This window comes from Centroberyx affinis, unplaced genomic scaffold (genome assembly GCF_046629955.1).
Source record: "Centroberyx affinis isolate AG114_WGS23_722 - 3 ecotype Tasmania unplaced genomic scaffold, CSIRO-AGI_Caff_v1 ptg001998l_1, whole genome shotgun sequence".
Classification (NCBI taxonomy): Eukaryota; Metazoa; Chordata; class Actinopteri; order Beryciformes; family Berycidae; genus Centroberyx; species Centroberyx affinis.
The window spans coordinates 1-55000 of NW_027280342.1; the positions used below are offsets into that span (position 1 = coordinate 1).

The following is a 55000-nucleotide window of genomic DNA, read 5'->3' on the forward strand; positions in this document are numbered from 1 at the left end:
GTCACTAGTGATCGGTTCAGATACGTCGTGACTAGTGATCGGTTCATCAGATACGTCAGTCACTAGTGATCGGTTCAGACACGTCGGTCACTAGTGATCGGTTCAGATACGTCAGTCACTAGTGATCGGTTGAGATACGTCGTCACTAGTGATCGGTTCAGATGCGTCGTCACTAGTGATCGGTTCTGATACGTCGTCACTAGTGATCGGTTCTGATACGTCGTCACTAGTGATCGGTTCAGATACGTCGTCACTAGTGATCGGTTCAGATACGTCAGTCACTAGTGATCGGTTCAGATACGTCGTCACTAGTGATCGGTTCAGATGCGTCGTCACTAGTGATCGGTTCAGATACGTCGTCACTAGTGATCGGTTCATCAGATACGTCAGTCACTAGTGATCGTTCAGATACGTCGGTCACTAGTGATCGGTTCAGATGCGTCGTCACTAGTGATCGGTTCAGATACGTCGTCACTAGTAATCGGTTCAGATACGTCGGTCACCAGTGATCGGTTCAGATGCGACTTCACTAGTGATCGGTTCATCAGATATGTCAGTCACTAGTGATCGTTCAGACACGTCGTCAGTAGTGATCGGTTCATCAGATATTTCAGTCACTAGTGATCGTTCAGATACGTCCGTCACTAGTGATCGGTTCAGATTCGTCGTCACTAGTGATCGTTCAGATACGTCAGTCACTAGTGATCGGTTCAGATACGTCAGTCACTAGTGATCGGTTCTGATACGTCGTCACTAGTGATCGGTTCAGATGCGACTTCACTAGTGATCGGTTCATCAGATATGTCAGTCACTAGTGATCGTTCAGATACGTCGTCACTAGTGATCGGTTCATCAGATATCTCAGTCACTAGTGATCGTTCAGATACGTCGGTCACTAGTGATCGGTTCAGATTCGTCGTCACGAGTGATCGGTTCAGATGCGTCGTCACTAGTGATCGGTTCTGATACGTCGTCACTAGTGATCGGTTCAGATGCGTCGTCACTTGTGATCGGTTCATCAGATATGTCCGTCACTAGTGATCGCTCAGATACGTCGTCACTAGTGATCGGTTCATCAGATATGTCAGTCACTAGTGATCGGTTCAGATACATCGTCACTAGTGATCGGTTCATCAGATATGTCAGTCACTAGTGATCGTTCAGATACGTCGGTCACTAGTGATCGGTTCATCAGATATGTCAGTCACTAGTGATCGTTCAGATACGTCGGTCACTAGTGATCGGTTCAGGGAAAATCAACACTACCCCCCCCCCCCACGCACAAAACGGCTGACGAGGAGGAAATCTCAGCTGGATGAGGAGGAACCATGGAGTGGAACCATCTACATGTGTATATATATATATATATATATATATATATATATATATATATATATACATATACATATACATATATATGTGTGTATGTTACTGCCCCCTTGAACTTATTTATTGATTATTTGCAGATCTTTATTAGAAATGTGTTTCTGATGCATTGCCAACGCACACGGAGACTGTGGCTCAAACAAGGCAGAAGTATAGTTCTGTTCAGGATCAGTTGAGATTTGTGATGAAATGTTGATCTGCCTCTGAGTCATGAGAGGGAGCAGCTGCTGAGTCCCTCAGAGCTCTGTGTGTGTGTTCAGCAGTGTGTGTGTGTGTGTGTGTGTGTGTTCAGCAGTGTGTGTGTGTGTGTGTGTTCAGCAGTGTGTGTGTGTGTGTTCAGCAGTGTGTGTGTGTGTTCAGCAGTGTGTGTGTGTGTGTTCAGCAGTGTGTGTGTGTGTGTTCAGCAGTGTGTGTGTGTTCAGCAGTGTGTGTGTGTGTGTTCAGCAGTGTGTGTGTGTGTGTGTTGCAGGTGGCGGCCCAGCGGCAGCGGGCGCTGGCCATCATGTGTCGGGTCTATGTGGGATCCATCTACTACGAGCTGGGAGAGGACACCATCAGACAGGCCTTCGCTCCCTTCGGACCCATCAAGAGCATCGACATGTCCTGGGACTCTGTCACCATGAAACACAAGGTCAGAGGTCAGAGGTCAGAGAAAGGCGGGCCGCCGTTTGGAAGGTCGCCGGTTCAAATCCCCAGACCGGCTCTTCCCGCTTCCCGTCTCTCCGGTTACAGCTGGTGCTTCCGGTGTTTTCATATTTATCCTTTTTATCATTTTAATCTTTACTGTTACTGATCGGCTCTGATTCACACAGCAGCCTCTTAGTGGAGACTGACGTAGTTTTAACTTGCTGCTTCCAGCCGTGCTGTCATGATGCAGAGCTTCACTCACTCCGTGTTCTCCCTGTTTTCAAGATGGCGGACAGGAGCGCAGTGTGCAGGGAGTCTGTCTCCCCGTCCTGAACTGTGTCCTGTGGCTCTGCAGGGTTTCGCCTTCGTAGAGTACGAGATGCCGGAGGCGGCTCAGCTGGCTCTGGAGCAGATGAACTCCGTGATGCTGGGAGGTCGAAACATCAAGGTGAGTCTGGACCGGCCCCGTCCCAGACCAAACTGTCCGGACCGGCCCCGTCCCAGACCAAACTGTCCGGACCGGCCCCTTCCCAGACCAAACTGTCCGGACCGGCCCCTTCCCAGACCAAACTGTCCGGACCGTCCCAAACCAAACCAAACTGTCCGGACCGGCCCTGTCCCAAACCCGTCCCAATCTATCTATCCTCTGTACCCCTCCATCTGCCCTCTGTACCCCTCTATCTGCCCTCTGTACCCCTCTGTCTGTGGGCCTGTGAGTGGGAAGGTGCTGCGGCTGACGCTCAGGCGGGTTTTTGTCCCTGCGGCTCGTCTTGCAGGTGGGCAGGCCCAGTAACATCGGCCAGGCTCAGCCCATCATCGACCAGCTGGCGGAGGAGGCGCGGGCCTTCAACCGGATCTACGTGGCCTCGGTCCACCCCGACCTCTCCGACGACGACATCAAGAGCGTGTTCGAGGCTTTCGGCAGAATCAAGTCCTGCATGCTGGCCAGAGAGCCGACCACCGGAAAACACAAAGGCTACGGCTTCATCGGTGACTTTAACAACTTCATTATCGCTTTATTAACTTTATTATCGCTTTATCAACTTCATTATCGCTTTATTAACTTTATTATCGCTTTATCAACTTCATTATCGCTTTATTAACTTTATTATCGCTTTATCAACTTCATTATCGCTTTATCAACTTCATTATCACTTTATCAACTTTATTATCGCTTTATTAACTTTTCATCGCTTTATCAACTTCATTATCACTTTAACTTTATAATCGCGTTATCAACTTCATTATCGCTTTATTAACTTTATTATCGCTTTAACTTTATAATCGCTTTATCAACTTCATTATCGCTTTATTAACTTTATTATCGCGTTATCAACTTCATTATCGCTTTATTAACTTTATTATCGCTTTAACTTTATAATCGCTTTATCAACTTCATTATCGCTTTATTAACTTTATTATCGCGTTATCAACTTCATTATCGCTTTATTAACTTTATTATCGCTTTATCAACTTCATTATCGCTTTATTAACTTTATTATCGCTTTATCAACTTCATTATCGCTTTATTAACTTTATTATCGCTTTATCAACTTCATTATCGCTTTATCAACTTCATTATCACTTTATCAACTTTATTATCGCTTTATTAACTTTTCATCGCGTTATCAACTTCATTATCGCTTTATTAACTTTATTATCGCGTTATCAACTTCATTATCGCTTTATTAACTTTATTATCGCTTTATCAACTTCATTATCGCTTTAACTTTATTATCGCTTTATCAACTTCATTATCGCTTTAACTTTATTATCGCTTTATCAACTTCATTATCGCTTTAACTTTATTATCGCTTTATCAACTTCATTATCACTTTATCAACTTTATTATCGCTTTATTAACTTTTCATCGCTTTATCAACTTCATTATCACTTTATCAACTTTATTATCGCTTTATTAACTTTTCATTGCTTTATCAACTTCATTATCACTTTATTAACTTTATTATCGCTTTATCAACTTCATTATCACTTTATCAACTTTATTATCGCTTTATTAACTTTTCATCGCTTTATCAACTTCATTATCACTTTAACTTTATTATCGCGTTATCAACTTTATTATCATTGTATTAACTTAATTATCGCTTTGTTAACTTTTTATCACTTTATCAACTTCATTATCGCTTATTAACTTTTTATCACTTTGACTTTATTATCGCTTTATCAACTTCATTATCGCTTATTAACTTTATTATCGCTTTATCAACTTCGTTATCGCTTATTAACTTTATTATCGCTTTATCAACTTCGTTATCGCTTATTAACTTTATTATCGCTTTATCAATTTCGTTATCGCTTATTAACTTTATTATCGCTTTATTAACTTTATCGCTTTATCAACTTCATTATCGCTTATTAACTTTATTATCGCTTTATCAACTTCATTATCACTTTATCAACTTTATTATCACTTTATTAACTTTATTATCATTGTATTAACTTAATTATCGCTTTGTTAACTTTTTATCACTTTATCAACTTCATTATCGCTTATTAACTTTTTATCACTTTGACTTTATCGCTTTATCAACTTCATTATCGCTTATTAACTTTATTATCGCTTTATCAACTTCGTTATCGCTTATTAACTTTATTATCGCTTTATCAACTTCGTTATCGCTTATTAACTTTATTATCGCTTTATCAATTTCGTTATCGCTTATTAACTTTATTATCGCTTTATTAACTTTATCGCTTTATCAACTTCATTATCGCTTATTAACTTTATTATCGCTTTATTAACTTTATCGCTTTATCAACTTCATTATCGCTTTATCAACTTAGTTATCGCTTTATTAACTTTATTATCGCTTTATTAACTTTATTATCGCTTTATCAACTTTATTATCACTTTATTAACTTCATTATCACTTTATCAACTTTATTATCGCTTTATTAACTTTTTATTTCTTTATTAACTTTATTAACTTTGTTATTGCTTTATTAACTTCATTATCGCTTTATTAACTTTATTATCGCTTTATCAACTTCATTATCGCTTTATTAACTTTATCGCTTTATCAACTTCATTATCGCTTTATTAACTTTATTATCGCTTTATCAACTTCATTATCGCTTTATTAACTTTATTATCGCTTTATCAACTTCGTTATCGCTTTATTAACACTATTAATGCTCGCTCTCTCTCTCTCTCTGTCTTTGAAGTATTTCTGTTTTTTCAGTTTGTCTCATCCTGCAGTTGAAACCATCCGACTTTTCATTTCCTGCAATATTATCACAATATATTGCACATCTTATCGTTTTGTTTTGGGGTTTTTTTGTTTTGAAGCTTTCTTGCTTTTACCCGTTTTAATTCATTGTATGAGTATGATGTTTGATTTATTGATAATCCATCAGCAGTATGGAACGATGACACTGTTGTTTCCCTGGTTTCAGAGTATGATAAGCCCCAGTCCTCTCTGGACGCCGTGTCGTCCATGAACCTGTTTGACCTGGGGGGTCAGTACCTGCGGGTGGGGAAGGCCGTCACCCCCCCCGTGCCCCTCCTCACCCCCGCCGCCCCCGGAGGCCTCCCCCCCGCCGCCGCCGTGGCCGCCGCCGCCGCCACCGCCAAGATCACCGCCCAGGTAAACACGCTTTACATGACCTCTGACCTCCAGCCAGACGACCTCCGATATAACTTTATTTGTATAGCACGTTTCTAGTGACGTAAACGTACCACAGTTAAATAAAATTGAAGTTGAATAAAAAGAATAAATAAATAGAATAAATAGAAGAGAGAAATACACACATACAACTAGAAAACAGAGAAACACCTGAAAACAGCGTTTTACATAAAAGTGTGTCAAACCACATGGAGGTCCAGACAGAACAGGGACAGTCATAAATAACTAAATAAATAAGTAAAAAACAAGTAATAAAACAAGTGGAGATACAACTATAAGGAGCAAGTCACAGAAAGCCTAACTGTTCCTGACACTCCGCCATGCGACAGAGTGAAAGACTGAAAAAAGAAATAGAGAACAGAACTGTCTGTTGACTCCTCACTGGTTGACAACCAGCATCCATCTGTCTCCATTTCAACGACTTAGATAATCACATCAGTAATGCTCAGTACAGATGCAGTTTGTTGCAGTACAGATGCAGTACTGGATGCTGTGCTGTGTTGCAGGAGGCGGTGGGAGCAGTGGGAGCAGTGGGAGCAGTGGGAGCTGTGGGAGCTGTGGGAGCAGTGGGAGCTGTGGGAGCTGTGGGAGCTGTGGGAGCGTCGGTGCTGGGCGCTCTGGCCGGACCAGCGCTCCTCTCCCAGCAGCTGGGCGCTCTTCCTCTTCCTCTTCCTCAGGCCGTCATGGCAGCCCAGGCGCCGGGCGTCATCACAGGTAGGAACGCCGCCGTCAAAAACCCCTCAGTCACATCTCTGGACTCTCATTGGCCCAGGTTAACGACACACGGTGATCAGATCCGGACCGGACTGCTAACACTGTTACTGCAGCCAGTTAGTCTGTTGAATCTGATCCAGAACAATATCAATATTTATCACTATCAACATTATTAGTGTTAGACCGATATATGGCTTTGCTGATATTGAGTTTTTATCAAAATGGATCTGGTCCAGTCTGATCTGATGATTTGATGCAGTTTGATTGATTACATATTGATTGTAGAACTGATCAATACTACACTGGTTGTCTATTGTCTATGGGAAGACCTTAACCTGAAAAGATTCACCACAAGTATGTATGTTATCATTATTATCATCCTGGGTCTCAGTGGAGAGTTTTAGTGTCCCGTGCTCTAAATGTTTCAGAGGTTTGTCACTGGACTCCATAATGACAGAACCATCATCCCAACATCAGAACAGACACAGACTGGGAGTTAAGACTGGGAGACAAATGTCAGAGAACTTCATGTTTGCTCTGAAGGGTCAAAAATCATCCAGTTAATGCAGTTTCAGCTCTAAATTCCTCTCATACTGTATGTGTAGTGGTCACAGGTGAGACCAAGTCAACTTTGCTCAAGTCCCAAGTCAGTCTCGAGTCTCGAGGCACAAGTCTCAAGTCAAGTCCCGAGTCTAAATGTAGATTTCCAAGTCAAGTCCAAGTCAAGTTCAAGTCATTAATGTCAAGTCTCAAGTCTAAATGTAGAACAGCAAGTCAAGTCAGAACAAATCAAGAGTCCAGTATCAATTTAATATCTTAAAGAAAACTAAATATCTAGGACTTTTCAATGCAATATGGTTTTAATAGGATAAAAACTCGGTAAGAGCATCATGAGTTTGATTTCTATAATCAGTTTCAACTTCAATAAATTCAATCATTCCATACAAATTCAGAAAACAGAATTTAAATTCAGTCGTCTGCTGGAACAAATCTCATCACTTTCAATCTAAGTCATTTACACAAACACAAGATCTCAAGTCAAGACTTTAGAAACCTTTTCAAGTCATCAGAGTACCAGTCAGAGTCAAGTCCCAAGTCACCAGAACTAAAGTCAAGTCTTAAGCAATTAAAATTGTAACTCGAGTCTGACTCGAGTCCAAGTCATGTGACTTGAGTCCCCACGTCTGGTACTGGTGCAGCGTAGGATAAATCCAGACCAGCAGCAGCTCAGTTCATACCCTAGCGCTCCACTTTTCCACCCAACCACAAAACCGTTTCCTCACCTCTCAAACAGGAAGGTGTTTCAGTGTGAAAACCTGACTCCTTCAATGAGTTTCATACCAACTAATATGAAATATGAACCGCTGCCTCAGTGACACCGCTGTAAGACGAGGCTCAGTATGACAGACAGACTGGAGGAGCCGGTGGATAAAGCCGGATGCTGTTCGGACCCTCCTGGGCGAACACTGAAGGCTTCATCAGGTCTCAGAGGTTTGGAGAGGCGAAGAGGACAAACCTTCCTGTAACAAAATCACCTGCCACTGATATGGAAGCAGCTCCTCAAATCCCCAGCTGTCTGGTTCAAAGACGCATTTTAATTTGTTTGGGATAAATGTGTTTTGAATGGTTCAGCCGTGTTTATTTTTTGTTCTTGTACTTTTGGTGTTGAAGAGTTTTGAGATGTTTCCTCTAAAGGCAAAGTTCTGTACAAATGAAATGTTGCTGTTGCTTCCGTCTCAGCCAGCAGAGGTTGGTTCTCATCAGCCACATCTGTTATTTTTTATGGACAGACTTTAGGCAAAGCAACTAGAGTTTCCCAGTGTTGTTTGTGTTGCTTCAACAGAAACTTCTCCACTAATAGATTTCTTTTTTATTGTCTTTTCTCTCCTTGTCTCTCTCTCTTTTTCTCCTCTCTTCCCCTCCCTCTCTCGACCCCACATTCGAACCGACAGTGACCTCTTAACCCCTCCCCTTTGCTGCACACTGACCAACCAAGTGAAGAGGACTGTTTCTAGCCCCTCCCCTTAAACATAGCCCCTCATTCCTATTGGCCAGTGAGTCTCAGATCCTGTGTGATTTGTGGAGTTACATAATGCTGTACAGTACATCTACACTCATTCACGACCAGTGGGGGGGTTAACGAGGTTAACGGGGTGGGAGGTCATATTTAACTTCCTCTTCAGACAGCAGGGTTGCTGGGAAGGACTTCTGGTCCCATTCATCCTCCTTTGATCCCAGTTAGAGTTTAAAGTCCCAAAAGTTGTTTCAACATGACCTGTTTCCTGTGATTATTTCAGCTTCCCACAAGAATCGTAAGTATTAGTTTAAAATTCAACCCTAAACGGTCACTAGAGGAAGAACATTTATCATCAGCTGGTAGTTAAAGGTGGATTCAAACTGCTGACCAGCCAGTTTCATAAGACACAGTCAACCACAGTCAGGATGCCTGCTTTACATGTAGATTCTGTGGGTGCACTCGTTTACGGCTCCTGGTTGGGTGGTGACGTACCGGCTGGGTGGAGTTCAGCCTCCTGGTGGCAAGCTGCTGACAGAACACCAGCCAACAAAGCCAGTCTGACCAGTAAAACCAGACAATCACCAAAATGGAAAGCCACAATCTGATCAGTAAAACCAGCCAACTCCCAAAACAGAAACCCAGTCTGATCAGAAAGCACTCATGGTCATTTCCTTCTCTTGACTTGTTCAGATCGTCATCAGAAAGCCATGGAGATCTCCACCAGGTTGCAGTGTTATTGCTGTTAGAATGGGTAAAGTAGAAGTTAGTAAAGTAGAAGTTAGTTCTAGAAGTTCTAGTTCTTTTAGAAAGCAGCTCAGGGAATAAGTTGGGAAGAATTCAGTTTTTTCTGTTGTCACCTAGTTTGAAAAATGGAGAAAAAGTTCTCATTTCATTGGTCAGGCAACATCGTGTCCACCGATTGGTCAAATGTGTGGTGAAAGTACGTCGCACCATCAAAAAGTTCACGACAATTCAACTCTGTCTGGGCGGACGTGAGCAGGAACACGATAGTTTCACGGGATCAAACCCGCTTGCTGCCCCTCGCCCCCGCACACCTTTCATTGGAAATGAAACTTTACGTTTCATCTAAAAAGCTCCTGACAGGGTTCCCACGCGTCCTGGAAAACCTGGAAACCAATTTTCCAGTCATGGAAAGCACATGGAAAATGAGAGAAAAAGTAAAATGTCCTGGAAAATCTTGTGTTGTCCTGGAAAATTATTTCAACATTCTCCTATTTTCCTTTAGCTGAGAATGAACTACTAAGCTATCTATCAGAGCTCCGCAAAGCGGATAACGATTTAGTCCACATCAGAGCCACGGACCCCCATTTGATGAGATTCTGTCTCTCGAACCAAAATCTGAGAATATTTTTATTGTACAGATACAATTTTGTCCAGAATTCCATGACTATCTGTATTGTACCTACCTACAATACGTTGAGAACCACTGAGCTAGATCATCACTGAAAATGTCCTGGAAAAGTCCTGGAAAATGATCTCTAGAAAAGAGTGGAACCCTGCCTGAGTCTCTTAAAGATCTGAACTCTGGGTCAGCTGCTCCGCCTCACCTGGTGAGACAGACCAGCTTTTTGCAGGAGAGAACCTTTCCCTTTAAACTGCTACAAACCAGGACAGTAAAGTTGAACCGTGGCCTCAGACTGGGAGGTGCTGATCCTCGTCCCGACCGCGTTGCGCCTTAAATGCGTCTCGATGTCGCTGAACCAGACTCTCTCCAGACCTCGGCCGCTCCTTGATCTCCTGTCCATGAAGATCTCCTTGTGTTATTCCCACTTTGAACCAGCTTGACTTAATGTCAAGAAAGCAAACACGGTTCTCTGTGAGCGTACAGGGATCAGACGGCTCACAGCCCGTACTGCCACAGCACCTCCTTCAGGAAGGAGGTGCTGTGGCAGTACGGCTGTGAGGGAACTCTGCCGTCTTCTGTCTCGTCTGCACGCCAGGTCTGAGCGCAAATGTCCCGCTAATCTCCAAATCTCCAAATCTACGTTTGTCCGGCCCCTCTCCGTTTGTCCAGCCTCTGTCCGTTTGTCCGGCCCCTCTCCGTTTGTCCAGCCTCTGTCCGTTTGTCCGGCCTCTGTCCGTTTGTCCGGCCTCTGTCCGTTTGTCCAGCCTCTGTCCGTTTGTCCAGCCTCTGTCCGTTTGTCCGGCCTCTGTCCGTTTGTCCGGCCCCTGTCCGTTTGTCCGGCCCCTCTCCGTTTGTCCGGCCTCTGTCCGTTTGTCCGGCCCCTGTCCGTTTGTCCGGCCCCTCTCCGTTTGTCCGGCCCCTGTCCGTTTGTCCGGCCCCTCTCCGTTTGTCCGGCCCCTGTCCGTTTGTCCGGCCCCTCTCCGTTTGTCCGGCCCCTCTCCGTTTGTCCGGCCCCTGTCCGTTTGTCCGGCCCCTGTCCGTTTGTCCGGCCCCTCTCCGTTTGTCCGGCCCCTGTCCATTTGTCCGGCCCCTCTCCGTTTGTCCGGCCCCTGTCCGTTTGTCCGGCCCCTGTCCATTTGTCCGGCCCCTCTCCGTTTGTCCGGCCCCTCTCCGTTTGTCCGGCCCCTGTCCGTTTGTCCGGCCCCTCTCCGTTTGTCCAGCCTCTGTCTGTTTGTCCGGCTCCTGTCTGAAGGCAGTTTGCCTGGTTTCCCACCCAGGAGCCGAGGCTCTCAGGGTCCCTGAGGCTCTCAAACCCCTCAACCAGGAAAAGGCTGCGGTTCCTGAGGGGAAGAATAATTCCACTAAGCTAAATTATACCGTGTTCATGACTTGTTAGAATGGGGAGTTCTAGTCTATATGAACTAGATGAAATGAAACTACATTCAGCAGCATGCTGTTCATATGTTTATGGATTACACTTAGAACTACAGCGGCACTCTCTGAGTTGGTTCATCAGTGATGAAGTTTGTCTTAGAATTCCTTATTACCAAACCTGAAGTTTCAGGATGGCTAGAAGAGCAGGAAAATGTTATGGGACATTTAATCTGGAAAATACATAAAAACACATGAGGAAACAAACAGGCCGGTTAGTTTACAGCAGTAAGCTCCACCCGTCACCTGACCAGGAGGTACCAGGTACCTTAAACCAGTGCACCCGGTGTGTTTGACCGGTTTGTTGACCAGGCCAGGAGTCGGTCCCAGTCTGATTGGTGGAGATTGTTCTCTAGAAGCTGGGCGGCTCCCTGCGGTCGGCCAGCCGACGGGGTTTGACCGTGTTGTCCGTCCTACTTCCTGTCTGTTTCAGGCGTGACCCCGGCGCGACCCCCCCTGCCTGTCCTGCCTCAGGTGGGTCTGGTGAACCCGGTGCTGGCCACGCCCCCCGCCGCCGGGGCCGCGGCACCGGGAGGTCTGGAGGCGAAGAAGAAGAAGGAGGAGGAGGAGGAGGAGGAGGAGCAGCAGGAGGAGCAGCAGGACGGAGCCGGGGAGCCGCTCAGCGAGCAGGAACACATGAGCATCTCCGGCAGCAGCGCCAGACACATGGTGATGCAGAAGCTGCTGCGCAAGCAGGAGGTACGGGTTCAAATCCCCGGGAGGTACGGGTTCAAATCCCCGGGAGGTACGGGTTCAAATCCCCGGGAGGTACGGGTTCAAATCCCCGGGAGGTACGGGTTCAAATCCCCGGGAGGTACGGGTTCAAATCCCCGGGGGTTCAAATCCCCGGGAGGTACGGGTTCAAATCCCCGGGGGTTCAAATCCCCGGGAGGTACGGGTTCAAATCCCTCTGCTGCAGAGCGAGGCAGCAGCTCTGAAACAGTCTGCTCTCTGTACGTCTGTCCGTCAGTTTGCAGGCTTTCACTCCAGCCAATCGCAGCAGCTCATTTCAGAGAGGAGGACCTAGTCATTCACATGAGCTGCTGTGATTGGCTGGAATGCAAACCTGCAGACTGTTGGTTGGACAGCACTGATCTGCATAGAGATTCATTTGATTGATGTTTTTTGACTTGAATAGAAGCTCTGCTTATATTTGTTGTGTGTAGATGGATGGATGTGATGTAATACAGTATGTAATGTAATGTAACATACCGTATTTCCTCTAATATTGGCCCAGGCCTTTATTTCCCTCAGCTCAGAGGGTCCCAGGCCTTTATTGGAAGCAGGCTTATATTAGAGACAAGCCTTTATTTCTAATTCCCTCTGTTTGATAAGTATATTTGCTCATATTTTAGTACGAAGCCTCCGTGTTTTCTGATCTGCTTCTGTTCGGGTTCGTTAGGTATCCGTTTTTGTTACTGCGATGCATTACGATAATTACGGTAATCGACGGTGGCACACTCCAGAGACTTCCGCCAGGAGTTCACCGTTGTTTTTAGCTGCGACCAGCAGCTCTAGAGCTCGCTCTGTCAGTCGCTCTGTCGGTCGCTCTGTCTGTCGCTCTGTCTGTCGCTCTGTCGGTCGCTCTGTCGGTCGCTCTGTCGGTCGCTCTGTCTGTCGCTCTGTCGGTCGCTCTGTCTGTCGCTCTGTCTGTCGCTCTGTCGGTCGCTCTGTCGGTCGCTCTGTCTGTCGCTCTGTCGCTCGCTCTGTCGGTCGCTCTGTCGGTCGCTCTGTCGGTCGCTCTGTCGGTCGCTCTGTCTGTCGCTCTGTCGCTCGCTCTGTCGGTCGCTCTGTCGGTCGCTCTGTCGGTCGCTCTGTTGGTTGGTCCACAAAGATTTCCCCACCCTGTCACACAGCACGCGGTCGCAGCTATGGCGAATTCACGCTTGTTTCCTTTGTTTTTTCCCCCGGCTTGTATTTGGAGCCGGCCTTTATTTGTTCGTGTCGACCGCGGCCCCGGACGTTATCGGAGACCCGGCTTTTAATTGACCGGCCACTATTAGAGGAAATACGGTAATACTAATTGTAACGATGGATGAGCGGTCCTGACCGGCCCGTCCCTGCGGGTCTCTGGGTCTTATGTGTCAGATGTTCTGTCTCCTCCAGTCGACCGTCATGGTTCTGAGGAACATGGTCGGTCCGGACGACATCGACGACGACCTGGAGGGCGAGGTCACCGAGGAGTGCGGCAAGTTCGGCCGCGTGAAGCGCGTCGTCATCTACCGGGAGCGGCAGGGCGAGGAGGACGGCGCCGACGTCATCGTCAAGATCTTCGTGGAGTTTTCCGAGGCGGCGGAGATGGACCGGGCGATCCGGGCGCTCCACCGCCGCTGGTTCGGAGGCCGCAAGGTCGGCGCCGAGGTTTACGACCAGGAACGCTTCGAGAACAGCGACCTGTCGGCGTGACGGACCGGAAACCACACACACACACACACACACACACACACACACACACACACACACACACACACACACACACACACACACTCTTTCTAACCTGTAGCTCTCTTTATTGATGTTTACTGAACTGGCCCGTCTCCGGGGAGAAAGATGACACCAGAAACATTTGTGGGTTTTTGTTGTTTTTTGGTTTGTTTCAGAACTGTAGACTTGCTTTTTGGTTTTTGTACAGGTTTTAAATTCATATTTTAATAACTTGATTCTGTTTCTTTGCCAATTGAGTTCTTAAAGGAAAGCCTGCTGACGAACCGTTCAGACTCCACAGCCAAATATCTTAAAGAACTGATACGACTTATGAATTTTTGTCCCTATATATAAATCTGTATAATCTGTACTGATTGACATTCCCAAGACTAATGTACAAGTGGAGGCTAACAGATCCATCCATCATCCTGGAATAAACCAGACAGACTTTCCTGGTTGAACCGGATGGTTTTAGGTTCTCTAACGAGTCTGATCCGGATGAAGAACTACAAGACAGTCTCACCTGCTCCCTCACTGAGTTTTGACAGATTCTGTCAGATTTGTTTCTTCTGCTTCTTAAACAGCCGAAGCGTCGGAGCGTTTGAACGTGGAACAGGATTACAGAGACATGCTGAAATCTGAAGGATTCAGGAGGTCAGAGGTCAGAGGTCAGAGGTCGATTCTGCAGCTTGGTGGGAAACTTGAAATGCCTTGGAGTCTGAAGAAGGTCGAGCACCAAAATGTGAATAAACCTTTTTTTACAGCAGCAGTTTGATGCGGAGGCTTTTTCTGCTGGAGAAACCTGGAAAGTCATGAAGCTGATTTCCAAATAAAACCAGTTTTCTGAAACCTGAAGCGGCTCGGTGAGCTCCAGCACAAACATCTGTGATGAAGTCAGCTAGACTGGAGCTTTAATCAAACCTAAATATCTGGTTTAGTCTTGTTGGCTCCCTACATTCATGAGCTAATAATAAAAACCTTTTAAACATCCCTACTTCAAAAAATGTGAACTCTATTTTCAGTAGAGTTAAACTTCAAATCTGATGCTTTTAGTTATTTCTTCCAAACTTTATTTCTTTAATCCTATTTTATTTTGTCTCATGTTTTGTTTTGCTTCTCTGTTTATTTAGAATATCTATAGATCTATCTATATATCTATAGATCCCCTTGCTTTAGTTTTATATTGTGAGAGCTAATTGTGATTATTATGCAAGTGTGAATTTTATAGTTTGTGCTTTACCTTTCAATTTAGAGCAGCGTCCTCCATGACTGTGCTTTTATTTTGAAAACGCAGACCGGCCGGCCTTGGAGGAATCGTCACTTCCTGTCAGGTGCGTCAAGTTGCCACAGTAAACTAAAATAAGAGCAGAAGTAAGGTCATGTTGCCTTCACAATAAAAGCGTAAACTAGTCATTCCTGAAACAAACATCAGGAGAGAGAACAGGAGAACACGCGTCTTCTCAAAATGCTGTTGCAGTAAACATGAAGTGACTCTGTGTTCAGTAGATGCTTTCCAAAGTGTTTGCGTCATAAACTTTGTGAAATCCGGACTGGCCTCTGTGGCTCTGACAGGACCGGGCTGCTGGCCTGTAGGGACAAGCGGGTCTCTGAAGTACAATAGATTAAAATGGAGTTTTATTTGACAACTGACACACAAACCCTCCACCTTGTCTGGTACAAACTGTCTCTGTATGTTTTGGCAGGGCTGTAAATGTGTCTTCTATTGGCTTATATGCCTATGAAATATTTTATGAAAAGGACATTTTTTAGGACCAGCATGTGTTTCCTACAGATTCCTCCAGTACTCCACTCTCTCTCTTCACGTCACTCATCAAAAACGTTGAAACCGTTGAAGTGGTTGAAACACGTTCGATAATTCGGATTTTATTTTGAAGTTTATGACCGGACGTTTCGATATTTATTCCGGCTGACTTGACACTGAACTCTGTCTTCCTGCCTTCCTACGGCGTCTCGTTAGGCTCAGTTTGTTCTGCTATGCGCTTAAGCTTCCGCTCATCCTGTGTTTCTCCTGATGACGATGGGAGACGTAATCTGTGAAGAACTGGAGGATTTAGTTCATTTCTCAGTGCAGGACCTGCCGGGTCGAGGTTATGTCGTCATGGAGGAGATCCGACGTCAGGGGAAACTCTGTGATGTCACTCTCAAGGTAAAGTAGCGACGCTAAAGCTAGCTAACAGCCCGTCCCGACAAGCTAGCTAGCTACCCTAGCAGCTTAACATGCTAATAGACTGAAGCAGGATAAACACGGACCGGGTGATCAGATGTTCGGTAACACCGGGTTAGCGGATAGAGACAGGTAGGCGGTGAGACAGGCTGCCTGTCTGTCCTTCACAGGCCCGGGCGGTGAGACAGGCTGCCTGTCTGTCCTTCACAGGACCGGGCGGTGAGACAGAAGCGGTGAGTCCGGCAGCAGCAGCAACCAGGAACAAGTTCATCAATGATTCAAACAAACCAGTGAACCTGCTGATCAATTAGAACCAAACCAGCTGATCAATTAGAACCAAATCAGCTGATCAGTAAGAACCAAACCAGCTGATCAATTAGAACCAAATCAGCTGATCAATTAGAACCAAACCAGCTGATCAATTAGAACCAAACCAGCTGATCAGTAAGAACCAAACCAGCTGATCAATTAGAACCAAACCAGCTGATCAATAAGAGCCACAGTGGCTGGTTCCACTGCCCAGTCTGACCTCTGACCTCTGACCTGTCACCTGTCTCACCCCACCTGCTCCTGCCGAGGCGCCCAGGGCTTTCCTGTTGTCAGTAGTCATGTTTTCAGCTGACCATCATGTTGTCAGTTGTTATGTCAGTTGACCTCATGTTGTCAGTTGACGTCATGTTGTCAGTTGTCATGTCAGTTGACCTCATGTTGTCAGTTGTCATGTCAGTTGACGTCATGTTGTCAGTTGTCATGTCAGTTGACGTCATGTTGTCAGTTGATGTCATGTTGACAGTTGACGTTATGTAGCCAGTGTTGTGTTGTCAGTTGACCATCATGTTGTCGTCATGTTAGTTGAAGTCATGTCAGTTGTCATGTTGTCAGTTGTGATGTCTGTTGTCATGTTTCAGTTGGTCATGTTGTCAGTTGGCCATCATATTGTCAGTTGACCTTAAGTTGTCAGTTGATGTCTTACTGTCAGTTGACGTCTTGTTGTCAGTTGTCAGTTGTTATGCAGCCAGATGTCTTGTCAGTTGTCAGTTGATGTCATGTTGTCAGTTGACGTCATGTTGTCAGTTGACGTCTTGCTGTCATGTTGTCAGTTGATGTCTTGTCAGTTGTCAGTTGATGCCATGTTGTCAGTTGACATGTTGTCAGTTGATGTTATGTAGCCAGTGTTGTGTTGTCAGTTGACCATCATGTTGTCATCATTTTAGTCATGTCGCTTGTCATGTCAGTTGTGATGTCTGTTGTCATATTGTCAGTTGACGACTTGTTGTCAGTTGATGTCTTGTTGTCAGTTATGTTGTCAGTTGATGTCTTGTCAGTTGTCAGTTGATGTCATGTTGTCAGTTGACATCATGTTGTCAGTTGTCAGTTGCTGTCATGTTGTCAGTTGACGTCATGTTGTCAGTTGATGTCATGTTGTCAGTTGTCATGTCAGTTGACCTCATGTTGTCAGTTGACGTCATGTTGTCAGTTGTCATGTCAGTTGACCTCATGTTGTCAGTTGACGTCATGTTGTCAGTTGTCATGTCAGTTGACGTCATGTTGTCAGTTGTCATGTCAGTTGACGTCAGTTGTCATGTCAGTTGACGTCATGTTGTCAGTTGATGTCATGTTGACAGTCGACGTTATGTAGCCAGTGTTGTGTTGTCAGTTGACCATCATGTTGTCATCATGTTAGTTGAAGTCATGTCAGTTGTCATGTTGTCAGTTGTGATGTCAGTTGATGTCATGTTGTCAGTTGATGTCATGTTGACAGTTGACGTTATGTAGCCAGTGTTGTGTTGTCAGTTGACCATCATGTTGTCATCATGTTAGTTGAAGTCATGTCAGTTGTCATGTTGTCAGTTGTGATGTCTGTTGTCATGTTTCAGTTGGTCATGTTGTCAGTTGGCCATCATATTGTCAGTTGACCTTAAGTTGTCAGTTGATGTCTTACTGTCAGTTGACGTCTTGTTGTCAGTTGTCAGTTGTTATGCAGCCAGTGTTGTGTTGTCAGTTGACCATCATGTTGTCATCATGTTAGTTGAAGTCATGTCGCTTGTCATGTTGTCAGTTGTGATGTCTATTGTCAGTTGTCATGTTGTCAGTTGGCCATCATATTGTCAGTTGTTATGTTGTCAGTTGATGTCTTGTCAGTTGTCAGTTGATGTCATGTTGTCAGTTGACGTCATGTTGTCAGTTGACGTCTTGCTGTCATGTTGTCAGTTGATGTCTTGTCAGTTGTCAGTTGATGCCATGTTGTCAGTTGACATGTTGTCAGTTGATGTTATGTAGCCAGTGTTGTGTTGTCAGTTGACCATCATGTTGTCATCATTTTAGTCATGTCGCTTGTCATGTCAGTTGTGATGTCTGTTGTCATATTGTCAGTTGACGACTTGTTGTCAGTTGATGTCTTGTTGTCAGTTGTCAGTTGACGTCATGTTGTCAGTTGACGTCATGTTGTCAGTTATGTTGTCAGTTGATGTCTTGTCAGTTGTCAGTTGATGTCATGTTGTCAGTTGATGTCATGTTGTCAGTTGATGTCTTGCTGTCATGTTGTCAGTTGACATCATGTTGTCAGTTGTCAGTTGCTGTCATGTTGTCAGTTGACGTCATGTTGTCAGTTGACGTCATGTTGTCAGTTGTTGTCAGTTGACGTCATGTTGTCAGTTGACGTCATGTTGTCAGTTGTCAGTTGTCAGTTGATGTCATGTTGTCAGTTGATGTCATGTTGTCAGTTGTCAGTTGTTGTCATGTTGTTAGTTGTCAGTTTTTGACAGTTGATGTCATGTTGTCAGTTGTCAGTTGATGTCATGTTGTCAGTTGTTGTCAGTTGACGTCATGTTGTCAGTTGACGTCATGTTGTCAGTTGTCAGTTGTCAGTTGATGTCATGTTGTCAGTTGATGTCATGTTGTCAGTTGTCAGTTGTTGTCATGTTGTTAGTTGTCAGTTGTTGACAGTTGATGTCATGTTGTCAGTTGTCAGTTGATGTCATGTTGTCAGTTATAAGTCCTATCAAACCTGGCTAACAGCCTGTGATGCATTATGGGAGAGAGATGTATACTTTCAGTGTCGTCCCTTTTCACATCGTCACGGTAACAGCTAAACCGGTGCATCACAACTTCCTGTGGCAAGTTTCTTTTTGCGACTTATTGACAAACCGACCAACAACAAGACGAGGTCAGAACCCAGTGTATGTCTGGACCGTGTGAGTGCCAGGTGCCACGGCCGACCAGTGGTGTACCTAACTCCTCTGTAGACTGCTGATACAGAATAACAGTCCGTACATCCGTCCTGATCGATCCAGCGCGTCCCGTCTCTCTCTCTCCCTCGCCCACGGCCCGCATCGAGCCTCCCGATCCGAGCGCCGGGCGCTCTGTTACCCGTCGGTGCCGAAAACGCCGTTCGCCGGACACCGGGGCGCGTCGTCGTCGGGACCCCGGCCGAAATCTCGGCCGGATCGTCGGGAACGAATCGGCGCCCGGCTAGCGGCGCCGGACGGAGCTGCAGGACGGAGGTGCAGCAGGTCGGAGCTGCAGGTCGGAGGTGCAGGACGGAGCTGCAGGATGGAGGTGCAGCAGGACGGAGCTGCAGGACGGAGGTGCAGCAGGTCGGAGCTGCAGGTCGGAGGTGCAGGACGGAGCTGCAGGATGGAGGTGCAGCAGGACGGAGCTGCAGGACGGAGCTGCAGGATGGAGGTGCAGCAGGACGGAGCTGCAGGACGGAGGTGCAGCAGGACGGAGCTGCAGCAGGACGGAGCTGCAGGACGGAGCTGCAGGACGGAGGTGCAGGACGGAGCTGCAGGACGGAGCTGCAGGATGGAGGTGCAGCAGGACGGAGCTGCAGCAGGACGGAGCTGCAGGACGGAGCTGCAGGACGGAGGTGCAGGACGGAGCTGCAGGACGGAGCTGCAGGATGGAGGTGCAGCAGGACGGAGCTGCAGCAGGACGGAGCTGCAGGACGGAGCTGCAGGACGGAGGTGCAGGACGGAGGTGCAGCAGGATGGAGGTGCAGGACGGAGGACGGAGGTGCAGCAGGACGGAGTTGCAGCAGGACGGAGGTGCAGCAGGACGGAGGTGCAGCAGGACGGAGTTGCAGCAGGACGGAGGTGCAGCAGGACGGAGGTGCAGGACGGAGGTGCAGCAGGACGGAGCTGCAGGACAGAGGTGCAGCAGGACGGAGCTGCAGGACGGAGCTGCAGGACGGAGGTGCAGCAGGACGGAGCTGCAGGACGGAGCTGCAGGACGGAGGTGCAGCAGGACGGAGGTGCAGCAGGACGGAGCTGCAGGACGGAGGTGCAGGACGGAGCTGCAGGACGGAGGTGCAGCAGGACGGAGGTGCAGCAGGACGGAGCTGCAGGACGGAGCTGCAGGACGGAGGTGCAGCAGGACGGAGGTGCAGGACGGAGGTGCAGGACGGAGGTGCAGCAGGACGGAGGTGCAGCAGGACGGAGCTGCAGGACGGAGCTGCAGGACGGAGGTGCAGCAGGACGGAGGTGCAGGACGGAGGTGCAGCAGGACGGAGCTGCAGGACGGAGGTGCAGCAGGACGGAGCTGCAGGACAGAGCTGCAGGACGGAGGTGCAGCAGGACGGAGGTGCAGCAGGACGGAGCTGCAGGACGGAGGTGCAGGACGGAGCTGCAGGACGGAGGTGCAGCAGGACGGAGGTGCAGCAGGACGGAGCTGCAGGACGGAGGTGCAGCAGGACGGAGGTGCAGCAGGACGGAGCTGCAGGACGGAGCTGCAGGACGGAGGTGCAGGACGGAGCTGCAGCAGGACGGAGGTGCAGGACGGAGCTGCAGCAGGACGGAGCTGCAGGACGGAGCTGCAGGACTGAGCTGCAGCAGGACAGAGGTGCAGGACGGAGGTGCAGGACGGAGGTGCAGCAGGACGGAGGTGCAGGACGGAGGTGCAGGACGGAGGTGCAGGACGGAGGTGCAGCAGGACGGAGCTGCAGGACGTTGTAATGCAGTGGTTTCTCAGGTGAAGAGCCTGTTGCTAGTATGAAACACGCAGGCTCCGCCCCTAGAGAAATTTGATTGGTTTGAAGCCTGACGACAGCACACAGAGGCTCCGCCCCTAGAGAAATTTGATTGGTTTGAAGCCTGACGACAGCACACAGAGGCTCCGCCCCTAGAGATATTTGATTGGTTTGAAGCCTGACGACAGCACACAGAGGCTCCGCCCCTAGAGAAATTTGATTGGTTTGAAGCCTGACGACAGCACACAGAGGCTCCGCCCCTAGAGCAATTTGATTGGTTTGAAGCCTGGCGACAGCACACAGAGGCTCCGCCCTTTTCTGACCAACTCTTCTGAATTTCTCCAGACGCACTAGCTTGAGACAGAGCCGTGGCTGCACACGATTAGTTGTCAGTTGATGTCATGTTGCCTGTTGTCAGTTGTCATGTTGCCAGTTGTCAGTTGTTATGTTGCCATTTGTTATGTTACCAGTTGTTGCCTGTTGTCAATTGTCTTTTTTCCAGTTGCCATGTTGTCAGTTGTCATGTTGTCTGTTGTCATGCTGTCAGTTGTTATTTTGTCTGTTGTCTGTTTTCATGTTGTCAGTTGTTATTTTGCCAGTTGTCATGATGTCAGCTGTTATTTTGCCTGTTGTCAGTTGTCACGTTGCCAGTTATCAGTTGTCATGTTGTCAGTTATATTGCCTGTTGTCGATTGTCATTTTGCCAGTTGCATGTTGTCAGTTGCAGGTTGCTGTTTGCAGCAGTTGCAGGTTAATCCTCTTTGTGCTGCTGCTGTCAGCTCAGATCTGCGGGGGGGGGGGGGGGATATTTTATCTTAAAATAATTCTTCTAATGATTTTAATGTCGTAGCTGAACAGACGTGTGGGATTTCCTGCTCATATATTTTATAGAATAAACTTCTTTATGTGACTGCAGTTTATAATTCGATTAGATTGGATTACATTTATCGGATTAGATGAAATTTTATTGATCTTGTGGGGAAATTGGCTTGTTGCAGCAGCAAATAGAATATGAATTAGAATCGAGCAAATAGAGGGTATTAAACTCAACACAACCAACAACAACACTAGAACATGAAGTAGAAAAAAATAAAAAACCTGAAAATATGAAGTACAGCATTATCAGGGAGTGGAAAATAAATCGTTTGATAGATTGGTAGAGTGCAAAATTGTAAAAAATGGTCAGAATATGTAACAAAAGAGAGAAACATGAAGAGAACAGTTATATGAAGCTGCAGTATCTATACAGGATGTGTGGAAATAACTATTCATTCACCTTATCAATATATTTAGTTTACAGCTGAGGTTAACTGACATCACAAGCTGTTCACACAGCGGACCAGACCAGAGGCGGCTACCAGGTTACAGCAGCTGACTGTCGGTTGTTGTGGAGGAGTGGTGGGTTCTCACCGGTCAGAAACCGGTCAGAAACCAGTCAGAAACCGGTCAGAAACCAGTCAGAAACCAGTCAGAAACAGAAACTGGTCAGAAACCGGTCAGAAACCGGTCAGAAACAGAAACCGGTCAGAAACCGGTCAGAAACCGGTCAGAAACCGGTCAGAAACAGAAACCGGTCAGAAACCGGTCAGAAACAGAAACCGGTCAGAAACCAGTCAGAAACCGGTCAGAAACCAGTCAGAAACCAGTCAGAAACAGAAACTGGTCAGAAACCGGTCAGAAACCGGTCAGAAACAGAAACCGGTCAGAAACCGGTCAGAAACCGGTCAGAAACCGGTCAGAAACAGAAACCGGTCAGAAACCGGTCAGAAACCGGTCAGAAACAGAAACCGGTCAGAAACCAGTCAGAAACCAGTCCAGCTGCTGTGTGTTTCAGGTGGGAGATCATAAGTTCAGCGCTCACCGCATCATCCTCGCCGCCTCCATCCCCTACTTCCACGCCATGTTCACCAACGACATGGTGGAGTGCAAACAGGACGAGATCGTCATGCAGGGCATGGACCCCAGGTAAGAGACTGATCCTGGGCCCAAAACCGGATGATGACGATTCAGATTTTCCTGCCGACAAGCTTCACGTAGGAGACGTTTGTATTTACAGTGAACCTCAACGCAGCATTATCACCTGCCTGACTCTCACCTGTCTGTCTGACTCTCACCTGTCTGTCTACCTGTCTAGCGCTCTGGAGGCTCTGATCAACTTTGCGTACAACGGCCATGTTGCGATCGACCAGCAGAACGTCCAGTCGCTGCTCATCGGCTCCAGCTTCCTGCAGCTGCAGAACGTCAAGGACGCCTGCTGCTCCTTCCTGCAAGAGAGGTGAGACAGGCACACAGCATGCTGCTCCTTCCTGCAAGAGAGGTGAGACAGGTACACAGCATGCTGCTCCTTCCTGCAAGAGAGGTGAGACAGGCACACAGCATGCTGCTCCTTCCTGCAGGAGAGGTGAGACAGGCACACAGCATGCTGCTCCTTCCTGCAGGAGAGGTGAGACAGGCACACAGCATGCTGCTCCTTCCTGCAAGAGAGGTGAGACAGGCACACAGCATGCTGCTCCTTCCTGCAGGAGAGGTGAGACAGGTACAGCATGTTGCTCCTTCCTGCAGGAGAGGTGAGACAGGCACACAGCATGCTGCTCCTTCCTGCAGGAGAGGTGAGACAGGCACACAGGATGTCCACACAGGAAGTGAACGGTTGGGAATGTCAGCTGCTTCCTGTCTGGCAGTAAGGGAATTTAAAAACTAAAATTAAAATTTTAAATTTAAACTCTCCCCCTCCCATTCCTGAAAAAAATTCTCGTAATGGTGGAATCGATAAAGCAAGCGAGTAAACTTGTTACTAGTGAACTTGTTAAACTAGTGAACTTTTTAAACTCGTGAACTTGTTAAACTAGTAAACTCTTAAACTAGTAAACTTGCTAAACTAGTAAACTCTTAAACTAGTAAACTTGCTAAACTAGTAAACTCTTAAACTAGTAAACTTAAACTAGTGAACTTGCTAAACTAGTGAACTTGCTAAACTAGTAAACTCTTAAACTAGTAAACTTAAACTAGTGAACTTGCTAAACTAGTAAACTTAAACTAGTAAACTTGCTAAACTAGTAAACTTGTCAAATTAGTATACTTGTTAAACTAGTAAACTTAAACTAGTGAACTTGTTCAACTAGTAAACTCTTAAACTAGTGAACTTGCTAAACTAGTAAACTCTTAAACTAGTAAACTTAAACTAGTAAACTTAAACTAGTGAACTTGCTAAACTAGTAAACTCTTAAACTAGTAAACTTAAACTAGTAAACTTAAACTAGTGAACTTGCTAAACTAGTAAACTCTTAAACTAGTAAACTTAAACTAGTAAACTTAAACTAGTAAACTTGCTAAACGAGTAAACTCTTAAACTAGTAAACTTAAACTAGTAAACTTAAACTAGTGAACTTGCTAAACTAGTAAATTCTTAAACTAGTAAACTTAAACTAGTAAACTTGCTAAACGAGTAAACTCTTAAACTAGTAAACTTAAACTAGTGAACTTGCTAAACTAGTAAACTTGTCAAATTAGTATACTTGTTAAACCAGTAAACTTGTTAAACTAGTAAACTGTTAAACTAGTAAACTTGCTAATCCAGTGAATTTGTTAAACTAGCAAACTGTTAAACTAGTGAATTTGCTAAACTTGTAAACGAACTAGTGAACTTGTTAACCCAGCAGACTTGTTAAACTAGTGAACTTGTTAACCTAGTGAACTTGTTAACCCAGCGGACTTGTTAAACTAGTGAACTTGTTAACCCAGTGGACTTGTTAAACTAGTGAACTTGTTAACCCAGCGGACTTGTTAAACTAGTGAACTTGTTAACAGTGAACTGAATCTGTGTCCTCTGCTGTCCGAGCCGCAGGTTGCATCCTAAGAACTGTCTGGGCGTCCGTCAGTTTGCGGAGACGATGATGTGCACCACGCTGTACGACTCGGCCAACAGCTTCCTGCACCAGCACTTCGTGGAGGTTTCTCTGTCGGAGGAGTTCCTGGGCCTGCGGGCGGAGGAGGTGCTGGAGCTGGTCGGCTGCGACGAGCTCAACGTTAAAGCGGAGGAGCAGGTCAGCCTTTCTCACCGCTAACCTGTCAGGAACTTCGCATCAGGCTCAAGTCGGTCCAGACCGAAGGGAGATTCCCTCCTGGGACCTTAAACTGTGATTCATAAATCTTTTAGAAATTTAAAAATGTTTAAAGAAAAGTGATTTAATTAAAAAACTAGATGTGAGTGTGCAGATTGACTGAGTTTGAGTCTGATGAAGGTTTTGACTCTAAAACTCCTTCACAAATCCAGTTTGGACCAAAGTCTCTCTGAAGAAATTAACTGCAGACTCTGAGGTTTCAGTTACCGCTCAGTTACTACTAGAGTGAACTAAAGCCGTCAGATTCCCGTGTCCACGATCTGACGTAATACGGTTTCAGTCAGAGCGAGCCGACCAATCACGAGAGACTCTGAGCGGAGCCTCGCTCACTGCAGCGTTTGTTCGGAGCGGAGAGCTGAAAGTTTGAATTTTAATTTTCCAAAATGTGTGTAAATGGGACGGAGTCTCAGCAGATTAATAAGAAACGTGAATAACAGGAGAAACATTTTCCTGCCTCAGCTGTCAGGAAGTCAGAGAGAAGAGAGGAAACGCTGCTGCAGCTCAGTTTAACAAAATAAAAGCTTTCCTCTGACTAGACCGTATTTCCTAGCTGAGCAGTTCAGCAGCATCACAGGGTGTACTTCCTGTAGTTGAGACGTTGTACTTCCTGTAGTTGAGACGTTGTACTTCCTGTAGTTGAGACGTTGTACTTCCTGTAGTTGAGACGTTGTACTTCCTGTCTGAGCGCGGAGCTTCCTGTGCAGGTGTTCGAGGCGGTGTTGGCGTGGGTTCGTCACGACGGGGCGCGGCGCGAGGCCCTGCTGCCTGAGCTGCTGGCCAAGATCCGACTTCCTCTCTGCCGACCTCAGTTCCTGTCCGACCGGGTCCAGCAGGACGAGCTCGTCCGCTGCTGCCACAGATGCAGGTGACAAAAAACACCGACTGCGACTTCGGTTTGGATATGAAGTTTCCATGGTGATGTGATCTGCTGAGTTCAGTGTCATGACCCTGGAAACCTGTTACAACTGCTATCGTATAATGTTCAAAATATATAGGCATCAGTGAGAAAATCCACTTTTCTCTCATATTCAGCATAGATACATTACATTAGATGTAAAGCTGAAAGCTTTTACCAGACAAACTCTCTGTTTGAAGCAGTGAAGTGTTTTAAGGTTCATGTGTTGAAGTCATGGAACAGTAATTCACTGCCTAGTTTCTGCTCTGATGTGCATAATGAAAAGCATCTAAAAAGTAAGAGAATTGAATTGCAGTTTTGAAATCTATCAGTCTACGTGTTTCTTCTCTGGTTATAAATGACAGAGAAATACCAGCAGCAGATCAGCTGTCACAGTGATTAGTTAAAGATAAAGATAAAGATGCACTTTATTGATCCCCTAGGGGAAATTCAGGTGTCACAGCAGCGATGTACAGTACAGCAGCAGAACAAAGAAGGTCATTAAAAAAAATAATAGAATAAGAACAGTTCAAAGTTATTAAGTTTTAATGTTTTATTCAAATCTTGGCAGCTTCTTGTTTACTGTGTGAAGGAAAGCGTCCAGAGGCTTGAGCGTGTTTTACACAGCAAGTCGGACCGGTGCTGATCCAGATCTGTTTTGTGACAGAGACCTGGTGGACGAAGCGAAGGACTTCCACCTGATGCCGGAGCGCCGGCCGCACCTCCCGGCCTTCAAAACCCGCCAGCGCTGCTGCACCTCCATCAGCGGCCTGATCTACGCTGTGGGAGGACTGAACAGCTCCGGTCAGCCGCTCTGTTACAAGCTGCTGCTGTTTTCATTCACACTTTGGGTTTTGCTCCCATTTTTCATGAGTTGAAATAAAAGATCAAAGACTTTTTCTATGCACACAAAAGGCTTATTTCTCTCAAATTTTGTTCACAAATTAGTTTAAATCCGTGTTAGTGAGCACTTCTCTGCCAAGAGAATCCATCCACCTGACAGGTGTGGCATCAAGATGCTGATCAAACAGCTGATTACTGCACAGGAGTCTTGGGCTGCTCACAGTAAAAGGCTCTAAAATGTGTTTTTATCACACAACACAAAGCCACAGATGTCACAAGTTTTGACTGCAGGAACATCCAGAGCTCATGTTGCAGCAGGATGATACTCGGCCCCATGCTGCAAGGATCTGAACTAGGGCTGGGCGATATATCAATATTATATCAATATCGTGATATGAGACTAGATATCGTCTTAGATGTTGGATATGGTAATATGGTGATATGGCATAAGTGTGTTTTCCTGGTTTTAAAGGCTGCATTACAGTAAAGTGATGTCATTTCCTGAACTTACCAGACTGTTCTATCTGTTCTATTATTTGTCTTTACCCACTTAGTCATTATATCCACATTACTGATGATTATTTATCAAAAATCTCATTGTGTAAATATTTTGTGAAAGCAGCAATAGTCATCCCTACAATTTTGGCAATATCGATATTGAGGTATTTGGTCAAAAATATTGTGATATTTGATTCTGTCCATATGGCCCAGCCCTACTGACAACTCAACATTTAGCCCACTGTGTAGAAAATACCGAGATATATATCGTGTATCGCCATTCAGCCTAAAAATACCGAGATATGATTTTTGGTCCATATCGCCCAGCCCTAATCTGAACACAATTCCTGGAAGCTGAAAACCTCCCAGTTCTTCATGGTCTCATACTCAGCAGACCTGTCACATGTCCCACTGAGCCTGTTTGGGAGGCTCTGGATCGGCTGTACGACAGCCTGTTCCACTTCCTGCCGATATCCAGCAGCTTGGCTCAGCCAATCAACAACCTGATCGACTCTATGTGAAGGACATGTGTCGCACTGCATGAGGCAAATGATGCTCACACCAGATACTGACTGGTTTTCAAAAAATAAGTCATGTGAGATCCATAGTTCAGTGCCTAATAAATGTCTTTTTTCAAGATAAAACTGCACATGTTAGAGCCTTTTACTGTGAGCAGCCCAAGACTCCTGTGCAGTAATCAGCTGTTTAATCAGCATGTTGATGCCACACCTGTCAGGTGGATGATTCTCTTGGCAAAGGAGAAGTGCTCACTAACACGGATTTAAACAAATTTGTGAACAAAATTTGAGAGAAAAAAGCCTTTTGTGTGCATAGAAAAAGTCTTTGATCTTTTATTTCAACTCATGAAAAATGGGAGCAAAAACAAAAGTGTTGTGTTTATATTTTTGTTCAGTGTAGATGTGTTTTTCTTCTTGGTGGTTAACCAGCCAATCACAGACGAGGTGACGTCACCTCCAGATGTTTATAGTTTGATATGAGAAAATGTTTCAGGATGTAAAACCTCAGCGGTAAACGTCAGGTTTTGGTGTCAGTCCCTCAGGATCAAAGAGCGAGGGCTTCTTTCTAGAGCCGCCATTTTGCACCAAGAGACATTCAACAATCATACAGGGAGAGATCCACCAGAGAAGAGGAGAGAGACCAGTTTCTCCACCACAGGAGCAGGAGAGAGACCAGAATGCACTGCAGCAGACTCAGTAGACCAGAATGCAGCAGGGAGACAGGAAGGGGTTTCAGTCACAGCATGGCCACCTCAGTAGCTGGATCCAGATGTCTGGACTTCACTGATTTAATTACCCACAATTCATTGCAATACGGAGGTGACGTTGTAGTTTTTCCAATTGCCGAACAGAAAAACAAAAAGAACTTATTATGAATGTGTAAAACAACGACTTTATTAAAACTTGAATCATGTCGGCCAGAAATAATCTCCAACCACATCATGACAGAAATATGTAAAGTATAGACTGTAGAGGAAATCAATATGCATTTTATTATTGTAGTCTTTAAGTGATGGGAGCCTATAAAAGCTGTGCAGTGTGATGCCAAATATCCAGGCTATGAAAAATGAACGAAAAACCACAATAGAAGGTTTTCCAATGTAAGAAATATCCAATTTATTTACAAACATCTCTGTATTTGAATGTGTGGAGTCTGTATGTTGAGCATCATTTTGTTCACTCACTAAACACCTAGAAGGATTACATACGCGAGTGCTGTAGAGATCCCCGTGTGCCTGACTGTAGGTGTCTCTAGACTGTCGCTTCGTACGTTTCCACGGCAACGAGTGAAACAGACCTGAGGTCAGTCTGTCAGCGGCTCAGCCTGGCAGCCCGGCCCTCGCCGAACACGTCACGGTGCGAGACTGAAGTCTGCGAGGACTCAGGATTCAGCTCGTGTTCACCAGCCAGCTGGCTAGCTACTGATACTTACATGTTCACCTTTTACTGAATGGAACAAGTCCCCACCTCTTCTCTGGGAGTTGTTGAAAGGCATTCTGGGAAACGTAGTAAATGAGTACCTGCAGTAGAGGGAGACAGCAGGCTGAGGGACGGTGTGATGTTTTTAACTCTTTTCATCCTGAATAATAATCTGATGAAGCCGCTTCTGTTTCTCCACCAGGCGACTCTCTGAACGTGGTCGAAGTGTTCGATCCCGTCGGAAACTTCTGGGAGCGATGCCAGCCGATGAGGACGGCCCGGAGCCGCGTGGGCGTGGCCGTGGTCAACGGGCTGCTGTACGCCATCGGAGGATACGACGGCCAATCCCGGCTCAGCACGGTGGAGGTCTACAACCCCGAGACGGACAGCTGGACCAGAGTCTCCAGCATGAACAGCCAGCGCAGGTCAGACAGGAGACGGCCTTCCTCCGGTTTTATATCTATAGATTTATATCTATAGATTTATATCTATAGATCTCCACACTGTATTTCATACAGTGCCGGGCCATAGGGCTGAAATCAATATCACCATAATCATAAGGAATCTTTTCGATATCGATATCTATCACGATATGTTTCACATGTTAAATAGTCAAATCCCATTGAACTGAATGGTAGTGTTAGGCGAGATGTCCAACAAAACTGACATTTTATATGGAAATATAATATAATATAATAATTTAAAACGACACTTTTTAAATAAAATCTGCTTGTTCTCGTCAGTTCAGACAGCAGAATTATGTCATGATTTCCAAAACCAGAATATTGATATACATCCAGCACTCATTTCATACTATATATACTTCTTTTTTATATATATTTTCATATCATACATGTTTTCATTCATATGTCTATATCTCAGGATGTTATTCTGCACACCCTGCACCAGGCTGTAATTCATAGATTTTCATACCATTCATTCATATATTTCTGTTTAACTTGTGTTATATTTAATATTGCCTCTATTCTTATTTATATTATTTTCTTTACTGGATCCTGTTACTGTTTGCATTTTCCCCACAGATCAATAAAGTTTCATCTAATCTGATTTTATATAAATGTAATGTAGAAGTTCACTGAGGTGGGGACTCGAGTCACATGACTTGGACTCGAGTCACAGCTTTAATAGCTTGAGACTGGACTTGACTTGGGTTCTGGTGACTTGGGACTTGACTTGGGTTCTGGTGATTTAGGACTTGACTTGGGTTCTGGTGACTTGGGACTTGACTCTGACTTGTCTCTGATGACTTGAAAAGGTTTCTAAAGTCTTGACTTGAGATCTTGTGTTTGTGTAAATGACTTAGATTGAAAGTGATGAGATTTGTTCCAGCAGACGACTGAATTTAAAACCTGTTTTCTGAATTTGTATGGAATGATTGAATTTATTGAAGTTGAAACTGATTATAGAAATCAAACTCATGATGCTCTTACCAAGTTTTTATCCTATTAAAACCATATTGCATTGAAAAGTCCTAGATATTTAGTTTTCTTTAAGATATTAAATTGATACTGGACTCTTGATTTGTTCTGACTTGACTTGCTGTTCTACATTTAGACTTGAGACTTGACATTAATGACTTGGACTTGACTTGGTGATCTACATTGAGACTTGACTTGAGACTTGGTGAGCTGGTCCCTGTTCCCCAGTGGAAGCAGAGTTGATAAGAGTCTTTGCTGTTTCCTGTCCAGCGCCATGGGAACGGTTGTGATTGACGGTCACATCTTCGTGTGCGGCGGCTACGACGGAAAGTCGTCCCTGAACTCGGTGGAGTGTTACTCCCCGGAGACGGACAGGTGAGACTCTGCGTCTCTTCAGCCTGGGCTGGGAGAGGAGGAGCGTTTGTTTGTTCAGCCTGTTGCTTCTGGCTGGGAGGGGCGTGTTTCAAACGCCCCTCCTGACACATGACGCGGCCTTTTAACCACAAATAAGACAGAATATCATAATTAGGGCACTTAGGCTTTAGACACACTTGCCTTAAAGCAATATTCCACTCCAGAATATAATCTCCACCAAGATCAGATGCAGCTGGACCAGTTTGTAGCGTTCAGATTTTTACTTCCCATTCATTTGAATGGAAACTGACATTGAACACGTCGGTGAACAGATCCAACAACCCCAAAACCATGCGTTGCTTAGATCATAATTGTGTACAGTTTTAAATTTATAAACTTATAATCTAGCGGCAGGACAGTAAACAACAGAAATAATCACAGTTGTAGTGAAAAGTTTTGTTTTATTTCAGGTGGCTTCCCTTCTGCACAGTCAGCCTGTTTTCCTGGAGATGGAAGGAATGAGCAAATTATAGCAAATGGCCATTTCTTGAATTCTTAAATAATAATAATTATTATTATTATTGTTATTGTTAGGAATATTAATAATAATAATAATAATGATAATAGCCTTGAAATTTGAAGTAATTTAGAATTTAGACCCCCCCCCACCCCGTAATAATGTCATATACTGCAATATGTTGGCGGGACAGCGTGGCCATATTACATTTTGGATATCGCCCAAGTAGGGCTGGGCGATATGGACCAAAAATCATATCTCAGTATTTTTAGGCTGAATGGCGATACACGATATATATCTCTGTATTTTCTACACAGTGGGCTACATGTTGAGTTGTCAGTAGGGCTGGGCCATAGGGACAAAATCAAATATCACAATATTTTTGACCAAATACCTCGATATCGATATTGCGACAATATTGTAGGGATGACTATTGGTGCTTTCACAAAATATTTACACAATGAGATTTTTGATAAATAATCATCAGTAATGTGGATATAATGACTAAGTGGGTAAAGACAAATAATAGAACAGCTAGAACAGTCTGGTAAGTTCAGGAAATGACATCACTTTACTGTAATGCAGCCTTTAAAACCAGGAAAACACACTTATGCCATATCACCATATTACCATATCCAACATCTAAGACGATATCTAGTCTCATATCACGATATCGATATAATATCGATATATTGCCCAGCCCTACGCCCAAGCCTAATTGAAATATCATATGATGTCATGGTGTCAGATAAAGTTTGGCCCTGCTGGCTTCCTGTAGGTGGGCGGTGGTGATGGAGATGAGCGCCAGCCGCAGCGCCGCCGGCGTGACGGTCTTCGACGGACGCATTTTTGTCTCCGGCGGCCATGACGGTTTGCAGATCTTCAACACGGTCAGTTGATCACAGAACACAACAGACAGACGCATGGAGCAGGACAGACTGTAACAGACCAAACAGACTCAAGCTACAGGACTCGCTCACCTCATCACAATAATAATAAACATCAAATTCATACATACCTGTATGTCTCATTAGAATCGGTTCAGGGTAACAGCTGTGTAGTATCGATCAATTCTACAATCAATATGTAATCGATCAAACCGCCTCATCGGTCCGGAGCAGATCCTGACATCAGACCAGATCTCCGTCCGGTTTGTGTTGTAACGCCTCCTCCCTCCTGCAGGTGGAGTACTACAACCACCACACCGACCGCTGGCACCCGGCGGCGGGGATGATGAATAAGCGATGTCGGCACGGCGCGGCGGCGCTGGGCAGCCACATGTACGTGGCGGGAGGTTACGACGGCTCGGGCTTCCTCAGCGGCGCCGAGGTGTACGGCTCGGCGTCCGGACAGTGGAGCCACCTGGTGGCCATGAACACCCGGCGCAGCAGAGTGTCGCTGGTGGCCACGTCCGGCAGGCTGTACGCCGTGGGCGGCTACGACGGACAGTCCAACCTCAGCTCCGTAGAGATGTACAACGCCGACGACAACCACTGGACGTTCATGGCGCCCATGGTCTGCCACGAGGGCGGGGTCGGGGTCGGGTGTATACCCCTCCAGCCCGCCTAGACCGGCCGATCGGAGCCGGAAGATTAAAGTCGGGATTTCTGATGCGGGACCGTAGGAACTAAGAGCGGGGAAGAGGAAGCGCTCCTCTCCGTTCGTCGAGCTTCACCAGGTACGACGGCCGGTCTGAGGCTCCGACAGACTGTACGCTACCGGGTTCGAGCCTGTGGGATTATGGGTAAAAAGCTATAGAGTTCGCCTTTGGGGGACTAGCTGGCATTCTGCAATTAGCAAGTGTGTGGACTCATGAATCAAATATTAAACGTTGATTTTATACTTGATTCAAATGACTAGAATATCAAGAGGAACTAACTTTACTTTCCAAATGAAATGAGGCTTTTTACTTGAAACAAGGTCAGCTGCTTTTAATCATTTTCTCTTGTCAGTTAAAAGGTCTTCAGTCTCCAAGTCTGTTCATTTGACCGTTTCACTTATCAGACATATTGATTACAGTAACACATGGTACAGGACAACAGACTGACAGCAGCACCAAACTAAACAGGATCTGGGTTACATCAAGTCTGACACTGTTGGATGTTTTGCCTGTTGAGGATCTATGAGGATACTTGGCTCTGTATATGTTTTTTAATATGTATTTGTGCAGCAACACATTTTGTCATTCTTCAGCCTTGTTCTGTTATTACTTTGGATCTGTCCGCTTCTCCATCAGGATCCATGGAGGTTTTCATTCCAGCCAATCACATGGCAGCTGATTTCACTGATTAGAAGTTAGTGAAACCAGCTGGTGTAGTTTGGCCTTGTAACAGGAACAGGCCGGTGCTTACAGCAGAGTGGTTGGACAGTAATCAGCACATGGAAGCCTGCAGTGGCCGGGGGCTTTTATTGTGAAAAACATTAGCAAAGTGGCAAGAAAGAATAGAAACCCTGGCTCCACATATCACCTTCCACCGCTGCCAGGCTTTCCAACCAACAGTTCAGTCAAACTTTATTCTTTATTCATGCACCAGGAAACTCAACGTGCTTTACATAAAAACACAGTCAGGGTCAGTCCAGTCTGAATCCAGTAACTCCAGTATCAATGAGGTGTTTCTCCAGTCACTTCTAACCAGAAGACTAGAATGGATAGAACGGTTCTTCCACTGTTTGTCATGGTAATTTGGCTAGTACAGATTATGTGATTATGGAATTTTAAGCGTTAGTTGCTATGGTGACAACACAGTCTGGACATGAAGGCTGTAAAATCTGTCACACTGAGAACTGAGCAGGTGAGTCTGTTAGCAGACTGTCAGAACTCAACTGAAAGCTAACGTTAGCAACGAGGCTAACGTAGCTTAATCACAGATTGTGTTTCTCTCTCTAGCTCTTCTCGTCAAAATCAGCACATTAGCAAACCAGCTGGTAAGCCTCATCATCAAACAGGTTCCTTTAACTTAATATTGCGCCTTAAATGTTATAAACTAACGTAGCTTAGCATGCCTTTAGTGTAGAAGAAAAGTTAGCGTTCGCTAACTTCAAACGGCTAACACACATCAGCTGACATTAACTCAACTATAAACACTTCCACTAACTGCACAGATGTCTACGGAGCCCCTCTGGGGTCACATGGTAGAAAAAAAAACTTCATGTGTAAATCCGTAAACTGCGTACGAATTTCTAAACCGTGCCCTCGGGTTCACAATCCATTCGCACAGATTTACACATCAAGTTTTTTTTTCTACCATTTCTCCGTAGATGTCAAAACTGTTGACCAGCTTAAAAAAGACAGCAGCAGTTGGTGGAGCTCCGCCTAGTGGAGGCAGAGTGAAACTTGACACCTCTCACCTCACCGATTTGCCGCAAGTCAGGAAGCTAGCCCAACGGTTCACATAAAATGGCCGCCGCTCCGACCGTCCAGGAACGTTGATTTTTAATGGGAAAGACCGTTCTATCCATTGAAGTTGCATCTAACACACTGAGGCCAACAGCCTCTAGCTAGCTAACCAGCTCAGCTAACAAACAAGCTCAGCTAACAAACAAGCTCAGCTAACAGACCACTTCAGCTAACACACCACTTCAGCTGACAGACCACTTCAGCTAACAGACCAGTTCAGCTAACAGACCACTTCAGCTAACAGACCACTTCAGCTAACACACCAGTTCAGCTAACAGACCACTTCAGCTAACAGACCAGTTCAGCTAACAGACCAGTTCAGCTAGCTAACCAGCTCAGCTAACAAACCACTTCAGCTAACAGACCAGTTCAGCTAGCTAACCAGCTCAGCTAACAGACCACTTCAGCTAACAGACCAGTTCAGCTAGCTAATCAGTTCAGCTCGCTAATCAGTTCAGCTAACACACTAGCTCAGCTAGCTAGCTCTACCAGCTCCAGGTGGGTGTGGCCTGACGTTGGTGCTGCCTGTAGTTCTTCCAGTCACCACTGGGTGGCATCAGCAGGTGGAGGGTGACAGTCCAGCTAACTGAACTAGTCCCATTCAGGATCACTAACAGTAACACTCCAGCAGTCACTAACTTCACAGTCTTCACATGGGGCGGCACTGTGTGTTTCCTCTGGTTTATCCTGTAGGGCTTCAGTATTTTCTGGCTGAAATATTTCATGTTGTCCTGTCTTTAAACAGGAGGCCAGTGGGATGGGGATTAACAAGCTTAGATCATCATTTCTTGGTTATTTTATGCCTTTTTCGTTTCTTTTCCACCATGCTTCATGCAAAATCAGGTGTAGGGATTAAAGACCCAGTTTCCAGCTCTTGAACTCCTGGTGTTTCTGTACTGTCTGATTTAATCAGTTACCTGTGAGTCCTGTGATACCTGTCAGTATGATGGATATACTGTTTGGATTGACTAGACTGAGTTGTCATGCCTCATTTATAAAAATGCTCTTTGATGCTATCCTAGATTTCATTTGATTGTTTCACAATGTGACTTGGATTTGTTCATAAATGCAACACTTGTATCTAAGACTCTTGTACAAATGAGGCATTTCCAAAACCACAGACTGTCATCACATTTCAGTCAGGTAGTTTTGGATTATTGGCACCAAAAGGTTTTATTTTGTGTCAGTTCTTCTCAGTAACGCAGTGTGTTGCAGATCTGTTCACACCAGCAACCTGAAGCCACTGAGACACTGTGGTGACACCCGGCAACACCCGGAGACACCCAGAGACACCCAGAGACACCCGGAGACACCCAGAGACACCCGGAGACACCCAGAGACACCCAGAGACACCCAGAGACACCCAGAGACACCCAGAGACACCCAGAGACACCCGGAGACACCCAGAGACACCCAGAGACACCCAGAGACACCCGGCAACACCCAGAGACACCCGGAGACACCCAGAGACACCCAGAGACACCCGGCGACACCCAGAGACACCCAGAGACACCCAGAGACACCCAGAGACACCCAGAGACACCCGGAGACACCCAGAGACACCCAGAGACACCCTACGGAGCCCCTAAGGGGACATGGGCAAAAAAAAAAAATCTTTAAGTTTTTGGTGCGCACCAGAAACTATCCTGTGAGCACGAGAAAGTATTGTGTGCGCACGGGAAAGTTTCTGGTGCGCACCAGATAGTTAGAGAAAGTTTCCCGTGCTCATGAGAAACTCTTTAAGAAAAAAAAAATCTTTTAAGTTTCTGGTGCGCACGGAAAACTATCTGGTGCTCAAAGATTTTTTTTTTTTGCCCATGTCCCCTTAGGGGCTCCGTAACACCCAGTAACACCCAGTGACACCCAGTGACACCCAGTGACACCCAGTGACAGTGACACCCGACTCCCAGCCAAAACAGAAGCAGTCTAGTCTGCCTGCCTGTTCAGTGAAGACAGGATGGGAAGTGAGAACTGGCTTCACTGCTGAACCTGCACCCCGGGCAGTGTGTCACGCTGTCTGCTGCAGACACTTCATGTGTGAAATAAAAGTTTACAGTTTTCAAATCCAACATGAAACACATTTTTCCTGCTGCTCTTATTTATTAAAACTCGCTGCCTGTTATCAAAGGTTCCTGTAAAGAAAAAGGAAGCAGACAGATTTCAGCAGAAACTGATATTTCATTTGGCACAAGCTTTTCTTTCTTGCTTCTTCAGGAATGAAAATGTTTTTGAGTCATTGTGATTTTATTGGAGCTGACTGGGGTTGCACTCAACAAGCTTTCATCACATTTCCTTATTTTATTTTTTGCTGCTGTTTACAGTGTTCACTTCTGTTCCATAATATTTAATACAAAATCAGGTTTTGCGATTATTCAAGACCTCTTGAAGTCAGAATGGAGGTTTTAAGCAATGTCCCCAACCAGAGTACTGCAAGGAGATTATACATGCCAAACGTTTCCCATAAATGATGTTTAGTTTTAGATATTGCTCTTTTCTCTCCTCTCTTTCTGTAAATCTACAGTAAGGACTTGCTGCACTCGAGGGCTTCTGAAAACATTTTGAAAGCTCAATTTTTAAGAAAGTCACCTTCATCACTGCTTCTCGCTCAAACACTGTACTTCCTGCATCACCAACATGATGCACACCTCCACACAACATCATATAAAATCATTTCCCCAGAGCTTTAAATATCATGGGGTCTTTGATGACAACATGTGGTGTAAACACGATGGTCCAGAAAATCCTGGGCTGGGCGTCGTTTTGCTCAGATTCTCCACATGGGAGCAGCAGACTGAGCCTCACTGTCCTGGAGGTCCTGGAGCGTCGGGAGGAGGACTGGCAGCTCCCTCAGGCTCTGAAGGCTGGTCTGAGAACCTGGAGAGGTATTATCATTATCATTATTATTATTACTGCTGGAATTCCTATTATTATTAGCATTATTATTATTATTATTGTTTGTATTTTGTCCAACTTCTCCATACATTGATAACTTTTTCTCCATTTTGGCATATAGATAGTCCTGGTCAACAGCTACCAGTCACCGATTGGGCCATAGGGGGCGCTATAATAAGCTGCCAAATTCTAAGGCTCCGCCCGCCGTCCCATTAAGGCACAAACATGCTTCAATGTTCACACACTCATCGGCGTACTTTCTGTCCAACTGGTTGATCCACCAGATACCCACTAGAGGGCAGGAGAGGGTCGGAATATGTTGACAGCTACTTCCGTTTCTGTACAACAACAAACATGGCAACAGTGGAGGAGATTGTTATGATGGATGCACTGAGAAGACGGGAGAAAGCTGCAGTGGCGGGAGACCAGCTTCCCTTCTGATGATCCCACCATCTGTCCCAGCATCTGTCCAGTCACTGGGCAGAACACTGTGGTTCCTGCCTATACTGCCCCCCGCGGTTTATGACGGTATTGCACCTTGTGGATAGCGTTCATTTCTGAGGACTTGCACTCAGAGCGCTCTAAACGACCGCAGGATACGTGCGAGAGCCATCCATGTGTAATTAAAGTAAACTATGTTTCTGCCCTTAGTCATAGAGATGTGAATGAAACTTGGTACACATATGTATTTGATCATGCTGAACAATGTTGCATCTAGGACCCATAAATAATGAACATAAATAATTTTCTGCCTTTTTGGATATTTTGAAATACCTTCAAAAATCTTCTTCTCATGAACCGGAAGTCAGAATGAGACCAGACCGGTCTGCAGGCTTCTTGGACTGAGCTGTACTTTGTTTGAAACTAGCTAAGGAAGCGGGCAAAAAATGGCAGTTATTGGTATAATGGTATATTATTATTATTACTATTTTATTTTTGGTAGCAGTAGTTTGAAATGGCAGCTTTCCCCTCAGTTAACGTTCTATACTGTCTAACTACACTGGCATTACATGTTCATCCTTACTGTGTTTTTTTCTAAAATAGAAACACCAGGTCAGTCCAGGAATTCAAGCAACTTTCAAAAAATGTTCCTGTCTGAAATCCAGGCAGACAGCTGAGCCTGGGCCTGTGACCAGAAGGTTGCTGGTTTGAATCCCTGAACAGAGTTAGGGAAAAGTTAATCTCAGTCTGGAAGGTCGCCAGTTCAAATCCCCGCACCGGTCGGGAAAACGGAACGCTCTCCCCTCCCTCAGTCGCTACCGCTGAGCCGCCTCTGAGCAAGGCACCGAGCCTCAGCAGACTGCGGTCGGACTGGAACGCGCGTTACTGTGAACGTAAAACAAGGTTTCGCCGGAGGACTACGGGTTAAGGCAGACAGGGTGGGGGCGTGGCCTCGGGACTCACACGGGGGGGGCGGGGTGGTAGCGGCTCTCCTCCCCGTCCAGGATGCCGTGGTACGCTCCGATCTCCTGCTCCAGCCGCAGCTTGTTGCTCATCAGGGTTTCGTACCCGCGGCGCTGCTGCTCGATGTCGCCGCGCACGTCGGCCAGCTCCGCCTCCAGCTTGGCCACCACCGAGCCGAGGTTCTGCAGCTCCAGCTCGTGCCAGTGCCGCGCGTCGCCCAGCGAGTTCTCCAGGCCGCGCTTCTGCACGGGCACAAAAACATTAGTTCGGTTTGATCCGCTTCAATTTTAGTTTGGTTTCTGTCATTTTTCAAACAAAATTAGTTTCTAGATTTAATTATTTTGTTAATAAAATATTTCATCAAGATGTTTCTTTAAAAGGCGGCGCTCGCCGCCCGCTCACCAGCGCTCTGATGGACTCGGTCTCGGCCTGCAGGCTCTGGATCTTACAGCCGGCGTCGCTGCACTCGGCCTTCAGCGTCTCCACTTCCTCTTCCTCACGGCTCAGCTGGCTGCTCACACACTCCGCCTGCTGCAGCAACACACACTTTAACAAACAGGTGGCTGAGGCTGCTTACTGCAGGACAGGACAGGATGGGACGGGACACTACAGGACGGGACACTACAGGACGGGACACTACAGGACGGGACACTACGGGACGGGACACTACAGGACAGGACACTACAGGATGGGACACTACAGGACGGGACACTTCAGGACACTACAGGACAGGACACTACAGGACACTACAGGATGGGACACTACAGGACACTACAGGTCAGGACACTACAGGACAGGACACTACAGGACACTACAGGACGGGACACTACAGGACACTACAGGTCAGGACACTACAGGACACTACAGGATGGGACACTACAGGACACTACAGGACGGGACACTACAGGACACTACAGGACACTACAGGATGGGACACTACAGGACACTACAGGACGGGACACTACAGGACACTACAGGACACTACAGGGCGGGACACTACAGGACAGGACACTACAGGACGGGACAGTACAGGACGGGACAGGACATGACGGGACACTACAGGACACTACAGGGCAGGACGGGACACTACAGGACAGGACACTACAGGACAGGACACTACAAGACGGGACACTACAGGACGGGACACTACAGGACGGGACACTACAGGACGGGACACTACAGGATGGGACACTACAGGACACTACAGGACGGGACACTCCAGGACACTACAGGAGAGGACACTACAGGACGGGACACTACAGGACGGGACACTACAGGACACTACAGGACAGGACACTACAGGACGGGACACTACAGGACGGGACACTACAGGACACTACAGGACAGGACACTACAGGATGGGACACTACAGGACACTATAGGACACTACAGGACAGGACACTACAGGACAGGACACTACAAGACGGGACACTACAGGACACTACAGGACACTACAGGACGGGACACTACAGGACACTACAGGACACTACAGGACACTACAGGACGGGACACTACAGGACACTACAGGACACTACAGGACGGGACACTACAGGGCACAACAGATATAAACCTTGTATATATCTACCTGTCTCCTGATTGGTCCATACTTTGTATATATCTAGCTGTCTCCTGATTGGTCCATACTTTGTATATATCTACCTGTCTCCTGATTGGTCCATACTTTGTATATATCTACCTGTCTCTTGATTGGTCCGTACCTTGTATATACTCTATCTACCTGTCTCCTGATTGGTCCATACTTTGTATATATCTACCTGTCTCCTGATTGGTCTGTACCTTGCACTCCAGGTAGCTGTCGGTCTCGGCTCGGTTCCTCTCGATCACTTTCTCCCAGTGGGTTCGGATGTAGGCCAGTATCTGGTCCAGACTGGTTTCTATGGGAGCGTCCGGTTCGTCCACATCGCGTCCCGCCATCTGGCCGTACAAGACCCGCACATCCTGGACAGACAACAGACGGGTCAGAGGGTGAGACGGGTCAGAGGGTCAGACGGGTCAGAGGGTGAGATGGGTCAGAGGGTCAGACGGGTCAGAACAAACGCATCTTTGCAAAATGTTTTCTCTTATATTTTGAAGTAGTGTCGTAATATCTGGATAACTAGATATATAAATATAGTAAAACTTGTTGTATCAGTCTGACTGATATCCGGTCTGATCTGATGCAGTTTGATTGATTACATACTGCATTTATTGTTGAGTTGATACTACACTGGTTGTCTATGGGAAGACCTGAACCTGGACTGATTCTAATGTGACATTATTATCATTGTTGTTATTAGTAGTAGTAGTGGGATTTTTGGGGGGGAAATTATAAAAGGTAAAGATAATAAATATTGACACAAAATATTGGATTGATTATTATTCAGTATAAAACTCCAGGGTTAGAGCAGGGTTAGTTATTACTGAGTTTGATCAGACCTGCTCATGGTTAAGTTATTGATTGACCAGACCTCCTCATGGTTAAGTTATTGATTGATCAGACCTCCTCATGGTTCAGTTATTGATTGACCAGACCTCCTCATGGTTGTGCTCCAGGCCTCGCAGCTCGGCCCTCATGTTCTCCATCTGCTCCTCCAGGTCGGCCTTGGTGATGTTGGCGTCGTCGATCACTTTGTACAGCGAGCTGATCTCCTCCTCCACCGCCTTCCTGAACGGCTGCTCGTTCTCGAACCTGCAGGAGGTCAAACAGCCGTTAGCCTCCTTCAGCTGCTTCAGCAGCATACTGCTGAAACCATGAGTCGATCGATCGGTTGATCGATCGGCACAAAATTAAACAATTTCGTTTTAGTAATTTATCAAGTAAAAGTACATATATGAATACATTTGCTGGTTACAGCTTCACAGATTTGCTACGTTCCTCTGTTTCATATCATTAGGCTATAAATTGAATACTTGGGGTTTTTTCTAACCCTAAACCTAAGCCTAAGGAAGAAATTTGACTGTGGGCTCTGGAAACTGGCGATGGGCATTTGTCATAATTTTTGACATTTTACAGACTAAGGCCCGGATCTATTAAAGGTTTGCGGCAGTGCAAATCGCATTGCGACCGGTGCTAAAACCTTGTTATCTGATCTATAAGACAGCGCACAGGGGATTTGTGCCTGAAATCATGGGTTGATCTGGGTGCGCCATTTTTTTCGCTTCGGTCTAATTGCAGATGCAGTTGTGGGTGTTCCAAGGCTGAGGCGCAAAATAAAGGAAGGGATTTATCAAGAGGCGGTGGCCGTTATCATCTGTTGATTATGTACGGGATTGAAGACCTGGGAAAAGCAAGGCTTATCATTTTCCGGCTCCAAGACCAAAGTGACTCAACAGTCTAACATGCGTTCCTTCAGGAGCTTTCAGGAGCAGTTTGGTTACCGGAGGATATCATGAGAAGCAACACTTTGTTTCCTCGGCAGATCCGACTCATAATCCTCCTGAACGGCATACAGCTGAGAGCCACCGTGGAAAACCGTTTGGATTCCCCCTACCGAAATACGTAGCTCAGATTCTAACAAAGTTCCCACTGAAGCAGCCGCTCCCGGAGCCCCGAACACCCTGCTGCTCCGGATTGAAGCGTGATGCGTTTCCTGTGGGAGACGGTCCTTCACTAACAACCACAAGGCACAGGCAACGGAGGAAGGTGAGCAGAAATAAAGTCTCATCTCTGGCAGTATAGACAATCTAAAGCTTTTCAAATTATTTTGAATAACAGCGAATACCCCGACCCCCCCCCCCCCCCCCCCCCCCGTGTCCAAATAATTGCGAGCGGGTGCAGTTACAGTAGGAGAAAATGTCGGCTGCCTCCCTGACCTCCCTGACCTCCCTGACCTCCCTGACCTCCCTGACACCTGCAGTTCACTCAGGCTGGTGGAGACTGTGTCTACCCCATAATAAAGCAAGTGCAATGGACGGCGTGTCGTATGAATCTCTCAAGGCCACGCAGGACCTGATTGTTGGCTCTTGTTCACAGAATCCCCAGAAAAGACAACAACCCATCAGCCTGGAGACTTCCTGGGTCCAGACCTTTGACTCCGCCCACTCCACCAGCTGACTGATTCTGGTCTGGCATCGTGACATGAAACAGCGGTCCGATGAGCGCCGGGGGGGACTAACGATTAGCCAATCAGAGCCACGGGGGCGGGACTAACGCCGTCGTCAAGCTGTTGTCAAGCTGTGAGCCGGAACCAAGGAGGAGTAATAACAACATGGAGACGCTGTAGACAAGATGGACGCTGCTGTCCAGGCTGTTCTGAATCCATTAAAAGTACCAATTACTTTGAAATCCTGAAATACTTTGTTTTTACTTGGCTCTGTGTTGTCAAAGATGTTATATACTTTCTGATCCGTCTCTGGTGTTGTCATGGCTACGCATCAAGGTTACTATCGTTAACGAAAACTAACAAAATAACGAAAACTAGGTGTGAAAAAACATTTTCGTTAACTGAAATAAAAACAAAAACGAGGCTTTACAAAAAAACGATAACTAACTGAAACTGTATTGTGTGTTTACAAAACTAAAATAAACTAAAATTATAGAGAAAATTTCTTTAGTTTTCATCTTTGTCAATTTATTTCATGCATAAGCCTGGTATTTTGAATTTTTGAATCTCGCCCCTGACAAATACCCCATATTACAAAAAAAGACTAAAACTAACACTGAAACTAATAAAAACTAAACTAAAATGAAGCATTTTCAAAAACTAAACTAGCAAACCCGTCGGTCTCTAGTGATCGGTTAGGGAAAATCGAATCCCCCCCCCCCACGGACATCGGTCAGAGTGGAGGCAATGAAGACTGAAGATGGAGACGGAGTGGAACCAGTCGACAGTTCAGTCTGATATCAGGCAAGTCTGGAGAGACACGTCCCTGCTACCCACCATCTATAAAGTGTTCATGAAATGTATTCTTGCCTGAATCCTCCCGTGGCTTATGGCTGCAGACATCTTATCCCCAAGCAAACGTCTTACATCAACAGGCAAGGCATGAAGTGTTTTGTCTCAAGACAGGAACTGATGACTTTAAACACGAGTCCAGAATCTACAGCCTGCTGGACCTCCGAGATGCATTTGGAACTTTAGCACGTAATGTCTTGTCTACCTCAGGTTTATATTGACATTGTTAAAGATGAGTATTATGGTTCATTTATACAGGCTGTCTGTGGTAAACAGCTCACAGATCCAATCCCTCTCCAAGTAGGCATTAAGACTAGGGCTGAAATTTTATCAAAATCTCAATATGGCCTACTGCAATTTTCAAATCGCAGGAGGCACAATATTTGTTAAAGGTGAAATGTGTCAAAATAATTTTAAAGTAAATATTGTGGTGCTGCAGAGATGTCCTGGCCTACACATCATATTCTACAGACTGAAGAAAACATCTTTGTTTGGTACAGATCCCCGCAAAAATCACACCTTAATCATTTTAATACGTTTTTCAATGAAAATGAGAATAATGATGTGAAAATGATCATTCCCTCTAATATCGCAAATCATCAGTCAAAATAATCACAATTAGATAATTTTTCAAAATCGATCAGCCCTAATTAAGACCGGCTGTCCATGGAGTGCAGTTAACTGTGTGGTAGTGATCACCCAGTTGTTAAAGTGGCTTCATTTCCCCCTGCTGGTGACGCTCAGACTTCCTCTGGTCAGCAGACTCATGAACAGGCTGCAGTACAGACTGTCTGGAGCGGCAGCATTAGAGAAGAGGAGCTTAAAGATTCCAAAAGTGCAGTGGAGGAAACCGCTGCTATCATTCAGTCAGATACACCACCTGTACTCACAATTAGTAATAAGCCACTGACAGTTTACTCTCACCGTGAGACACACACTGTACACGTCTTGGTCATAAATTCAGTGTAGCAGGTGAATGGAAAGAACAAGTCGATGAAATCATATCTGACTTGATCTAATAAATGCATCGCTCCTGCCACTTATTATGATGTTGGAAGCGATCAGACAAGTAGCGTTGCCCAAAGTACAGCATCTGTTTTCCAATGTACAGTCCAGGAAAGTCAGTATGGAGAAGGGAAGCTGCTTGTTATGAAGTGGATCCTGTCTGTCATTTTGTGACATCATGTGGGCGTGGCCAATTCAGCATTTATGTAACTGACTGACTCCTGATATTTGACTGCAGTTATAATGTTTTTGTCCTTTGTATGCTTGTATTTATGTGGACATAAATAAATGATTTAAATGTGTGTGTGTGTGTGTGTGTGTGTGTGTGTGTGTGTGTGTGTGTGTGTGTGTGTGTGATCTGGACCCTCAGCGCCACACGCTGCCTCTCTCTGTCCGTCTGTCTTTGTTCTGTTTTCTCCTGTCTGTTGTTGTTACCCATGATCATCATCATGGGTTCAACATCAATTTGTTCACCACCGAGTATTGATCAGTTAGATGGGGGTGGGGGGGTGGGGGGGGGTGGGGGGTCTGACCTGTCCTTGAAGTCCTCGGCGTTGGCCTGGACGTTCTCCGTCTGCAGCATCAGTCTGGCGTTGTCCAGGATGGCTTCACTGACCTGCAGGACACATTACACTGAGACTGCTGCCAGCAGGGGGCGCTGCACACTCACACTGTGTGTGTGTGTGTGTGTGTGTGCGTGTGTGTGTGTGTGTGTGTGTGTGTGTGTGCCTGTAGCATTCGTTTACATGGTGATTAGTTGAATTGAAGCAATTTTTTTTTCCAGGGCCTGACAGTATGTGGCAGTATGTTGTAGTACATGACAATATATGACAGTAGGCTACATGTGTTCCCACCTGTCAGTAGACCTCCTCCCAGTCCCTCCTCTGTCTGTCAGTGTGTCAGTAGCTCATATGTCAGTGTGTGTCAGTAGCCTGTCTGTCATCGTGTGTCAGTGTGTGTCAGTAGCTCATAGCACCTCGGAGTGATTTTAGATCAGAACCTCACTCTCTGTTAAAGGGCTAGCTCAGTCGTGTTTCTTTCACTTGAGGAACATTTCTAGAATTAGATCTTTTATTACTTTTAATGATCTTCAAAGAGTTATTCATGCTTTTATCACTTCTCGTCTGGATTATTGTAATGCCTTGTTTACATGTCTTGGCCAAAACCTGATTACAAGGCTTCAGCGTGTCCAAATGCAGCCGCCAGACTTTTAACAGGATCAGGAAAGCATGATCATATCTCCCCTATTTTAGCTTCCCTTCACTGGCTGCCTGTCCGTTTTAGAATTGATTTTAAAATTTTAGTCTTGACTTTTAAGGCCCTGCATGATATGGCACCAAGCTACCTGGCTGAGCTTTTAACTCAGGACTCACCAGCCCGCAGCTTGAGATCCTCTGATAAGGCCCTGCTAGCTGTTCCACGGTCTGGACTAAAGACCGAGGGTGACGGGGCTTTTGGACCCTTTGGAATAGTTTACCTGAGGAACTTAGGACAGAAAATCCACTGCCCTCTTTTAAATCCTCTCTCAAGACTTACTTTTACCGTATGGCCTTAATTTTTCTTAATTGTTTTATCTGTACTTGTTTTATCTGTTTCTTTTATGTGTTGCTTTTTATCCACAATGTCATCTTTATTTTTAACTGTTTTATTTGTTACTTTATTTTATTTTGTTGATTGTGATTTAATTCTTGCTTTCTTTTATTTGTCTTTGTTTGTGAAGCACTTTGTAACGGTAGTTTTAAGAGGTGCTATATAAATAAAGTTATTATTATTATTATTATTATTATTATATGTCAGTGTGTCAGTAGCTCATATGTCAGTGTGTGTCAGTATCACCTGTCGGTAGACCTCCTCCCAGTCCCTCCTCAGCGGCCCCCAGGCTCCGGCGCTGCTGGCCCTGCGGTCCAGACAGAGGCGGATCTGCTCCTCCAGCTGCTGGTTCAGCTGCTCCAGCGCGCGGACCTTGTCTCTGTACTCCATCAGACAGGTGTTGAGTCCGGGCGAGGTGCCGTGCGCGGCCCGGTCCCCGGTCCTGGGCAGGACGGGCGCGGCGCTGCTCCTCAGGCCCTGCAGGAAGACGCTGCTGATGCCGAGGGCGCGCCGCGAAACCCGGGTGCCCAGGCTGGAGGCTCCGCCCGTCGGGGCGGTGCCGACGAACACGCCGCGCGGCGCCGAGGTGCCGCCGGCCGAGCTGACCCTGATGCCGCCGGAGGCCGGGCGCTCGGCCGACGGCTGACCCAGAAACGACGAGCGACGTCTCGGCAGAGGCATGGTGCTGCAGCGGAGAGGGGCCGGGTGTCAAACAGCGCCGAGCCGAGCACCGCCCGCCTTTATGGACCCGCGGCCTTCTGGAAACACGGGGGGGGCTTTGTTCAGCCTGTTGTGCTGCTGCCAGCCGGGCGGAGCTTTGTGTTTGTGGAAGCTGGTCGGTTTTCGGCTGCCTCAGCAGGGAAACCGCGTCAGGAACAGTCCATGAACCAAACAGCATCACTGCTATCAGCAGGTCCAACACACACACACACACACACACACACACACACACACACACACACACACACACACACACACACACCAAACAACAACAACAACAACACCACAACACACACTCCAACCTGCTGCTGCTGTGGAACACAAAACCAGAAACAGAAAGAACAGTCTGAATGTTTGTTTCACACAGAACATACATGACGTCACATCAGCATCAAACATACATGATGTTTGGAAGTTAATATTCCTACATAATATATATATCCTTCCCAGAGTTCACTGGTTGGTTCACTGGCTGGTTCACCGGTTTGTTTACTGGCTGGTTCACCGGTTTGTTTACTGGCTGGTTCACCGGTTTGTTTACTGGTTTGTTCACCGGTTTGTTTACTGGCTGGTTCTCTGGGTTAGCTGTAGGAACAGAAGAGCGGACTGACTGTTTCTCCAGCAGGATGATTGCTGGAACAACATGAAGACAGATGATTTGAAATTTTAAATAAATTGATGATTTATCATGACATCACTGACCTGTCAGTCAAAACAGAAGAAACAGAGAAGCTTCAGTTTTCTGCTGTGTGTCTGGATGTAAGGGACCGACCGGAGGCCGGGCTTCATCTGAAAACACAGTTAACACACTTCCTGTTGTGCTGCTGAGACTTTCCTCCCGACTGGTGAACCGGTCAGAGATCAGCTGTGTAATAATACATCAGGTTGATTTATAAAGCACAGCACAGATACTTCTTCTCTTGCTTTACAAGAAAAAAAAATAAAAATAAAAACAAAGATTACAGCTGCTGCACAGCGGTGAGTCGGGCCGGGCGTTTTGAGGCGGTAGAGGAGGAAGAAGAAGAAGAAGAAGAAGATGGAAGAGGAAGAAGAGGAGAAATAGGAAGAGGAAAAATAGGAAGAGGAGGAAGACAAATGAGAAATACATGAGGGTCCATCAGCAGACCTGTCCGGACCAAAATTCTCATTAAACCTTGAAGTATGTTTGAAATCATGAGTCTAACCCACAGCCTGAGCAGACATAAGCATGTTCAGTCTGCAGAACCCGGGACTCAAACTCACAACCTTCCCCACCAGAGACCAGTGGTTAGGGTTAGGGTTAGGCTAACCCAGTGTTGAGTCCTGAGCAGAGAGTCAGAGGCTTCACACTGACTGAACCACCAGGCTGCAGAACAGCTGGCCATGCATTTACAGGCAGATTTCAAACTAGTGTCAAATATTCAGTATTCAAGACAAAATTCTGAGACTTTGCGTATTTCATCTAGACAACATAGAGATGTCTGTAATTTATTTTTTTACAAAGATTGATTGCTCCATCAGCCAAAAACTGATGTTTAAAGACGCTCTATTTCCATTAACCGCAATAGTTTACATGAGGGCAGAATTCAAAATACTGTCCAAAATTCAGTTTTTGAGATAAAATTCTGAAATTTTACACACTTCATCTACCATGACTGGAAAATATTGGCATTTATTTTCATGAACATTGGAGATTTAGGGTTAGCGAGAATGTGCAGTAGCTGTTTACAGTAAAACATTTTGATGCACTGTGGGCTCAGTTCTTGATAATTCAAAAATCTGGCTGGATGGTTTGTGGAGGACAGGCTGAAGATGCTGTGCAGCAAGGTTGGTGTCAATTGAGCAAAAAATGTGGGAGGAGATTTACAGTTTAATTAGTTTTACAGTTTTTGATAAAAACAGAGTGATGGACTTCATAATTTGCACTAGGTTGAAGTTTACAAAAGTTTCTTCTCACACACTGAGACTCTGACACACTGCCGACACTGAGGTTGAAGTTGCAAAGCTGTAGCACATACGGCTGATTTTTAATGAATTTTCAAAGTTTAGAACTTTAGACGGTTGCTGTAGCGCCTCCATCAGGACTGTTGGCTCCCAATTCCAGTTGAGAAAGTTTGGCATGGGACTGGACCTATGTGCAAAGTTTGGTTTATTTTCATGTATGGGAAGTTAGATTTCCTCGGAAGAAGAAGAAGAAGAAGAAGAAGAAGAAGAAGAAGAAGAAGAAGAAGAAGAAGAAGAAGAAGAAGAAGAAGAAGAAGAAGAAGAAGAAGAAGAAGAAGAAGAAGAAGAAGAAGAAGAAGAAGAAGAAATACAAGAGGGACCAGCAGCAGAGCTGCCCGGCCCCTAACAAGAATAAAAAGGAATCAGATAAAAGTGAACAGGAGACATCAGAGGCTGAAATCCCAGACTTCTAAAAGCCTGAATTCAGAAATAATAAATCTGCAGAGAGAAACTGAAAGAAACAAATCACAGATTAAAAAAACAAAAAAAAACAAGTTCAAGTAAAAAAACAGAAAAGGATTTTTCAAACCGTGATTTGGAAAAGACTCAATTCATCCACCCATCAATTCACAAACAGAACAGACAGAACAGAACAGACAGAACAGACAGAACAGACAGAACAGACAGAACAGACAGAACAGAACAGACAGAACAGACAGAACAGACAGAACAGACAGAACAGAACAGAACAGAACAGAACAGACAGAACAGAACAGAACAGAACAGAACAGACAGAACAGACAGAACAGAACAGAACAGAACAGACAGAACAGACAGAACAGACCAGAACAGACCAGAACAGAACAGAACAGAACAGAACAGACAGAACAGAACAGACAGAACAGAACAGAACAGAACAGAACAGACAGAACAGACAGAACAGACAGAACAGACAGAACAGACAGAACAGAACAGAACAGAACAGAACAGACAGAACAGAACAGAACAGACAGACAGAACAGACAGACAGAACAGACAGACAGAACAGACAGAACAGAACAGAACAGAACAGACAGAACAGAACAGAACAGACAGAACAGACAGAACAGAACAGAACAGAACAGAACAGACAGAACAGAACAGAACAGACAGAACAGAACAGAACAGACAGAACAGAACAGACAGAACAGAACAGACAGACAGAACAGACAGAACAGAACAGAACAGAACAGACAGAACAGAACAGAACAGACAGAACAGACAGAACAGAACAACAGAACAGAACAGACAGAACAGAACAGACAGAACAGACAGAACAGAACAGAACAGAACAGAACAGAACAGACAGAACAGAACAGACAGAACAGACAGAACAGAACAGAACAGAACAGAACAGACAGAACAGAACAGACAGAACAGAACAGACAGAACAGAACAGACAGAACAGAACAGAACAGACAGAACAGACAGAACAGACAGAACAGACAGAACAGAACGGAACAGACAGAACAGACAGAACAGACAGAACAGAACAGAACAGACAGAACAGACAGAACAGAACAGACAGAACAGAACAGACAGAACAGAACAGACAGAACAGACAGAACAGAACAGACAGAACAGAACAGACAGAACAGAACAGACAGAACAGACAGAACAGAACAGACAGAACAGAACAGACAGAACAGAACAGACAGAACAGACAGAACAGACAGAATAGACAAAACAGAACAGAACAGACAGAACAGACAGAACAGAACAGACAGAACAGACAGAACAGACAGAACAGAACAGAACAGACAGAACAGACAGAACAGAACAGACAGAACAGACAGAACAGACAGAACAGAACAGACAGAACAGAACAGACAGAACAGACAGAACAGACAGAACAGAACAGACAGAACAGAACAGACAGAACAGAACAGACAGAACAGACAGAACAGACAGAATAGACAAAACAGAACAGACAGAACAGAACAGACAGAACAGAACAGACAGAACAGACAGAACAGACAGAACAGACAGAACAGACCAGAACAGAACAGAACAGACAGAACAGAACAGACAGAACAGACAGAACAGAACAGAACAGACAGAACAGAACAGACAGAACAGACAGAACAGACCAGAACAGAACAGAACAGACAGAACAGAACAGACAGAACAGACAGAACAGACAGAACAGACAGAACAGACAGAACAGACAGAACAGAACAGAACAAACAGAACAGAACAGACAGAACAGAACAGACAGAACAGACAGAACAGACAGAACAGACAGAACAGAACAGAACAGACAGAACAGAACAGACAGAACAGACAGAACAGAACAGAACAGACAGAACAGACAGAACAGACAGAACAGACAGAACAGACAGAACAGACAGACCAGAACAGACAGAACAGACAGAACAGACAGAACAGACAGACCAGAACAGAACAGAACAGACAGAACAGACAGAACAGACCAGAACAAACAGAACAGACAGAACAGAACAGAACAAACAGAACAGAACAGAACAGACAGAACAGAACAGACAGAACAGAACAGAACAGACAGAACAGACAGAACAGAACAGACAGAACAGAACAGAACAGAACAGACAGAACAGACAGAACAGACAGAACAGAACAGAACAGACAGAACAGACAGAACAGAACAGAACAGACAGAACAGACAGAACAGACAGAACAGACAGAACAGACAGAACAGAACAGAACAGACAGAACAGACAGAACAGAACAGACAGAACAGAACAGACAGAACAGAACAGACAGAACAGACAGAACAGAACAGACAGAACAGACAGAACAGACAGAACAGAACAGACAGAACAGACAGAACAGACCAGAACAGAACAGACAGAACAGACAGAACAGAACAGAACAGAACAGACAGAACAGACAGAACAGACAGAACAGAACAGACAGAACAGACAGAACAGACCAGAACAGAACAGACAGAACAGACAGAACAGAACAGAACAGAACAGAACAGAACAGAACAGAACAGACAGAACAGAACAGACAGAACAGACAGAACAGACAGAACAGACAGAACAGAACAGAACAGAACAGAACAGACAGAACAGAACAGAACAGAACAGAACAGAACAGAACAGAACAGACAGAACAGACAGAACAGACCAGAACAGACCAGAACAGACAGAACAGACAGAACAGAACAGAACAGACAGAACAGACAGAACAGAACAGAACAGAACAGACAGAACAGACAGAACAGACCAGAACAGACCAGAACAGACAGAACAGACAGAACAGACCAGAACAGACAGAACAGACAGAACAGAACAGAACAGAACAGACAGAACAGAACAGAACAGAACAGAACAGACAGAACAGACAGAACAGACCAGAACAGACCAGAACAGACAGAACAGACAGAACAGACAGAACAGAACAGAACAGAACAGAACAGAACAGACAGAACAGAACAGAACAGAACAGAACAGAACAGACAGAACAGACAGAACAGACCAGAACAGACCAGAACAGACAGAACAGACAGAACAGACAGAACAGACCAGAACAGACAGAACAGACAGAACAGAACAGAACAGAACAGACAGAACAGACAGAACAGAACAGAACAGAACAGACAGAACAGACAGAACAGAACAGACAGAACAGACAGAACAGAACAGAACAGACAGAACAGAACAGAACAGAACAGACAGAACAGAACAGAACAGACAGAACAGACAGAACAGACAGAACAGACCAGAACAGACAGAACAGAACAGACAGAACAGACAGAACAGAACAGAACAGACAGAACAGAACAGAACAGACAGAACAGACAGAACAGACAGAACAGACCAGAACAGACAGAACAGAACAGAACAGACAGAACAGACAGAACAGAACAGAACAGACAGAACAGAACAGAACAGACAGAACAGACAGAACAGAACAGAACAGAACAGAACAGACAGAACAGAACAGACAGAACAGACAGAACAGACAGAACAGAACAAACAGAACAGAACAGACAGAACAGACAGAACAGAACAGAACAGAACAGACAGAACAGACAGAACAGAACAGACAGAACAGAACAGACAGAACAGAACAGAACAGAACAGAACAGACAGAACAGACAGAACAGAACAGACAGAACAGACAGAACAGACAGAACAGAACAGACAGAACAGACAAGAACAGACAGAACAGACAGAACAGAACAAACAGAACAGAACAGAACAGACAGAACAGAACAGACAGAACAGAACAGAACAGAACAGACAGAACAGACAGAACAGACAGAACAGAACAGAACAGACACTTTCTCTCTCCCTGTCTCTCTCTCTCTCTCCATCTCTCCCTGTCTCTCTCTCTCTCTCTCTCTCTCTCTCTCTCTCTCCCTCTCTTTCTCTCTCAGGGGCTGGAAAACCCCTGAGGAACTTCTGTCTGTTCTCTGTCTCTCTCTCTCTCTCTCTGTCTCTCTCTCCCTCTCTCTCTCTCCCTCTCTCTCTCTCCCTCTCTCTCTGTCTCTCCCTCTCTCTCTCTCTCTCTCTCACTGTCTCTCTCTCTCTCTCTCACTCTCTCTCTCTCACTCTCTTTCTCTCTCAGGGGCTGGAAAACCCCTGAGGAACTTCTGTCTGTTCTCTGTCTCTCTCTCTCCCTCTCTCTCTCTCTCTCTCCCTCTCTCTCCCTCTCTCTCTCTCTCTGTCTCTCTCTCTCTCTCTCTCTCTCTCTCTCTCTCTCTCTCCCTCTCTCTCTCTCACTGTCTCTCTCTCTCTCTCTCTCCCTCTCTTTCTCTCTCAGGGGCTGGAAAACCCCTGAGGAACTTCTGTCTGTTCTCTGTCTCTCTCTGTCTCTCCCTCTCTCTCCCTCTCTCTCTCTCTCCCTCTCTCTCCCTCTCTCTCTCTCCCTCTCTCTCTCTCTCTGTCTCTCTCTCTCCAGAGGCAGAGGGCGGAGCAGGGAAAAGTGAGGCAGTTTTATGTGGAGCGTGGAGAGAGGAGTTAGTTCCTCAGCTGCCAGGAGGGCCACAGTGGGGTAGAGGAGGCCTTAAGGGTCTTGGGGTGTACCTGGGCTCAGAGGGCTGGAGGAAGAAGAACATGGAGGACATGACTCAGTCGGTCATCTCCAGGCTGGATAAATGGAAGTGTCTCCTGTCTCAGGTGTCGTACAGGGGGAGGACGCTTGTAATTAATAATCTGGCGGCTTCTTCTTTATGGCACCGGCTGGCTGTCTGTAACCCGCCCAGTGGGCTCCTGAGGGACCTTCAAAGGAAGCTGGTGGACTTCCTTTGGTCGGGGCCACTGGCTGAAGGCTGAAGTCCTCTACCTGCCGGTGCATGAAGGAGGACAGGGGGCTTATGGACCTAGAGAGCAGGGTGGCTGCATTCAGACTCCAGGCTGCCCAGAGGGGGGGGGGTGGGGGGGTGGGGGGGTGGAAGCAGGGCCATGGGTGTGGGAGGAGCCGGTCTTCCACAATCCTCTCATCCCAGTGGAGTCTGTGTTATCCGACACGGTGAGAGGCCGCATCATGAAGGGAGGCGTCGCCACTCCAGGAGGAGGGGGCTGGAAAACCCCTGAGGAGCTGGCCCAACAGACTGGGCTTTCATCAGTGAGACTCCTGGAGAGACTGGGAGCGGAGGTCCTGGGGTCTCTACCTGAGCCGGTACTGGAGGTGCTCAGCCAACCTCGGGGAGAGGAGCCTTCCAGGTTTCCCTCTCTAACAGTGTCAGCTGAGCCGGGGGGCAGGGAGGAGGAGAAGGGGAAGCTCCTCTCGTTGGGGAGCTTTGGGGAGTTAAAGGGGAAGGTCCTTTATGCCGC

General features: G+C 45.9%; 3 protein-coding genes across 3 annotated transcripts; 2 read left to right on the top strand and 1 right to left on the bottom strand.

The window, feature by feature from the left end:
• Positions 1 to 1850: 1850 nt before the first annotated feature.
• On the top strand, positions 1851 to 14600 carry LOC139653889 (poly(U)-binding-splicing factor PUF60-like). Its single transcript, XM_071530897.1, has 7 exons — positions 1851 to 2017; positions 2369 to 2461; positions 2790 to 3003; positions 5434 to 5624; positions 6170 to 6377; positions 11625 to 11890; positions 13298 to 14600. Exons 1-7 carry the CDS (start codon positions 1889 to 1891, stop codon positions 13595 to 13597), a joined length of 1401 nt encoding a protein of 466 aa, XP_071386998.1. The 5' UTR covers positions 1851 to 1888; the 3' UTR covers positions 13598 to 14600.
• A 1021-nt stretch (positions 14601 to 15621) lies between these two features.
• On the top strand, positions 15622 to 35960 carry klhl18 (kelch-like family member 18). Its single transcript, XM_071530898.1, has 10 exons — positions 15622 to 15782; positions 22601 to 22731; positions 22901 to 23041; positions 24611 to 24809; positions 25592 to 25752; positions 26450 to 26586; positions 29263 to 29485; positions 30770 to 30874; positions 32149 to 32260; positions 32553 to 35960. Exons 1-10 carry the CDS (start codon positions 15648 to 15650, stop codon positions 32937 to 32939), a joined length of 1731 nt encoding a protein of 576 aa, XP_071386999.1. The 5' UTR covers positions 15622 to 15647; the 3' UTR covers positions 32940 to 35960.
• Positions 35961 to 37013: 1053 nt separating this feature from the next.
• bfsp2 (beaded filament structural protein 2, phakinin) lies at positions 37014 to 47234 on the bottom strand. Its single transcript, XM_071530912.1, has 7 exons — positions 46800 to 47234; positions 45497 to 45579; positions 41596 to 41752; positions 40861 to 41022; positions 39466 to 39594; positions 39064 to 39305; positions 37014 to 37641 (listed from the first exon to the last, which is right to left on the bottom strand). Exons 1-7 carry the CDS (start codon positions 47232 to 47234, stop codon positions 37566 to 37568), a joined length of 1284 nt encoding a protein of 427 aa, XP_071387013.1. The 3' UTR covers positions 37014 to 37565.
• Positions 47235 to 55000: the final 7766 nt, after the last annotated feature.

What these genes read in the sequence shown, in the direction of transcription:
- bfsp2 (XM_071530912.1), bottom strand. Translation starts at nt 47,234, where the DNA reads ATGCCTCTGCCGAGACGTCGCTCGTCGTTTCTGGGTCAGCCGTCGGCC. An exon ending in ACAGCTACCTGGAGTGCAAG is followed by an intron (nt 39,595 to 40,860) that starts GTACAGACCAAT and finishes GTGTTGCTGCAG; the next exon opens with CAGGCGGAGTGTGTGAGCAG. An exon ending in CCGAGTCCATCAGAGCGCTG is followed by an intron (nt 39,306 to 39,465) that starts GTGAGCGGGCGG and finishes GTGCCCGTGCAG; the next exon opens with AAGCGCGGCCTGGAGAACTC.
- LOC139653889 (XM_071530897.1), top strand. Translation starts at nt 1,889, where the DNA reads ATGTGTCGGGTCTATGTGGGATCCATCTACTACGAGCTGGGAGAGGAC. An exon ending in CAAAGGCTACGGCTTCATCG is followed by an intron (nt 3,004 to 5,433) that starts GTGACTTTAACA and finishes CCCTGGTTTCAG; the next exon opens with AGTATGATAAGCCCCAGTCC. An exon ending in GGCGCCGGGCGTCATCACAG is followed by an intron (nt 6,378 to 11,624) that starts GTAGGAACGCCG and finishes TGTCTGTTTCAG; the next exon opens with GCGTGACCCCGGCGCGACCC.
- klhl18 (XM_071530898.1), top strand. Translation starts at nt 15,648, where the DNA reads ATGACGATGGGAGACGTAATCTGTGAAGAACTGGAGGATTTAGTTCAT. An exon ending in CGCTGCTGCCACAGATGCAG is followed by an intron (nt 25,753 to 26,449) that starts GTGACAAAAAAC and finishes GTTTTGTGACAG; the next exon opens with AGACCTGGTGGACGAAGCGA. An exon ending in GTTTGCAGATCTTCAACACG is followed by an intron (nt 32,261 to 32,552) that starts GTCAGTTGATCA and finishes TCCCTCCTGCAG; the next exon opens with GTGGAGTACTACAACCACCA.